General features: G+C 50.1%; 5 non-coding genes across 5 annotated transcripts; all 5 read left to right on the top strand.

The window, feature by feature from the left end:
* The first annotated feature begins 12,965 nt into the window (after positions 1 to 12,965).
* Positions 12,966 to 13,038, top strand: TRNAN-GUU (transfer RNA asparagine (anticodon GUU)). Its single transcript has one exon. It is a non-coding gene; the product is annotated as a tRNA-Asn (tRNA).
* A 3,009-nt stretch (positions 13,039 to 16,047) lies between these two features.
* Positions 16,048 to 16,120, top strand: TRNAN-GUU (transfer RNA asparagine (anticodon GUU)). Its single transcript has one exon. It is a non-coding gene; the product is annotated as a tRNA-Asn (tRNA).
* A 3,157-nt stretch (positions 16,121 to 19,277) lies between these two features.
* Positions 19,278 to 19,350, top strand: TRNAN-GUU (transfer RNA asparagine (anticodon GUU)). Its single transcript has one exon. It is a non-coding gene; the product is annotated as a tRNA-Asn (tRNA).
* Positions 19,351 to 22,508: 3,158 nt separating this feature from the next.
* TRNAN-GUU (transfer RNA asparagine (anticodon GUU)) lies at positions 22,509 to 22,581 on the top strand. The gene has a single exon. It is a non-coding gene; the product is annotated as a tRNA-Asn (tRNA).
* Positions 22,582 to 27,802: 5,221 nt separating this feature from the next.
* TRNAN-GUU (transfer RNA asparagine (anticodon GUU)) lies at positions 27,803 to 27,875 on the top strand. The gene has a single exon. It is a non-coding gene; the product is annotated as a tRNA-Asn (tRNA).
* The last annotated feature ends 40,190 nt before the right edge of the window (positions 27,876 to 68,065 follow it).

Here is a 68,065-nt window from a genome sequence, read left to right as displayed (position 1 = left end):
TGGTGAGAGTGGAGCACGACTGTCTACGTGGCGCAATTCGTTAGCGCGTTGGGTGGTTAACCAAAAAGTTGGAGGTTCCAAACCTTCCGAGAGCGGTGTGTCTCTTTTTTTTCTTTGCGCTGATAGCTTTGGAGAAATGTTCTGATGGTGGTGAGAGTGGAGCACTGCTGTCTCCGTGGCGCAATCTGCTAGTGCGTCGGCTGTTAACCAAAAGGTTGGAGGTTCGAGCCCTCCCATGAGCAGTGTGTCGGTTTTTTTCTTGGCACTGATATCTTTGAAGAAGTGTTCTGACCGTGGTGAGAGTGGAGCACGACTGTCTCCGTGGCGCAATGGGTTAGCGCGTTGGGTGGTTAACCAAAAAGTTGGAGGTTCCAAACCTTTCGAGAGCGGTGTGTCTCTTTTTTTTCTTTGCGCTGATAGCTTTGGAGAAATGTTCTGATGGTGGTGAGAGTGGAGCACTGATGTCTCCGTGGCGCAATCTGCTAGTGCGTCGGCTGTTAAGCAAAAGGTTGGAGGTTCGATCCCTCCAGAGAGCGGTGTGTCTCTTTTTTTTCTTTGCGCTGATAGCTTTGGAGAAATTTTCTGAAGGTGGTGAGAGTGGAGCACGACTGTTTCCGTGGCAGAATCGGCTGGCGCGATCAACTGTTATCCAAAAGGTTGGAAGTTCGAGCCCTCCCAAGAGCGGTGTGTCTCTTTGTTTTTCTTCGCGCTGATACCTTTGGAAAATGTTCTGATGGTGGTGAGAGTGGAGCACGACTACCTCCTTGACGCAATTGGCTAACGCGTTCGGCTGTTAACCAAAAGGTTGGAGGTTCGAGTCCTCCCGAGAGCAGTGAGTCTCTTTTTTTTCTTTGCGCTGATACCTTTGGAAAAATTTTCTGACGGTGATGAGAGTAAAGCACGACTGTTTCCGTGGCAGAATCGGCTAGCGCGATCAACTGTTAACCAGAAGGTTGGAGGTTCGAGCCCTCCCAAGAGCGGTGTGTCTCTTTGTTTTTCTTTGCGCTGATACCTTTGGAAAAATGTTCTGATGGTGGTGAGAGTGGAGCACAACTACCTCCTTGACGCAATTGGCTAGCGCGTTCGGCTGTTAACCAAAAGGTTGGAGGTTCGAGTCCTCCCGAGAGCGGTGTGTCTCTTTTTTTTCTTTGCGCTGATAGCTTTGGAGAAATGTTCTGACTGTGGTGAGAGTAGAGCACGACTATCTCCTTTGAGCGATTGGCTAGCGCAATCGGCTGTTAACCAAAAGGTTGGAGGTTCGAGCCCTTCCATGAGCAGTATTTGGTTTTTTTCTTGGCACTGATATCTTTGAAGAAGTGTTCTGACCGTGGTGAGAGTGGAGCACGACTGTCTCCGTAACGCAATTGGCTAGCGCGTTGGGCTGTTAACCAAAAGGTTGGAGGTTCGAAACCTCCCATGAGCTGTGTGTCTTTTTTCTTCTTTGCGCTGATACTTTTGGAGAAATGTTCTGAAGGTGGTGAGAGTGGAGCACAACTGTCTCCTTGGCGCAATGGGCTAGCGCGATTGGCTGTTAACCGAAAGGTTGGAGGTTCGAGCCCTCCCATGAGCGGTGTGTCGGTTTTTTTTTTGCACTGATATCTTTGGAGAAGTGTTCTGAACGTGGTGAGAGTGGAGCACGACTGTCTCCGTAGCGCAATTGGCCAGAGCGTTTGGCTGTTAACCAAAAGGTTGAAGGTTCGATCCCTCCCATGAGCGGTGTGTCTCTTTTTTTCTTTGCGCAGATACCTTTGCAAAAATGTTCTTATGGTGGTGAGAGTGGAGGACGAGTACCTCCGTGACGCTATTGGCTAGCGCGTTCGGCTGGTAACTAAAAGGTTGGAGGTTCGAGCCCTCCCGAGAGCGGTGTGTCTCTTTTTTTTTGCGCTGATAGCTTTGGAGGAATGTTCTGAGGGTGGTGAGAGTGGAGCATTACTGTCTCCGTGGCGCAATTTGCTATTGCGTCGGCTGTTAAGCAAAAGGTTGGAGGTTCAAGCCTTCCAGAGAGCGGTGTGTCTCTTTTTTTTCTTTGCGCTGATAGCTTTGGAGAAATGTTCTGGCGGTAGTGAGAGTGGAGCACGACTGTTTCCGTGGCAGAATCAGCTAGCGCGATCAACAGTTAACCAGAAGGTTGGAGGTTCGAGCCCTCCCATGAGCGGTGTGTCGCTTTTTTTCTTTGCGCTGATATCTTTGGAGAAGTGTTCTGACCGTGGTGAGAGTGGAGCACGACTGTCTCCGTAGCGCAATTGGCTAGAGCGTTTGGCTGTTAACCAAAAGGTTGGAGGTTCGATCTCTCCCATGAGCGGTGTGTCTCTTTTTTTCTTTGCGCAGATACCTTTGCAAAAATGTTCTTATGGTGGTGAGAGTGGAGGACGAGTACCTCCGTGACGCTATTGGCTAGCGCGTTGGGCTGTTAACCCAAACTTTGGAGGTCCAAACGCTCCCATGAGCAGTGTGTCTCTTTTTTTCTTTGCGCTGATACTTTTGGAAAAATGTTCTAATGGTGGTGAGGGTGTACCACGACTACCTCCGTGACGCAATTGGATAGCGCGTGCGGCTGTTAACCAAAAGGTTGGAGGTTCGAGCCCTCCCGAGAGCGGTGTGTCTTTTTTTTTCTTTGCGCTGATAGCTTTTGTGAAATGTTCTCACGGTGGTGAGAGTGGAGCTCGACTGTTTCCGTGGCAGAATCGGCTAGCGCGATCAACTGTTAACTGAAAGGTTGGAGGTTTAAGCACTCCCGGGAGCAGTGTGTCTCTTTTTTTCTTTGCGCTGATACCTTTGGAAAAATGTTCTGATGGTGGTGAGAGTGTCGCACGACTACTTCCGTGACGCAATTGGCTAGTGCGTTCGGCTGTTAACCGAAAGGTTTGAGGTTCGAGCCCTCCCGAGAGCAGTGTGTCTCTTTTCTTCTTTGCGCTGATAGCTTTGGAGAAATGTTCTGACGGTGGTGAGAGTGGAGCACGACTGTCTCCGTGGCGCAATCTGCTAGTGCGTCGGCTGTTAAGCAAAAGGTTGGAGGTTCGAGCCCTCCCAGAAGCAGTGTATCGCTTTTTTCCTTTGCGCTGAAAGCTTTGGAGAAACGTTCTGACGGTGGTGAGAGTGGAGCGCGGTTCGGTCCGTAGTGCAATGGCTATGCAATCGGCTGTTAACCAAAAGGTTGGAGGTTCGAGCCCTTCTATGAGCGGTGTGTTGCTTTTTTTTTCTTTGCACTGATATCTTTGGAGAAGTGTTCTGACCGTGGTGAGAGTGGAGCACGACTGTCTCCGTGGCGCAATTGGCGCGTTGGGCTGTTAACCAAAAGGTTGGAGTTTCGAACCCTCCCATGAGCGGTGTGTCTCTTTTTCTCTTTAAGCAGATACCTTTGTAAAAATGTTCTGATGGTCGTGAGAGTGGAGGACGACTACCTCCGTGACGCAATTGGCTAGCGCATTCGGCTGTTAACCAAAAGGTTGGAGGTTCGAGCCCTCCCGGGTGCAGTGTGTCGCTTTTTTTCTTTGCGCTGATAGCTTTGGAGAAAGGTTCTGACGGTGCTGAGAGTAGAGCACGACTGTCTCCGTGGCGCAATCAGCTAGTGCGTCGGCTGTTAACCAAAAGCTTGGAGGTTTGAGCTCTCCCGGGAGCAGTGTGTCGCTTTTTTTTCTTTGCGCTGGTAGCTTTGGAGAAACGTTCTGACATTGGTGAGAGTGGAGCGCGGGTGGGTCCGCGGTGCAATGGCTAGCGCGTTCGGCTTTTAACCGAAAGGTTGGAGGTTCAAGCCCTCCCGAGAGCGGTGTGTCGTTTTTTTTCTTTGCACTGATATCTTTAGAGAAGTGTTCTGACCGTGGTAAGAGTAGAGAACGACTGTCTCCGTGGCGCAATTGGCTAGCGCGTTGGGCTGTTAACCAAAAGGTTGGAGGTTCGAACCCTTACGAGAGCGGTGTGTCTCTTTTTTTCTTTGCGCTGATACCTTTGGAAGAATGTTCTGATGGTGGTGAGAGTGGTACACGACTACCTCCGTGACGCAATTGGCTAGCGCGTTCGGCTGTTAACCAAAAGTTTAGAGGTTCGAGCCCTTCCGAGAGCGGTGTGTCTCTTTTTTTTCTTTGCGCTGATAGCTTTGGAGAAATGTTCTGACGGTAGTGAGAGTGGAGCAGGACTGTTTCCTTGGCAGAATCGGCTAGCGCGATCAACTTTAAACAAAAGGTTGGAGGTTCGAGCCTTCCCGAGAGCGGTTTGTCTCTTTTTTTTTCTTTGCGCTGATATCTTTGGAGAAGTGTTCTGACCGTGGTGAGAGCGGAGCACGACTGTCTCCGTGGCGCAATGGGCTAGCGCGTTGGGCTGTTAACCAAAAGGTTGGAGGTTCGAACCCTCCCATGAGCGGTGTGTCTCTTTTTTTTTCTTTGCGCTCATACCTTTGGAAAAATGTTTTGATGGTGGTGAGAGTTGAGCACGACTACTTCCGTGGGGCCTTCTGCTAGTGCGTCAGCTGTTAAGCAAAATGTTGGAGGTTCGAGCCCTCCCGAGAGCGGTGTGTCTCTTTTTTTTCTTTGTGCTGATAGCTTTGGAGAAATGTTCTGACGGTGGTGAGAGTGGAGCACGACTGTCTCCGTGGAGAAATCTGCTAGTGCGTCGGCTGTTAGGCAAAAGGTTGGAGGTTCGAGCCCTCCCGAGAGTGGTGATCTCTTTTTTCTTTGCGCTGACAGCTGTGGAGAAATGTTCTGACGGTGGTGAGGGGTGAGCACGACTGTCTACGTGGAACATTTGGCTAGCGCGATCGGCTGTTTACGGAAAGGTTGGAGGTTGGAGCACTCCCGAGAGCGGTGTGTCTCTCTTTTTCTTTGCGCTGATGGCATAGGAGAAATGTTCTGATGGTGATGAGAGTGGAGCACGACTACCTCCGTGACGCAATTGGCTAGCGCGTTCGGCTGTTAACCAAAAGGTTGGAGGTTCGAGCCATCCCGAGAGCGGTGTGTCTCTTTTTTTTTCTTTGCGCTGATAGATTTGGAGAAATGTTCTGATGGTGGTGAAAGTGGAGCACGACTACCTCCGTGACGATATTGGCTAGCGCGTTCGGCTGTTAACGAAAAGGTTGGAAGTTCGAACCCTCCCATGAGCGGTGTGTCTCTTTTTTTTTCTTTTCCCTGATAACTTTGGACAAATGTTCTGACGGTGGTGAGAGGGGAGCACGACTGTCTCCGGGGCGCAATCTGCTAGTGCGTCGGCTGTTAAGCAAAAGGTTGGAGGTTCGAGCCCTCCCGGGAGCAGTGTGTCGCTTTTTTTCTTTGCGCCGATAGCTTTGGAGAAACGTTCTGACGGTGGTGAGAGTGGAGCGTGGTTGGGTCTGTAGTGCAATGGCTAGCGCGATCGGCTGGTAACCAAAAGGTTGGAGGTTCGAGCCCTCCGATGAGCGGTGTGTCGCTTTTTTTTCTTTGCGCTGATAGCTTTGGAGAAATGTGTTGACGGTGGTGAGAGTGTAGCACGACTGTCTCCGAGGCGCAATCTGCTAGTGCGTCGGCTGGTAAGCAAAAGGTTGAAGGTTCGAGCCCTCCCGGGTGCAGTGTGTCGCTTTTTTTCTTTGCGCTGATAGCTTTGGAGAAATGTTCTGACGGTGGTGAGAGTAGAGCACGACTGTTTCAGTGGCAGAATCGGCTAGCGCGATCAACTGTTAACCAAAAGTTTGGAGGTTCGAGCCCTCCCAAAACGGTGTGTCTCTTTTTTTCTTTGCGCTGATTGCTTTGAAGAAATGTGCTGACGGTGGTGAGAGTTGAGCATGACTGTCTCCGTGGCGCAATCTGCTAGTGCGTCGGCTGGTAAGCAAAAGGTTGAAGGTTCGAGCCCTCCCGGGTGCAGTGTGTCGCTTTTTTTCTTTGCGCTCATAGCTTTTGAGAAACGTTATGACGGTGGTGAGAAGAGAGCGCGGTTGGGTCCATGGTGCAATGGCTAGCGCGTTCGGCTGTTAACCAAAAGGTTGGAGGTTCGAGCCCTCCCATGAGCGTTGTGTCGCTTTTTTTTTCTTTGTACTGATATTTTTGGAGAAGTCTTCTGACCGTGGTAAGAGTGGAGCACGACTGCCTCCGTGGCGCAATTGGCTAGCGCGATCAACTGTTAACCAAAAGTTTGGAGGTTCGAGCCCTCCCGAGAGCGGTGTGTCTCTTTGTTTTCTTCGCGCTGATAGCTTTCGAGAAATGTTCATATAGTAGTGAGAGTGGAGCACGACTACCTCCGTGACGCAATTGGCTAGCGCGTTCGGCTGTTAACCAAAAGGTTGGAGTTTCGAACCCTCCCATGAGCGGTGTGTCTCTTTTTCTCTTTAAGCAGATACCTTTGTAAAAATGTTCTGATGGTCGTGAGAGTGGAGGACGACTACCTCCGTGACGCAATTGGCTACCGCGTTCGGCTGTTAACCGAAAGGTTGGAGGTTCGAGCTCTCCCGAGAGCAGTGTGTCTCTTTTTTTTCTTTGCGTTGATAGCTTTGGAGAAGTGTTCTGACGGTGGTGAGAGTGGAGCACGACTGTCTCCGTGGCGCAATCTGCTAGTGCGTCGGCGGTTGAACAAAAGTTGGGAGGTTCGAGCCCTTCCGGGAGCAGTTCGTCGCTTTTTTTCTTTGCGCTGGTAGCTTTGGAGAAACGTTTTGACGGTGGTGAGAGTGGAGCGCGGTTGGGTCCGTAGTGCAATGGCTAGCGCGATCGGCTGTTAACCAAAAGGTTGGAGGTTCGAGCCCTTCCATGAGCGGTGTGTCGCTTTTTTTCTTTGGACTGATATCTTTGGAGAAGTGTTCTGACCGTGGTGAGAGTGGAGCACGACTGTCTCCGTGGCGCAATTGGCGCGTTGGGCTGTTATTGAGAAGTTTGGAGGTTCGAACCCTCCCATGAGCGGTGTGTTTCTTTTTTTTCTTTGCGCTGATACCTTTGGAAAAATGTTTTGATGGGGGTGAGAGTTGAGCACGACTACTTCCGTGACGCAATTGGCTAGCGCGTTCGGCTGTTAACTGAAAGGTTGGAGGTTCGAGCCTTCCCGAGAGCAGTGTGTCTCTTTTTTTTTCTTTGCGCTGATAGCTTTGGAGAAATGTTCTGACCGTGGTGAGAGTGGACCACGACTGTCTCCGTGGCGCAATTGGCAAGCGCGTTTCGCTGTTAACCAAAAGGATGGAGGTTCGAACCCTCCCATGAGCGGTGTGTCTCTTTTTTTCTTTGCGCTTATACCTTTATAAAAATGTTCTGATGGTGTTGAGAGTGGAGCACGACTACCTCCGGGACGCAATTGGCTAGCGCGTTCGGCTGTTAAGCAAAAGGTTCGAGGTTTGACCCCTCTCGAGAGCGGTGTGTCTCTTTTTTTTCTTTGCGCTGATAGCTTTGGAGAAATGTTCTGACGGTGGTGAGAGTGGAGCACGACTACCTCCGTGACGCACTTGGCTAGCGCGTTCGGCTGTTAACCGAAAGGTTGGAGGCTCGAGCTCTCCCGAGAGCGGTGTGTCTCTTTTTTTTTCTTTGCGCTGATAGCTTTGGAGAAATGTTCTGACGGTGGTGAGAGTAGGGCACGACTGTTTTCGTGGCAGAATCGGCTAGTGCGATCAACTGTTAACCAAAACGTTGGAGGTTCGAACCCTCTCATGAGCGGTGTGTCTCTTTTTTTTTCTTTGCGCTGATAGCTCTGGAGAAATGTTCTGACGGTGGTGGGAGTAGAGCATGACTGTTTCAGTGGCAGAATCGGCTAGCGCGATCAACTGTTAACCAAAAGTTTGGAGGTTCGAGCCCTCCCGAGATCGGTGTGTCGCTTTTTTTTCTTTGCGCTGATAGCTTTGGAGAAATGTTCTGATGGTGGTGAGAGTGGAGCACGACTACCTCCGTGACGCAATTGGCTAGCGCGTTCGGCTGTTAACCGAAAGGTTGGAGGTTCGAGCCCTCCCGAGAGCGGTGCGTCTTTTTTTTTCTTTGCGCTGATAGCTTTGGAGAAATGTTCTGACGGTGGTGCGAGTAGAGCACGACTGTTTCCGTGGGAGAATCGGCTAGCGCGATCAACTGTTAACCAAAAGGTTGGAGGTTTGAACCCTCCCATGAGCGGTGTGTCTCTTTTTTTCTTTGCGCTGATAGCTTTGGAGAAATGTTCTGACGGTGGTGAGAGTGGAGCACGACTGTCTCCGTGGCGCAATCTGCTAGTTCGTCGGCTGTTAACGATTAGGTTGGAAGTTCGAACCCTCCCATGAGCGGTGTGTCAGTTTCTTTCTTTAAGCTGATAGCTTTGGAGAAACGTTCTGACGGTGGTGAGAGTGGAGCGTGGTTCGGTCCGTGGTGCAATGGCTAGCGCGATCGGCTGTTAACCAATGGGTTGGAGGTTCGAGCCCTCCCATGAGCGGTGTGTCGCTTTTTTTTGCACTGATATCTTTGGAGAAGTGTTCTGACCGTGGTGAGAGTGGAGCAAGACTGCCTCCGTGGCGCAATTGGCTAGCGCGATCAACTGTTAACCAAAAGTTTGGAGGTTCGAGCCCTCCCGAGAGCGGTGTGTCTCTTTGTTTTCTTCGCGCTGATAGCTTTCGAGAAATGTTCTGATAGTGGTGAGAGTAGGGCACGACTGTTTTCGTGGCAGAATCGGCTAGTGCGATCAACTGTTAACCAAAACGTTGGAGGTTCGAACCCTCTCATGAGCGGTGTGTCTCTTTTTTTTTCTTTGCGCTGATAGCTTTGGAGAAATGTTCTGACGGTGGTGGGAGTAGAGCATGACTGTTTCAGTGGCAGAATCGGCTAGCGCGATCAACTGTTAACCAAAAGTTTGGAGGTTCGAGCCCTCCCGAGATCGGTGTGTCGCTTTTTTTTCTTTGCGCTGATAGCTTTGGAGAAATGTTCTGATGGTGGTGAGAGTGGAGCACGACTACCTCCGTGACGCAATTGGCTAGCGCGTTCGGCTGTTAACCGAAAGGTTGGAGGTTCGAGCCCTCCCGAGAGCGGTGCGTCTTTTTTTTTCTTTGCGCTGATACCTTTGAAAAAATGTTTTGATGGTTGTGAGAGTGGAGCACGACTACTTCCGTGACGCAATTTGCTAGCGCGTTCGGCTGTTAACCGAAAGGTTGGAGGTTCGAGCCCTCCCGAGAGCGGTGTGTCTCTTTTTTTCTTTGCGCTTATAGCTTTGGAGAAATGTTCTGACGGTGGTGAGAGTGGAGCACGACTATCTCCGTGGCGCAATCTGCTAGTGCGTCGGCTGTTAAGCAAAAGGTTGGAGGTTCGAGCCCTCCCAGGAGCAGTGTGTCAGTTTTTTTCTTTAAGCTGATAGCTTTGGAGAAACGTTCTGACGGTGGTGAGAGTGGAGCGTGGTTCGGTCCGTGGTGCAATGGCTAGCGCGATCGGCTGTTAACCAATGGGTTGGAGGTTCGAGCCCTCCCATGAGCGGTGTGTCGCTTTTTTTTTGCACTGATATCTTTGGAGAAGTGTTCTGACCGTGGTGAGAGTGGAGCAAGACTGCCTCCGTGGCGCAATTGGCTAGCGCGATCAACTGTTAACCAAAAGTTTGGAGGTTCGAGCCCTCCCGAGAGCGGTGTGTCTCTTTGTTTTCTTCGCGCTGATAGCTTTCGAGAAATGTTCTGATAGTGGTGAGAGTGGAGCACGACTACCTCCGTGACGCAATTGGCTAGCGCGTTCGGCTGTTAACCAAAAGGTTGGAGTTTCGAACCCTCCCATGAGCGGTGTGTCTCTTTTTCTCTTTAAGCAGATACCTTTGTAAAAATGTTCTGATGGTCGTGAGAGTGGAGGACGACTACCTCCGTGACGCAATTGGCTAGCGCATTCGGCTGTTAACCAAAAGGTTGGAGGTTCGAGCCCTCCCGGGTGCAGTGTGTCGCTTTTTTTCTTTGCGCTGATAGCTTTGGAGAAAGGTTCTGACGGTGCTGAGAGTAGAGCACGACTGTCTCCGTGGCGCAATCAGCTAGTGCGTCGGCTGTTAACCAAAAGGTTGGAGGTTCGAGCTCTCCCGCGAGCAGTGTGTCTCTTTTTTTTCTTTGCGCTGATAGCTCTGGAGAAATGTTCTGACGGTAGTGAGAGTGGAGCAGGACTGTTTCCTTGGCAGAATCGGCTAGCGCGATCAACTTTAAACAAAAGGTTGGAGGTTCGAGCCTTCCCGAGAGCGGTTTGTCTCTTTTTTTTCTTTGCGCTGATATCTTTGGAGAAGTGTTCTGACCGTGGTGAGAGCGGAGCACGACTGTCTCCGTGGCGCAATGGGCTAGCGCGTTGGGCTGTTAACCAAAAGGTTGGAGGTTCGAACCCTCCCATGAGCGGTGTGTCTCTTTTTTTCTTTGTGCTGATATCTTTGGAAAAATGTTTTGTTGGTGGTGAGAGTGGAGCACGACTGTCTCAGTGGCGCAATTGGCTAGTGTGTTGGGTTGTTAACCAAAAGGTTGAAGGTTCGAACCCTCCCATGAGCGGTGTGTCTCTTTTTTTTCTTTGCGCTAATAGCTTTGGAGAAATGTTCTGACGGTGGTGAGAGCGGAGCACGACTGTCTCCGTGGCGCAATGGGCTAGCGCGTTGGGCTGTTAACCAAAAGGTTGGAGGTTCGAACCCTCCCATGAGCGGTGTGTCTCTTTTTTTCTTTGTGCTGATATCTTTGAAAAATTGTTCTGATGGTGGTGAGAGTGGAGCACTACTTCCTCCGTGACACAATTGGCTAGCACGTTCGGCAATTGACCAAAAGTTTGAAGGTTCCAGCCCTCCCGAGAGCGGTGTGTCTCTTTTTTTTCTTTGCGCTAATAGCTTTGGAGAAATGTTCTGACGGTGGTGAGAGTGGAGCACGACTGTCTCCGTGGCGCAATCTGCTAGTGCGTTGGCTGTTAAGCAAAAGGTTGAAGGTTCGAGCCCTCCAGAGAGTGGTGTGTCTCTTTTTTTCTTTGCGCTGATAGCTTTGGAGAAATTTTGTGAAGGTGGCGAGAGTGGAGCACGACTGTTTCCGTGGCAGAATCGGCTGGCGCGATCAACTGTTAACCAAAATGTTGGAGGTTCGAGCCTTCCCGAGAGTGGTGAGTCTCTTTTTTTTCTTTGCGCTGATACCTTTAGAAAAATGTTCTGACGGTGGTGAGAGTGGAGCACGACTGTTTCCGTGGCAGAATCGGCTAGCGCGATCAACTGTTAACCAAAAGGTTGGAGGTTCGAGCCCTCCCATGAACGGTGTGTCGCTTTTTTTCTTTGCACTGATATCTTTGGAGAAGTGTTCTGACCGTGGTGAGAGTGGAGCACGACTATCTCCATGGCGAAATTGGCTAGCGCGTTCGGCTGTTAACCAAAAGGTTGGAGGTTCGAGCCCTCCCGAGAGTGGTGAGTCTCTTTTTTTTCTTTGCGCTGATAGCTTTGGAGAAATGTTCTGATGGTGGTGAGAGTGGAGCACTGCTGTCTCTGTGGCGCAATCTGCTAGTGCGTCGCCTGTTAAGCAAAAGGTTGGAGGTTCGATCCCTCCAGAGAGCGGTGTGTCTCTTTTTTTTTCTTTGCGCTAATAGCTTTGGAGAAATTTTCTGAAGGTGGTGAGAGTGGAGCACGACTGTTTCCGTGGCAGAATCGGCTGGCGCGATCAACTGTTAACCAAAAGGTTGGAGGTTCGAGCCCTCCCAAGAGCGGTGTGTCTCTTTGTTTTTCTTTGCGCTGATACCTTTGGAAAAATGTTCTGATGGTGGTGAGAGTAAAGCACGACTGTTTCCGTGGCAGAATCGGCTAGTGCGATCAACTGTTAACCAGAAGGTTGGAGGTTCGAGCCCTCCCAAGAGCGGTGTGTCTCTTTGTTTTTCTTTGCGCTGATACCTTTGGAAAAATGTTCTGATGGTGGTGAGAGTGGAGCACGACTATCTCTTTTGAGCGATTGGCTAGCGCAATCGGCTGTTAACCAAAAGGTTGGAGGTTCGAGCCCTTCAATGAGCAGTATTTGGTTTTTTTCTTGGCACTGATATCTTTGAAGAGGTGTTCTGACCGTGGTGAGAGTGGAGCACGACTGTCTCCGTGGCGCAATTGGCTAGCGCGTTGGGCTGTTAACCAAAAGGTTGGAGGTTCGAAACCTCCCATGAGCTGTGTGTCTCTTTTCTTCTTTGCGCTGATACTTTTGGAAAAATGTTCTGAAGGTGGTGAGAGTGGAGCACAACTATCTCCTTGGCGCAATTCGCTATTGCGTCGGCTGTTAAGCAAAAGGTTGGAGGTTCAAGCCTTCCAGAGAGCGGTGTGTCTCTTTTTTTTTCTTTGCGCTGATAGCTTTGGAGAAATGTTCTGACGGTAGTGAGAGTGGAGCACGACTGTTTCCGTGGCAGAATCGGCTAGCGCAATCAACAGTTAACCACAAGGTTGGAGGTTCGAGCCCTCCCATGAGCAGTGTGTCGCTTTTTTTCTTTGCACTGATATCTTTGGAGAAGTGTTCTGACCGTGGTGAGAGTGGAGCACGACTGTCTCCGTAGCGCAATTGGCTAGCGCGTTTGGCTGTTAACCAAAAGGTTGGAGGTTCGATCTCTCCCATGAGCGGTGTGTCTCTTTTTTTCTTTGCGCGGATACCTTTGCAAAAATGTTCTTATGGTGGTGAGAGTGGAGGACGAGTACCTCCGTGACGCTAATGGCTAGCGCGTTCGGCTGGTAACTAAAAGGTTGGAGGTTCGAGCCCTCCCGAGAGCGGTGTGTCTCTTTTTTTTGTTTGCGCTGATAGCTTTGGAGAAATGTTCTGAGGGTGGTGAGAGTGGAGCATTACTGTCTCCGTGGAGCAATTCGCTATTGCGTCGGCTGTTAAGCAAAAGGTTGGAGGTTCAAGCCTTCCAGAGAGCGGTGTGTCTCTTTTTTTCTTTGCGCTGATAGCTTTGGAGAAATGTTCTGACGGTAGTGAGAGGGGAGCACGACTGTTTCCGTGGCAGAATCGGCTAGCGCGATCAACTGTTAACCAGAACGTTGGAGGTTCGAGCCCTCCCGAAAGCGGTGTGTCGCTTTTTTTCTTTGCACTGATATCTTTGGAGAAGTGTTCTGACCGTGGTGAGAGTGGAGCACGACTGTCTCCGTGGCGCAATTGGCTAGCGCGTTTGGCTGTTAACCAAAAGGTTGGAGGTTCGATCCCTCCCATGAGCGGTGTGTCTTTTTTTCTTTGCGCTGATACCTTTGGAAAAATGTTCTGACCGTGGTGAGAGTGGAGCACGACTGTCTCCGTGGCGCAATTGGCTAGCGCGTTGGGTTGTTAACCAAAAGGTTGAAGGTTCGAACCCTCCCATGAGCGGTGTGTCTCTTTTTTTCTTTGCGCTGATAGCCTTGAAGAAGTGTTCTGACCGTGGTGAGAGCGGAGCACGACTGTCTCCGTGGCGCAATTGGCTAGCGCGTTGGGCTGTTCACTAAAAGGTTGGAGGTTCGAACCCTCCCATGAGCGGTGTGTTTTTATCTTTGCGCTGATACCTTTGGAAAAATGTTTTGATGGTTGTGAGAGTGGAGCACGACTACTTCCGTGACGCAATTGGCTAGCGCGTTCGGCTGTTAACAGAAAGGTTGGAGGTTCGAGCCCTCCCGAGAGCGGTGTGTCTCTTTTTTTTTCTTTGCGCTGATAGCTTTCGAGAAATGTTAGGACGGTGGTGAGAGTGGAGCGCGGATGGGTCCGTGATGCAAAGGCTAGCGCGTTCGGCTGTTAACCAAGAGGTTGGAGGTTCGAGCCCTCCCATGAGCGGTGTGTCGCTTTTTTTCTTTGCACTGATATTTTTGGAGAAGTGTTCTGACCGTGGTGAGAGTGGAGCACGACTGTCTTCGTGGCGCAATTGGCTAGCGCGTTGGGCTGTTAACCATAAGTTTGGAAGTTCGAACCCTCCCATTTGCGGTGTGTCTCTTTTTTTTCTTTGCGCTGATACCGTTGGAAAATTGTTTTGATGGTGGTGAGAGTGGAGCACGACTACTTCCGTAATTCAATTGGCTAGCGCGTTCGGCTGTTAACCGTAAGGTTGGAGGTTCGAGCCCTCCCGAGAGCGGTGTGTCACTTTTTTTTCTTTGAGCTGATAGCTTTGGAGAAACGTTCTGTCGGTGGTGAGAGTGGAAGGCGGTTGGGTCCGTGGTGCAATGGCTAGCGCGATCGGCTGTTAACCAAAAGATTGGAGGTTCCAGCCCTCCCATGAGTGGTGTGTCGCTTTTTTTCTTTGCAGTGATATCTTTGGAGAAGTGTTCTGAACGTAGTGAGAGTGGAGCACGACTGTCTCCGTGGCGCAATTGGCTAGCGCGTTTGGCTGTTAACCAAATGGTTGGAGGTTCGAACCCTCCCATGAGCGGTGTGTCTCTTTTTTTCTTTGCACTGATATCTTTGGAGAAGTGTTCTGACCGTGGCGAGAGTGGAGCGCGACTGTCACCGTAGCGCAATTGGCTAGCGCGTTTGGCTGTTAACGAAAAGGTTGGAGGTTCGATCCCTCCCATGAGCGGTGTGTCTCTTTTTTTCTTTGCGCTGATACCTTTGCAAAAATGTTCTTAAGGTGGTGAGAGTGGAGGACGAGTACCTCCGTGACGCTATTGGCTAGCGCGTTCGGCTGGTAACTAAAAGTTTGGAGGTTCGAGTCCTCCCGAGAGCGGTGTGTCTCTTTTTTTCTTTGCGCTGATAGCTTTGCAGAATTGTTCTGACTGTGGTGAGAGTAGAGCACGACTATCTCCTTTGAGCGATTGGCTAGCGCAATCGGCTGTTAACCAAAAGGTTGGAGGTTCGAGCCCTTCCATGAGCAGTATTTGGTTTTTTTCTTGGCACTGATATCTTTGAATAAGTGTTCTGACCGTGGTGAGAGTGGAGCACGACTGTCTCCGTGGCGCAATTGGCTAGCGCGTTGGGCTGTTAACCGAAAGGTTGGAGGTTCGAGCCCTCCCATGAGCGGTGTGTCGCTTTTTTTCTTTGCACTGATATCTTTGGAGAAATGTTCTGAACGTGGTGAGAGTGGAGCACGACTGTCTCCGTAGCGCAATTGGCCAGAGCGTTTGGCTGTTAACCAAAAGGTTGGAGGTTCGATCCCTCCCATGAGCAGTGTGTCTCTTTTTTTCTTTGCGCAGATACCTTTGCAAAAATGTTCTTATGGTGGTGAGAGTGGAGGACGAGTACCTCCGTGACGCTATTGGCTAGCGCGTTCGGCTGGTAACTAAAAGGTTGGAGGTTCGAGCCCTCCCGAGAGCGGTGTGTCTCTTTTTTTTCTTTGCGCTGATAGCTTTGGAGAAATGTTCTGAGGGTGGTGAGAGTGGAGCATTACTGTCTCCGTGGCGCAATTCGCTATTGCGTCGGCTGTTAAGCAAAAGGTTGGAGGTTCAAGCCTTCCAGAGAGCGGTGTGTCTCTTTTTTTTTCTTTGCGCTGATAGCTTTGGAGAAATGTTCTGACGGTAGTGAGAGTGGAGCACGACTGTTTCCGTGGCAGAATCGGCTAGCGCAATCAACAGTTAACCACAAGGTTGGATGTTCGAGCCCTCCCATGAGCAGTGTGTCGCTTTTTTTCTTTGCACTGATATCTTTGGAGAAGTGTTCTGACCGTGGTGAGAGTGGAGCACGACTGTCTCCGTAGCGCAATTGGCTAGCGCGTTTGGCTGTTAACCAAAAGGTTGGAGGTTCGATCTCTCCCATGAGCGGTGTGTCTCTTTTTTTCTTTGCGCAGATACCTTTGCAAAAATGTTCTTATGGTGGTGAGAGTGGAGGACGAGTACCTCCGTGACGCTATTGGCTAGCGCGTTCGGCTGGTAACTAAAAGGTTGGAGGTTCGAGCCCTCCCGAGAGCGGTGTGTCTCTTTTTTTTGTTTGCGCTGATAGCTTTGGAGAAATGTTCTGAGGGTGGTGAGAGTGGAGCATTACTGTCTCCGTGGCGCAATTCGCTATTGCGTCGGCTGTTAAGCAAAAGGTTGGAGGTTCAAGCCTTCCAGAGAGCGGTGTGTCTCTTTTTTTTTGCGCTGATAGCTTTGGAGAAATGTTCTGACGGTAGTGAGAGTGGAGCACGACTGTTTCCGTGGCAGAATCGGCTAGCGCGATCAACTGTTAACCAGAACGTTGGAGGTGCGAGCCCTCCCGAAAGCGGTGTGTCGCTTTTTTTCTTTGCACTGATATCTTTGGAGAAGTGTTCTGACCGTGGTGAGAGTGGAGCACGACTGTCTCCGTGGCGCAATTGGCTAGCGCGTTTGGCTGTTAACCAAAAGGTTGGAGGTTCGATCCCTCCCATGAGCGGTGTGTCTTTTTTTCTTTGCGCTGATACCTTTGGAAAAATGTTCTGACCGTGGTGAGAGTGGAGCACGACTGTCTCCGTGGCGCAATTGGCTAGCGCGTTGGGTTGTTAACCAAAAGGTTGAAGGTTCGAACCCTCCCATGAGCGGTGTGTCTCTTTTTTTCTGTGCACTGATAGCCTTGAAGAAGTGTTCTGACCGTGGTGAGAGCGGAGCACGACTGTCTCCGTGGCGCAATTGGCTAGCGCGTTGGGCTGTTCACTAAAAGGTTGGAGGTTCGAACCCTCCCATGAGCGGTGTGTTTTTATCTTTGCGCTGATACCTTTGGAAAAATGTTTTGATGGTTGTGAGAGTGGAGCACGACTACTTCCGTGACGCAATTGGCTAGCGCGTTCGGCTGTTAACAGAAAGGTTGGAGGTTCGAGCCCTCCCGAGAGCGGTGTGTCTCTTTTTTTTTCTTTGCGCTGATAGCTTTCGAGAAATGTTAGGACGGTGGTGAGAGTGGAGCGCGGATGGGTCCGTGATGCAAAGGCTAGCGAGTTCGGCTGTTAACCAAGAGGTTGGAGGTTCGAGCCCTCCCATGAGCGGTGTGTCGCTTTTTTTCTTTGCACTGATATTTTTGGAGAAGTGTTCTGACCGTGGTGAGAGTGGAGCACGACTGTCTTCGTGGCGCAATTGGCTAGCGCGTTGGGCTGTTAACCATAAGTTTGGAAGTTCGAACCCTCCCATTTGCGGTGTGTCTCTTTTTTTTCTTTGCGCTGATACCATTGGAAAATTGTTTTGATGGTGGTGAAAGTGGAGCACGACTACTTCCGTAATTCAAGTGGCTAGCGCGTTCGGCTGTTAACCGTAAGGTTGGAGGTTCGAGCCCTCCCGAGAGCGGTGTGTCACTTTCTTTGTGCTGATCGCTTTGGAGAAACGTTCTGACGGTGGTGAGAGTGGAGCACGACTGTTTCCGTGGCAGAATCGGCTAGTGCGATCAACTGTTAACCAAAAGGTTGGAGGTTCGAGCCCTCCCGAGAGCGGTGTGTCTCTTTTTTTTCTTTGAGCTGATAGCTTTGGAGAAACGTTCTGTCGGTGGTGAGAGTGGAAGGCGGTTGGGTCCGTGGTGCAATGGCTAGCGCGATCGGCTGTTAACCAAAAGACTGGAGGTTCCAGCCCTCCCATGAGTGGTGTGTCGCTTTTTTTCTTTGCAGTGATATCTTTGGAGAAGTGTTCTGAACGTAGTGAGAGTGGAGCACGACTGTCTCCGTGGCGCAATTGGCTAGCGCGTTTGGCTGTTAACCAAATGGTTGGAGGTTCGAACCCTCCCATGAGCGGTGTGTCTCTTTTTTTCTTTGCACTGATATCTTTGGAGAAGTGTTCTGACCGTGGCGAGAGTAAAGCACGACTGTTTCCGTGGCAGAATCGGCTAGCGCGATCAACTGTTAACCAGAAGGTTGGAGGTTCGAGCCCTCCCAAGAGCGGTGTGTCTCTTTGTTTTTCTTTGCGCTGATACCTTTGGAAAAATGTTCTGATGGTGGTGAGAGTGGAGCACGACTACCTCCTTGACGCAATTGGCTAGCGCGTTCGGCTGTTAACCAAAAGGTTGGAGGTTCCAGTCCTCCCGAGAGCGGTGTGTCTCTTTTTTTCTTTGCGCTGATAGCTTTGCAGAAATGTTCTGACTGTGGTGAGAGTAGAGCACGACTATCTCCTTTGAGCGATTGGCTAGCGCAATCGGCTGTTAACCAAAAGGTTGGAGGTTCGAGCCCTTCCATGAGCAGTATTTGGTTTTTTTCTTGGCACTGATATCTTTGAATAAGTGTTCTGACCGTGGTGAGAGTGGAGCACGACTGTCTCCGTGGCGCAATTGGCTAGCGCGTTGGGCTGTTAACCGAAAGGTTGGAGGTTCGAGCCCTCCCATGAGCGGTGTGTCGCTTTTTTTCTTTGCACTGATATCTTTGGAGAAATGTTCTGAACGTGGTGAGAGTGGAGCACGACTGTCTCCGTAGCGCAATTGGCCAGAGCGTTTGGCTGTTAACCAAAAGGTTGGAGGTTCGATCCCTCCCATGAGCAGTGTGTCTCTTTTTTTCTTTGCGCAGATACCTTTGCAAAAATGTTCTTATGGTGGTGAGAGTGGAGGACGAGTACCTCCGTGACGCTATTGGCTAGCGCGTTCGGCTGGTAACTAAAAGGTTGGAGGTTCGAGCCCTCCCGAGAGCGGTGTGTCTCTTTTTTTTCTTTGCGCTGATAGCTTTGGAGAAATGTTCTGAGGGTGGTGAGAGGGGAGCATTACTGTCTCCGTGGCGCAATTCGCTATTACGTCGGCTGTTAAGCAAAAGGTTGGAGGTTCAAGCCTTCCAGAGAGCGGTGTGTCTCTTTTTTTTCTTTGCGCTGATAGCTTTGGAGAAATGTTCTGACGGTAGTGAGAGTGGAGCACGACTGTTTCCGTGGCAGAATCGGCTAGCGCGATCAACAGTTAACCAGAAGGTTGGAGGGTCGAGCCCTCCCATTAGCGGTGTGTCGCTTTTTTTCTTTGCACTGATATCTTTGGAGAAGTGTTCTGACCGTGGTGAGAGTGGAGCACGACTGTCTCCGTAGCGCAATTGGCTAGAGCGTTTGGCTGTTAACCAAAAAATTGGAGGTTCGATCTCTCCCATGAGCGGTGTGTCTCTTTTTTTCTTTGCGCAGATACCTTTGCAAAAATGTTCTTATGGTGGTGAGATTGGAGGACGAGTACCTCCGTGACGCTATTGGCTAGCGCGTTCGGCTGGTAACTAAAAGGTTGGAGGTTCGAGCCCTCCCGAGAGCGGTGTGTCTCTTTTTTTTCTTTGCGCTGATAGCTTTGGAGAAATGTTCTGAGGGTGGTGAGAGTGCAGCATTACTGTCTCCGTGGCGCAATTCGCTATTGCGTCGGCTGTTAAGCAAAAGGTTGGAGGTTCAAGCCTTCCAGAGAGCGGTGTGTCTCTTTTTTTTTCTTTGCGCTGATAGCTTTGGAGAAATGTTCTGACGGTAGTGAGAGTGGAGCACGACTGTTTCCGTGGCAGAATCGGCTAGCGCGATCAACTGTTAACCAGAACGTTGGAGGTTCGAGCCCTCCCGAAAGCGGTGTGTCGCTTTTTTTCTTTGCACTGATATCTTTGGAGAAGTGTTCTGACCGTGGTGAGAGTGGAGCACGACTGTCTCCGTGGCGCAATTGGCTAGCGCGTTTGGCTGTTAACCAAAAGGTTGGAGGTTCGATCCCTCCCATGAGCGGTGTGTCTTTTTTTCTTTGCGCTGATACCTTTGGAAAAATGTTCTGACCGTGGTGAGAGTGGAGCACGACTGTCTCCGTGGCGCAATTGGCTAGCGCGTTGGGTTGTTAACCAAAAGGTTGAAGGTTCGAACCCTCCCATGAGCGGTGTGTCTCTTTTTTTCTTTGCGCTGATAGCCTTGAAGAAGTGTTCTGACCGTGGTGAGAGCGGAGCACGACTGTCTCCGTGGCGCAATTGGCTAGCGCGTTGGGCTGTTCACTAAAAGGTTGGAGGTTCGAACCCTCCCATGAGCGGTGTGTTTTTATCTTTGCGCTGATACCTTTGGAAAAATGTTTTGATGGTTGTGAGAGTGGAGCACGACTACTTCCGTGACGCAATTGGCTAGCGCGTTCGGCTGTTAACAGAAAGGTTGGAGGTTCGAGCCCTCCCGAGAGCGGTGTGTCTCTTTTTTTTTTCTTTGCGCTGATAGCTTTCGAGAAATGTTAGGACGGTGGTGAGAGTGGAGCGCGGATGGGTCCGTGATGCAAAGGCTAGCGAGTTCGGCTGTTAACCAAGAGGTTGGAGGTTCGAGCCCTCCCATGAGCGGTGTGTCGCTTTTTTTCTTTGCACTGATATTTTTGGAGAAGTGTTCTGACCGTGGTGAGAGTGGAGCACGACTGTCTTCGTGGCGCAATTGGCTAGCGCGTTGGGCTGTTAACCATAAGTTTGGAAGTTCGAACCCTCCCATTTGCGGTGTGTCTCTTTTTTTTCTTTGCGCTGATACCATTGGAAAATTGTTTTGATGGTGGTGAAAGTGGAGCACGACTACTTCCGTAATTCAATTGGCTAGCGCGTTCGGCTGTTAACCGTAAGGTTGGAGGTTCGAGCCCTCCCGAGAGCGGTGTGTCACTTTCTTTGTGCTGATCGCTTTGGAGAAACGTTCTGACGGTGGTGAGAGTGGAGCACGACTGTTTCCGTGGCAGAATCGGCTAGTGCGATCAACTGTTAACCAAAAGGTTGGAGGTTCGAGCCCTCCCGAGAGCGGTGTGTCTCTTTTTTTTCTTTGAGCTGATAGCTTTGGAGAAACGTTCTGTCGGTGGTGAGAGTGGAAGGCGGTTGGGTCCGTGGTGCAATGGCTAGCGCGATCGGCTGTTAACCAAAAGACTGGAGGTTCCAGCCCTCCCATGAGTGGTGTGTCGCTTTTTTTGTTTGCAGTGATATCTTTGGAGAAGTGTTCTGAACGTAGTGAGAGTGGAGCACGACTGTCTCCATGGCGCAATTGGCTAGCGCGTTTGGCTGTTAACCAAATGGTTGGAGGGTCGAACCCTCCCATGAGCGGTGTGTCTCTTTTTTTCTTTGCACTGATATCTTTGGAGAAGTGTTCTGACCGTGGCGAGAGTAAAGCACGACTGTTTCCGTGGCAGAATCGGCTAGCGCGATCAACTGTTAACCAGAAGGTTGGAGGTTCGAGCCCTCCCAAGAGCGGTGTGTCTCTTTGTTTTTCTTTGCGCTGATACCTTTGGAAAAATGTTCTGATGGTGGTGAGAGTGGAGCACGACTACCTCCTTGACGCAATTGGCTAACGCGTTCGGCTGTTAACCAAAAGGTTGGAGGTTCCAGTCCTCCCGAGAGCGGTGTGTCTCTTTTTTTCTTTGCGCTGATAGCTTTGCAGAAATGTTCTGACTGTGGTGAGAGTAGAGCACGACTATCTCCTTTGAGCGATTGGCTAGCGCAATCGGCTGTTAACCAAAAGGTTGGAGGTTCGAGCCCTTCCATGAGCAGTATTTGGTTTTTTTCTTGGCACTGATATCTTTGAATAAGTGTTCTGACCGTGGTGAGAGTGGAGCACGACTGTCTCCGTGGCGCAATTGGCTAGCGCGTTGGGCTGTTAACCGAAAGGTTGGAGGTTCGAGCCCTCCCATGAGCGGTGTGTCGCTTTTTTTCTTTGCACTGATATCTTTGGAGAAATGTTCTGAACGTGGTGAGAGTGGAGCACGACTGTCTCCGTAGCGCAATTGGCCAGAGCGTTTGGCTGTTAACCAAAAGGTTGGAGGTTCGATCCCTCCCATGAGCAGTGTGTCTCTTTTTTTCTTTGCGCAGATACCTTTGCAAAAATGTTCTTATGGTGGTGAGAGTGGAGGACGAGTACCTCCGTGACGCTATTGGCTAGCGCGTTCGGCTGGTAACTAAAAGGTTGGAGGTTCGAGCCCTCCCGAGAGCGGTGTGTCTCTTTTTTTTCTTTGCGCTGATAGCTTTGGAGAAATGTTCTGAGGGTGGTGAGAGGGGAGCATTACTGTCCCCGTGGCGCAATTCGCTATTACGTCGGCTGTTAAGCAAAAGGTTGGAGGTTCAAGCCTTCCAGAGAGCGGTGTGTCTCTTTTTTTTCTTTGCGCTGATAGCTTTGGAGAAATGTTCTGACGGTAGTGAGAGTGGAGCACGACTGTTTCCGTGGCAGAATCGGCTAGCGCGATCAACAGTTAACCAGAAGGTTGGAGGGTCGAGCCCTCCCATTAGCGGTGTGTCGCTTTTTTTCTTTGCACTGATATCTTTGGAGAAGTGTTCTGACCGTGGTGAGAGTGGAGCACGACTGTCTCCGTAGCGCAATTGGCTAGAGCGTTTGGCTGTTAACCAAAAAATTGGAGGTTCGATCTCTCCCATGAGCGGTGTGTCTCTTTTTTTCTTTGCGCAGATACCTTTGCAAAAATGTTCTTATGGTGGTGAGATTGGAGGACGAGTACCTCCGTGACGCTATTGGCTAGCGCGTTCGGCTGGTAACTAAAAGGTTGGAGGTTCGAGCCCTCCCGAGAGCGGTGTGTCTCTTTTTTTTCTTTGCGCTGATAGCTTTGGAGAAATGTTCTGAGGGTGGTGAGAGTGGAGCATTACTGTCTCCGTGGCGCAATTCGCTATTGCGTCGGCTGTTAAGCAAAAGGTTGGAGGTTCAAGCCTTCCAGAGAGCGGTGTGTCTCTTTTTTTTTCTTTGCGCTGATAGCTTTGGAGAAATGTTCTGACGGTAGTGAGAGTGGAGCACGACTGTTTCCGTGGCAGAATCGGCTAGCGCGATCAACTGTTAACCAGAACGTTGGAGGTTCGAGCCCTCCCGAAAGCGGTGTGTCGCTTTTTTTCTTTGCACTGATATCTTTGGAGAAGTGTTCTGACCGTGGTGAGAGTGGAGCACGACTGTCTCCGTGGCGCAATTGGCTAGCGCGTTTGGCTGTTAACCAAAAGGTTGGAGGTTCGATCCCTCCCATGAGCGGTGTGTCTTTTTTTCTTTGCGCTGATACCTTTGGAAAAATGTTCTGACCGTGGTGAGAGTGGAGCACGACTGTCTCCGTGGCGCAATTGGCTAGCGCGTTGGGTTGTTAACCAAAAGGTTGAAGGTTCGAACCCTCCCATGAGCGGTGTGTCTCTTTTTTTCTTTGCGCTGATAGCCTTGAAGAAGTGTTCTGACCGTGGTGAGAGCGGAGCACGACTGTCTCCGTGGCGCAATTGGCTAGCGCGTTGGGCTGTTCACTAAAAGGTTGGAGGTTCGAACACTCCCATGAGCGGTGTGTTTTTATCTTTGCGCTGATACCTTTGGAAAAATGTTTTGATGGTTGTGAGAGTGGAGCACGACTACTTCCGTGACGCAATTGGCTAGCGCGTTCGGCTGTTAACAGAAAGGTTGGAGGTTCGAGCCCTCCCGAGAGCGGTGTGTCTCTTTTTTTTTCTTTGCGGTGATAGCTTTCGAGAAATGTTAGGACGGTGGTGAGAGTGGAGCGCGGATGGGTCCGTGATGCAAAGGCTAGCGCGTTCGGCTGTTAACCACGAGGTTGGAGGTTCGAGCCCTCCCATGAGCGGTGTGTCGCTTTTTTTCTTTGCACTGATATTTTTGGAGAAGTGTTCTGACCGTGGAGAGAGTGGAGCACGACTGTCTTCGTGGCGCAATTGGCTAGCGCGTTGGGCTGTTAACCATAAGTTTGGAAGTTCGAACCCTCCCATTTGCGGTGTGTCTCTTTTTTTTCTTTGCGCTGATACCGTTGGAAAATTGTTTTGATGGTGGTGAGAGTGGAGCACGACTACTTCCGTAATTCAATTGGCTAGCGCGTTCGGCTGTTAACCGTAAGGTTGGAGGTTCGAGCCCTCCCGAGAGCGGTGTGTCACTTTCTTTTCTTTGTGCTGATCGCTTTGGAGAAACGTTCTGACGGTGGTGAGAGTGGAGCACGACTGTTTCCGTGGCAGAATCGGCTAGTGCGATCAACTGTTAACCAAAAGGTTGGAGGTTCGAGCCCTCCCGAGAGCGGTGTGTCTCTTTTTTTTCTTTGAGCTGATAGCTTTGGAGAAACGTTCTGTCGGTGGTGAGAGTGGAAGGCGGTTGGGTCCGTGGTGCAATGGCTAGCGCGATCGGCTGTTAACCAAAAGACTGGAGGTTCCAGCCCTCCCATGAGTGGTGTGTCGCTTTTTTTCTTTGCAGTGATATCTTTGGAGAAGTGTTCTGAACGTAGTGAGAGTGGAGCACGACTGTCTCCGTGGCGCAATTGGCTAGCGCGTTTGCCTGTTAACCAAATGGTTGGAGGTTCGAACCCTCCCATGAGCGGTGTGTCTCTTTTTTTCTTTGCACTGATACCTCTGAAAAAATGTTCTGATGGTGGTGAGAGTGGAGCACGACTACCTTCGTGACACAATTGGCTAGCGCGTTCGGCTGTTAACCAAAAGTTTGGATGTTCGAGCCCTCCCGGGAGCGGCATTTCGCTTTTTTGTTTGCGCTGACAGCTATGGAGAAGTGTTCCGAAAGTGGTGAGGGTGAAGCACGACTGTCTCCGTGGCGCAATCTGCTAGTGCGTCGGCTGTTAAGCAAAAGGTTGGAGGTTCGAGCCCTCCCATGAGCGGTGTGTCGCTTTTTTTCTTTGCACTGATATCTTTGCAGAAATGTTTTGATGGTGGTGAGAGTGGAGCACGACTGCTTCTGTGGCAGAATCGGCTAGCGCGATCAACTGTTAACCAAAAGGTTTAAGGTTCGAGTCCTCCCGAGAGCGGTGTGTCTGTTTTTTGTCTTTGCGCTGATAGTTTTGGAGAAATGTTCTGACTGTGGTGAGAGTAGAGCACGACTATCTCCTTGGCGCAATCGGGTAGCGCGATCGGCTGTTAACCAAAAAGTTGGAGGTTCGAGGCCTCCCATGAGCAGTGTGTGGTTTTTTTTTTTGGCACTGATATCTTTGGAGAAGTGTTCTGACTGTGGTGAGAGTGGAGCACGACTGTCTCCGTGGCGCAATTGGCCAGCGCGTTGGGCTGTTAACCAAAAGGTTGGAGGTTCAAAACCTCCCATGAGCGGTGTGTCTTTTTTTTCTTTGCGCTGATATCTTTGGAAAAATGTTCTGAAGGTGGTGAAAGTGAAGCACGACTACCTTCGTGAGGTAATAGGCTAGTGCTTTCGGCTGTTAACCAAAAGGTTTTAGGTTCGAGCCCTCCCGAGAGCAGTGTGTCTCTTTTTTTTTCTTTGCGCTGATAGCTTTGGAGAAACGTTCTGACGGTGGTGAGAGTGGAGCGCGGTTGGGTCTGTGGTGCAATGGCTAGCGCGAACGGCTGTTAACCAAAAGGTTGGAGGTTCGAGCCCTCCGATGAGCGGTGTGTCGCTTTTTTTTCTTTGCACTGATATCTTTGGAGAAGTGTTCTGACTGCGGTGAGAGTAGAGCACGACTATCTCCTTGGAGCAATTGGCTAGCGCAATCGGCTGTTAACCAAAAGGTTGGAAGTTCGAGCCCTCCCATGAGCGGGGTGTCGCTTGTTTTCTTTGCACTGATATCTTTGGAGAAGTGTTCTGACCGTGGTGAGAGTGGAGCACGACTGTCTCCGTGGCGCAATCTGCTATTGCGTCGGCTGTTAAGCAAAAGGTCGGAGGTTCAAGCCCTCCGGAGAGCGGTGTGTCTCTTTTTTTCTTTGCGCTGATACCTTTGGAAAAATGTTCTGATGGTGGTGAGAGTGGAGCACGACTACCTCCTTGACGCAATTGTGTAGCGCGTTCGGCTGTTAACCAAAAGGTTGGAGGTTCGAGTCCTCCCGACAGCGGTGAGTCTCTTTTTTCTCTTTGCGCTGATACCTTTGGAAAAATTTTCTCACGGTGATGAGAGTAAAGCACGACTGTTTCCGTGGCAGAATCGGCTAGTGCGATCAACTGTTAACCAGAAGGTTGGAGGTTCGAGCCCTCCCAAGAGCGGTGTGTCTCTTTGTTTTTCTTTGCGCTGATACCTTTGGAAAAATGTTCTGATGGTGGTGAGAGTGGAGCACGACTACCTCCTTGACGCAATTGGCTAGCGCGTTCGGCTGTTAACCAAAAGGTTGGAGGTTCGAGTCCTCCCGAGAGCGGTGTGTCTCTTTTTTTCTTTGCGCTGATAGCTTTGCAGAAATGTTCTGACTGTGGTGAGAGTAGAGCACGACTATCTCCTTTGAGCGATTGGCTAGCGCAATCGGCTGTTAACCAAAAGGTTGGAGGTTCGAGCCCTTCCATGAGCAGTATTTGGTTTTTTTCTTGGCACTGATATCTTTGAATAAGTGTTCTGACCGTGGTGAGAGTGGAGCACGACTGTCTCCGTGGCGCAATTGGCTAGCGCGTTGGGCTGTTAACCGAAAGGTTGGAGGTTCGAGCCCTCCCATGAGCGGTGTGTCGCTTTTTTTCTTTGCACTGATATCTTTGGAGAAATGTTCTGAACGTGGTGAGAGTGGAGCACGACTGTCTCCGTAGCGCAATTGGCCAGAGCGTTTGGCTGTTAACCAAAAGGTTGGAGGTTCGATCCCTCCCATGAGCAGTGTGTCTCTTTTTTTCTTTGCGCAGATACCTTTGCAAAAATGTTCTTATGGTGGTGAGAGTGGAGGACGAGTACCTCCGTGACGCTATTGGCTAGCGCGTTCGGCTGGTAACTAAAAGGTTGGAGGTTCGAGCCCTCACGAGAGCGGTGTGTCTCTTTTTTTTCTTTGCGCTGATAGCTTTGGAGAAATGTTCTGAGGGTGGTGAGAGGGGAGCATTACTGTCTCCGTGGCGCAATTCGCTATTGCGTCGGCTGTTAAGCAAAAGGTTGGAGGTTCAAGCCTTCCAGAGAGCGGTGTGTCTCTTTTTTTTCTTTGCGCTGATAGCTTTGGAGAAATGTTCTGACGGTAGTGAGAGTGGAGCACGACTGTTTCCGTGGCAGAATCGGCTAGCGCGATCAACAGTTAACCAGAAGGTTGGAGGGTCGAGCCCTCCCATTAGCGGTGTGTCGCTTTTTTTCTTTGCACTGATATCTTTGGAGAAGTGTTCTGACCGTGGTGAGAGTGGAGCACGACTGTCTCCGTAGCGCAATTGGCTAGAGCGTTTGGCTGTTAACCAAAAGGTTGGAGGTTCGATCTCTCCCATGAGCGGTGTGTCTCTTTTTTTCTTTGCGCAGATACCTTTGCAAAAATGTTCTTATGGTGGTGAGAGTGGAGGACGAGTACCTCCGTGACGCTATTGGCTAGCGCGTTCGGCTGGTAACTAAAAGGTTGGAGGTTCGAGCCCTCCCGAGAGCGGTGTGTCTCTTTTTTTTCTTTGCGCTGATAGCTTTGGAGAAATGTTCTGAGGGTGGTGAGAGTGGAGCATTACTGTCTCCGTGGCGCAATTCGCTATTGCGTCGGCTGTTAAGCAAAAGGTTGGAGGTTCAAGCCTTCCAGAGAGCGGTGTGTCTCTTTTTTTTTCTTTGCGCTGATAGCTTTGGAGAAATGTTCTGACGGTAGTGAGAGTGGAGCACGACTGTTTCCGTGGCAGAATCGGCTAGCGCAATCAACAGTTAACCACAAGGTTGGAGGTTCGAGCCCTCCCATGAGCAGTGTGTCGCTTTTTTTCTTTGCACTGATATCTTTGGAGAAGTGTTCTGACCGTGGTGAGAGTGGAGCACGACTGTCTCCGTAGCGCAATTGGCTAGCGCGTTTGGCTGTTAACCAAAAGGTTGGAGGTTCGATCTCTCCCATGAGCGGTGTGTCTCTTTTTTTCTTTGCGCAGATACCTTTGCAAAAATGTTCTTATGGTGGTGAGAGTGGAGGACGAGTACCTCCGTGACGCTATTGGCTAGCGCGTTCGGCTGGTAACTAAAAGGTTGGAGGTTCGAGCCCTCCCGAGAGCGGTGTGTCTCTTTTTTTTTGTTTGCGCTGATAGCTTTGGAGAAATGTTCTGAGGGTGGTGAGAGTGGAGCATTACTGTCTCCGTGGCGCAAATCGCTATTGCGTCGGCTGTTAAGCAAAAGGTTGGAGGTTCAAGCCTTCCAGAGAGCGGTGTGTCTCTTTTTTTCTTTGCGCTGATAGCTTTGGAGAAATGTTCTGACGGTAGTGAGAGTGGAGCACGACTGTTTCCGTGGCAGAATCGGCTAGCGCGATCAACTGTTAACCAGAACGTTGGAGGTTCGAGCCCTCCCGAAAGCGGTGTGTCGCTTTTTTTCTTTGCACTGATATCTTTGGAGAAGTGTTCTGACCGTGGTGAGAGTAAAGCACGACTGTCTCCGTGGCGCAATTGGCTAGCGCGTTTGGCTGTTAACCAAAAGGTTGGAGGTTCGATCCCTCCCATGAGCGGTGTGTCTTTTTTTCTTTGCGCTGATACCTTTGGAAAAATGTTCTGACCGTGGTGAGAGTGGAGCACGACTGTCTCCGTGGCGCAATTGGCTAGCGCGTTGGGTTGTTAACCAAAAGGTTGAAGGTTCGAACCCTCCCATGAGCGGTGTGTCTCTTTTTTTCTTTGCGCTGATAGCCTTGAAGAAGTGTTCTGACCGTGGTGAGAGCGGAGCACGACTGTCTCCGTGGCGCAATTGGCTAGCGCGTTGGGCTGTTCACTAAAAGGTTGGAGGTTCGAACCCTCCCATGAGCGGTGTGTTTTTATCTTTGCGCTGATACCTTTGGAAAAATGTTTTGATGGTTGTGAGAGTGGAGCACGACTACTTCCGTGACGCAATTGGCTAGCGCGTTCGGCTGTTAACAGAAAGGTTGGAGGTTCGAGCCCTCCCGAGAGCGGTGTGTCTCTTTTTTTTCTTTGCGCTGATAGCTTTCGAGAAATGTTAGGACGGTGGTGAGAGTGGAGCGCGGATGGGTCCGTGATGCAAAGGCTAGCGCGTTCGGCTGTTAACCAAGAGGTTGGAGGTTCGAGCCCTCCCATGAGCGGTGTGTCGCTTTTTTTCTTTGCACTGATATTTTTGGAGAAGTGTTCTGACCGTGGTGAGAGTGGAGCACGACTGTCTTCGTGGCGCAATTGGCTAGCGCGTTGGGCTGTTAACCATAAGTTTGGAAGTTCGAACCCTCCCATTTGCGGTGTGTCTCTTTTTTTTTCTTTGCGCTGATACCGTTGGAAAATTGTTTTGATGGTGGTGAGAGTGGAGCACGACTACTTCCGTAATTCAATTGGCTAGCGCGTTCGGCTGTTAACCAAAAGGTTGGAGGTTCAAACCCTCCCGTGAGCGGTGTGTCTCTTTTTTTTTCTTTGCGCTGATACCTTTGAAAAAATGTTCTGACGGTGGTGAGAGTGGAGCACGACTGTTTCCGTGGCAGAATCGGCTAGTGCGATCAACTGTTAACCAAAAGGTTGGAGGTTCGAGCCCTCCCGAGAGCGGTGTGTCTCTTTTTTTTCTTTGAGCTGATAGCTTTGGAGAAACGTTCTGTCGGTGGTGAGAGTGGAAGGCGGTTGGGTCCGTGGTGCAATGGCTAGCGCGATCGGCTGTTAACAAAAAGACTGGAGGTTCCAGCCCTCCCATGAGTGGTGTGTCGCTTTTTTTCTTTGCAGTGATATCTTTGGAGAAGTGTTCTGAACGTAGTGAGAGTGGAGCACGACTGTCTCCGTGGCGCAATTGGCTAGCGCGTTTGGCTGTTAACCAAATGGTTGGAGGTTCGAACCCTCCCATGACCGGTGTGTCTCTTTTTTTCTTTGCACTGATACCTCTGAAAAAATGTTCTGATGGTGGTGAGAGTGGGGCACGACTACCTTCGTGACACAATTGGCTAGCGCGTTCGGCTGTTAACCAAAAGTTTAGATGTTCGAGCCCTCCCGGGAGCGGCATTTCGCTTTTTTGTTTGCGCTGACAGCTATGGAGAAGTGTTCCGAAAGTGGTGAGGGTGAAGCACGACTGTCTCCGTGGCGCAATCTGCTAGTGCGTCGGCTGTTAAGCAAAAGGTTGGAGGTTCGAGCCCTCCCATGAGCGGTGTGTCGCTTTTTTTCTTTGCACTGATATCTTTGGAGAAATGTTTTGATGGTGGTGAGAGTGGAGCACGACTGTTTCTGTGGCAGAATCGGCTAGCGCGATCAACTGTTAACCAAAAGGTGTAAGGTTCGAGTCCTCCCGAGAGCGGTGTGTCTGTTTTTTGTCTTTGCGCTGATAGTTTTGGAGAAATGTTCTGACTGTGGTGAGAGTAGAGCACGACTATCTCCTTGGCGCAATCGGGTAGCGCGATCGGCTGTTAACCAAAAAGTTGGAGGTTCGAGGCCTCCCATGAGCAGTGTGTCGCTTTTTTTTTCTTGGCACTGATATCTTTGGAGAAGTGTTCTGACTGTGGTGAGAGTGGAGCACGACTGTCTCCGTGGCGCAATTGGCCAGCGCGTTGGGCTGTTAACCAAAAGGTTGGAGGTTCAAAACCTCCCATGAGCGGTGTGTCTTTTTTTTCTTTGCGCTGATATCTTTGGAAAAATGTTCTGAAGGTGGTGAAAGTGAAGCACGACTACCTTCGTGAGGTAATAGGCTAGTGCTTTCGGCTGTTAACCAAAAGGTTTTAGGTTCGAGCCCTCCCGAGAGCAGTGTGTCTCTTTTTTATTCTTTGCGCTGATAGCTTTGGAGAAACGTTCTGACGGTGGTGAGAGTGGAGCGCGGTTGGGTCTGTGGTGCAATGGCTTGCGCGAACGGCTGTTAACCAAAAGGTTGGAGGTTCGAGCCCTCCGATGAGCGGTGTGTCGCTTTTTTTTCTTTGCACTGATATCTTTGGAGAAGTGTTCTGACTGCGGTGAGAGTAGAGCACGACTATCTCCTTGGAGCAATTGGCTAGCGCAATCGGCTGTTAACCAAAAGGTTGGAAGTTCGAGCCCTCCCATGAGCGGGGTGTCGCTTGTTTTCTTTGCACTGATATCTTTGGAGAAGTGTTCTGACCGTGGTGAGAGTGGAGCACGACTGTCTCCGTGGCGCAATCTGCTATTGCGTCGGCTGTTAAGCAAAAGGTCGGAGGTTCAAGCCCTCCGGAGAGCGGTGTGTCTCTTTTTTTCTTTGCGCTGATACCTTTGGAAAAATGTTCTGATGGTGGTGAGAGTGGAGCACGACTACCTCCTTGACGCAATTGTGTAGCGCGTTCGGCTGTTAACCAAAAGGTTGGAGGTTCGAGTCCTCCCGACAGCGGTGAGTCTCTTTTTTCTCTTTGCGCTGATACCTTTGGAAAAATTTTCTGACGGTGATGAGAGTAGAGCACGACTGTTTCCGTGGCAGAATCGGCTAGCGCGATCAACTGTTAACCAGAAGGTTGGAGGTTCGAGCCCTCCCAAGAGCGGTGTGTCTCTTTGTTTTTCTTTGCGCTGATACCTTTGGAAAAATGTTCTGATGGTGGTGAGAGTGGAGCACGACTACCTCCTTGACGCAATTGGCTAGCGCGTTCGGCTGTTAACCAAAAGGTTGGAGGTTCAAGTCCTCCCGAGAGCGGTGTGTCTCTTTTTTTCTTTGCGCTGATAGCTTTGCAGAAATGTTCTGACTGTGGTGAGAGTAGAGCACGACTATCTCCTTTGAGCGATTGGCTAGCGCAATCGGCTGTTAACCAAAAGGTTGGAGGTTCGAGCCCTTCCATGAGCAGTATTTGGTTTTTTTCTTGGCACTGATATCTTTGAATAAGTGTTCTGACCGTGGTGAGAGTGGAGCACGACTGTCTCCGTGGCGCAATTGGCTAGCGCGTTGGGCTGTTAACCGAAAGGTTGGAGGTTCGAGCCCTCCCATGAGCGGTGTGTCGCTTTTTTTCTTTGCACTGATATCTTTGGAGAAATGTTCTGAACGTGGTGAGAGTGGAGCACGACTGTCTCCGTAGCGCAATTGGCCAGAGCGTTTGGCTGTTAACCAAAAGGTTGGAGGTTCGATCCCTCCCATGAGCAGTGGGTCTCTTTTTTTCTTTGCGCAGATACCTTTGCAAAAATGTTCTTATGGTGGTGAGAGTGGAGGACGAGTACCTCCGTGACGCTATTGGCTAGCGCGTTCGGCTGGTAACTAAAAGGTTGGAGGTTCGAGCCCTCCCGAGAGCGGTGTGTCTCTTTTTTTTCTTTGCGCTGATAGCTTTGGAGAAATGTTCTGAGGGTGGTGAGAGGGGAGCATTACTGTCTCCGTGGCGCAATTCGCTATTGCGTCGGCTGTTAAGCAAAAGGTTGGAGGTTCAAGCCTTCCAGAGAGTGGTGTGTCTCTTTTTTTTCTTTGCGCTGATAGCTTTGGAGAAATGTTCTGACGGTAGTGAGAGTGGAGCACGACTGTTTCCGTGGCAGAATCGGCTAGCGCGATCAACAGTTAACCAGAAGGTTGGAGGGTCGAGCCCTCCCATTAGCGGTGTGTCGCTTTTTTTCTTTGCACTGATATCTTTGGAGAAGTGTTCTGACCGTGGTGAGAGTGGAGCACGACTGTCTCCGTAGCGCAATTGGCTAGAGCGTTTGGCTGTTAACCAAAAGGTTGGAGGTTCGATCTCTCCCATGAGCGGTGTGTCTCTTTTTTTCTTTGCGCAGATACCTTTGCAAAAATGTTCTTATGGTGGTGAGAGTGGAGGACGAGTACCTCCGTGACGCTATTGGCTAGCGCGTTCGGCTGGTAACTAAAAGGTTGGAGGTTCGAGCCCTCCCGAGAGCGGTGTGTCTCTTTTTTTTCTTTGCGCTGATAGCTTTGGAGAAATGTTCTGAGGGTGGTGAGAGTGGAGCATTACTGTCTCCGTGGCGCAATTCGCTATTGCGTCGGCTGTTAAGCAAAAGGTTGGAGGTTCAAGCCTTCCAGAGAGCGGTGTGTCTCTTTTTTTTTCTTTGCGCTGATAGCTTTGGAGAAATGTTCTGACGGTAGTGAGAGTGGAGCACGACTGTTTCCGTGGCAGAATCGGCTAGCGCAATCAACAGTTAACCACAAGGTTGGAGGTTCGAGCCCTCCCATGAGCAGTGTGTCGCTTTTTTTCTTTGCACTGATATCTTTGGAGAAGTGTTCTGACCGTGGTGAGAGTGGAGCACGACTGTCTCCGTAGCGCAATTGGCTAGCGCGTTTGGCTGTTAACCAAAAGGTTGGAGGTTCGATCCCTCCCATGAGCGGTGTGTCTTTTTTTCTTTGCGCTGATACCTTTGGAAAAATGTTCTGACCGTGGTGAGAGTGGAGCACGACTGTCTCCGTGGCGCAATTGGCTGGCGCGTTGGGTTGTTAACCAAAAGGTTGAAGGTTCGAACCCTCCCATGAGCGGTGTGTCTCTTTTTTCCTTTGCGCTGATAGCCTTGAAGAAGTGTTCTGACCGTGGTGAGAGCGGAGCACGACTGTCTCCGTGGAGCAATTGGCTAGCGCGTTGGCCTGTTCACTAAAAGGTTGGAGGTTCGAACCCTCCCATGAGCGGTGTGTTTTTATCTTTGCGCTGATACCTTTGGAAAAATGTTTTGATGGTTGTGAGAGTGGAGCACGACTACTTCCGTGACGCAATTGGCTAGCGCGTTCGGCTGTTAACAGAAAGGTTGGAGGTTCGAGCCCTCCCGAGAGCGGTGTGTCTCTTTTTTTTTCTTTGCGCTGATAGCTTTCGAGAAATGTTAGGACGGTGGTGAGAGTGGAGCGCGGATGGGTCCGTGATGCAAAGGCTAGCGCGTTCGGCTGTTAACCAAGAGGTTGGAGGTTCGAGCCCTCCCATGAGCGGTGTGTCGCTTTTTTTCTTTGCACTGATATTTTTGGAGAAGTGTTCTGACCGTGGTGAGAGTGGAGCACGACTGTCTTCGTGGCGCAATTGGCTAGCGCATTGGGCTGTTAACCATAAGTTTGGAAGTTCGAACCCTCCCATTTGCGGTGTGTCTCTTTTTTTTCTTTGCGCTGATACCGTTGGAAAATTGTTTTGATGGTGGTGAGAGTGGAGCACGACTACTTCCGTAATTCAATTGGCTAGCGCGTTCGGCTGTTAACCGTAAGGTTGGAGGTTCGAGCCCTCCCGAGAGCGGTGTGTCACTTTCTTTTCTTTGTGCTGATCGCTTTGGAGAAACGTTCTGACGGTGGTGAGAGTGGAGCGCGGTTAGGTCCGTGGTGCAATGGCTAGCGCGATCGGCTGTTAACCAAAAGTTTGGAGGTTCGAGCTCTCCCATGAGTGGTGTGTCGCTTTTTTTTCTTTGCACTGATATCTTTGAAGAAGTGTTCTGACCGTGGTGATAGTGGAGCATGACTGTTTCCGTGGCAGAATCGGCTGGCGCGATCAACTGTTAACCAAAAGGTTGGAGGTTCGAGCCCTCCCGAGAGCGGTGAATCTCTTTTTTTTCTTTGCGCTGATAGCTTTGGAGAAATGTTCTGACTGTGGTGAGAGTAGAGCACAACTATCTCCTTGGCGCAATGGGCTAGCGCGATTGGCTGTTAACCGAAAGGTTGGAGGATCGAACCCTCCCATGAGCGGTGTGTCGCTTTTTTTCTTTGCACTGATATCTTTGGAGAAGTGTTCTGACCGTGGCGAGAGTGGAGCGCGACTGTCACCGTAGCGCAATTGGCTAGCGCGTTTGGCTGTTAACGAAAAGGTTGGAGGTTCGATCCCTCCCATGAGCGGTGTGTCTCTTTTTTTCTTTGCGCTGATACCTTTGCAAAAATGTTCTTATGGTGGTGAGAGTGGAGGACGAGTACCTCCGTGACGCTATTGGCTAGCGCGTTCGGCTGGTAACTAAAAGTTTGGAGGTTCGAGCCCTCCCGAGAGCGGTGTGTCTCTTTTTTTTCTTTGCGCTGATATCTTTGGAGAAGTGTTCTGACCGTGGTGAGAGTGGAGCACAACTGTCTCCATGGCGCAATTGGCAAGCGTGTTGCGCTGTTAACCAAAAGGTTGGAGGTTCAAACCCTCCCGTGAGCGGTGTGTCTCTTTTTTTTTCTTTGCGCTGATACCTTTGGAAAATTGTTCTGACGGTGGTGAGAGTGGAGCACGACTGTTTCCGTGGCAGAATCGGCTAGTGCGATCAACTGTTAACCAAAAGGTTGGAGGTTCGAGCCCTCCCGAGAGCGGTGTGTCTCTTTTTTTCTTTGAGCTGATAGCTTTGGAGAAACGTTCTGTCGGTGGTGAGAGTGGAAGGCGGTTGGGTCCGTGGTGCAATGGCTAGCGCTATCGGCTGTTAACCAAAAGACTGGAAGTTCCAGCCCTCCCATGAGCGGTGTGTCGCTTTTTTTCTTTGCAGTGATATCTTTGGAGAAGTGTTCTGAACGTGGTGAGAGTGGAGCACGACTGTCTCCGTGGCGCAATTGGCTAGCGCGATCAACTGTTAACCAAAAGGTTTGAGGTTCGAGTCCTCCCGAGAGCGGTGTGTCTGTTTTTTGTCTTTGCGCTGATAGTTTTGGAGAAATGTTCTGACTGTGGTGAGAGTAGAGCACGACTATCTCCTTGGCGCAATCTGGTAGCGCGATCGGCTGTTAACCAAAAAGTTGGAGGTTCGAGGCCTCCCATGAGCAGGGTGTCGCTTTTTTTTCTTGGCACTGATATCTTTGGAGAAGTGTTCTGACTGTGGTGAGAGTGGAGCACGACTGTCTCCGTGGCGCTATTGGCCAGCGCGTTGGGCTGTTAACCAAAAGGTTGGAGGTTCAAACCTCCCATGAGCGGTGTGTCTTTTTTTTCTTTGCGCTGATATCTTTGGAAAAATGTTCTGAAGGTGGTGAAAGTGAAGCACGACTACCTTCGTGAGGTAATAGGCTAGTGCTTTCGGCTGTTAACCAAAAGGTTTTAGGTTCGAGCCCTCCCGAGAGCAGTGTTTCTCTTTTTTTTCTTTGCGCTGATAGCTTTGGAGAAACGTTCTGACGGTGGTGAGAGTGGAGCGCGGTTGGGTCCGTGCTGCAATGGCTAGCGCGATCGGCTGTTAACCAAAAGGTTGGAGGTTCGAGCCCTCCGATGAGCGGTGTGTCGCTTTTTTTTCTTTGCACTGATATCTTTGGAGAAGTGTTCTGACTGCGGTGAGAGTAGAGCACGACTATCTCCTTGGCGCAATTGGCTAGCGCGATCGGCTGTTAACCAAAAGGTTGGAGGTTCGAGCCCTCCCATGAGCGGTGTGTCGCTTTTTTTCTTTGCACTGATATCTTTGGAGAAGTGTTTTGACCCTGGTGAGAGTGGAGCACGACTGTCTCCGTGGCGCAATCTGCTATTGCGTCGGCTGTTAAGCAAAAGGTCGGAGGTTCTAGCCCTCCGGAGAGCGGTGTGTCTCTTTTTTTCTTTGCGCTGATAGCTTTGGAGAAATGTTCTGACGGTGGTGAGAGTGTAGCACGACTGTTTCCGTGGCAGAATCGGCTAGCGCGATCAACTGCTAACCAAAAGGTTGGAGGTTCGAGCCCTCCCGAGAGCGGTGTGTCTCTTTTTTTTCTTTGCACTTATATCTTTGGAGAAATGTTCTGACGGTGGTGAGAGTGGAGCACTACTGTCTCCGTGGCGCAATCTGCTAGTGCGTCGGCTGTTATCCAAAAGGTTGGAGGTTCGAGCCCTCTCTAGAGCGGTGAGTCTCTTTTTTTTCTTTGCGCTGATACCTTTGGAGAAATGTTTTGACTGTGGTGAGAGTAGAGCACGACTATCTCCTTGGAGCAATTGGCTAGCGCAATCGGCTGTTAACCAAAAGGTTGGAGGTTCGAGCCCTCCCATGAGCAGTGTGTCGGTTTTTTTCTTAACACTGATATCTTCGGAGAAGTGTTCTGACCGTGGTGAGAGTGGAGCACGACTGTCTCTGTGGCGCAATTGGCTAGCGCGTTGGGCTGTTAACCAAAAGGTTGGAAGTTCGAAACCTCCCATGAGCTGTGTGTCTCTTTTTTTCTTTGCGCTGATACCTTTGGAAAAATGTTCTGAAGGTGGTGAGAGTGGAGAACAACTATCTCCTTGGCGCAATGGGCTAGCGCGATCGGCTGTTAACCAAATGGTTGGAGGTTCGAACCCTCCCATGAGCGGTGTGTCTCTTTTTTTCTTTGCACTGATACCTCTGAAAAAATGTTCTGATGGTGGTGAGAGTGGAGCACGACTACCTTCGTGACGCAATTGGCTAGCGCGTTCGGCTGTTAACCAAAAGATTGGATGTTCGAGCCCTCCCGGGAGCGGCATTTCGCTTTTTTGTTTGCGCTGACAGCTATGGAGAAGTGTTCCGAAAGTGGTCAGGGTGGAGCACGACTGTCTCCGTGGCGCAATCTGCTAGTGCGTCGGCTGTTAAGCAAAAGGTTGGAGGTTCGAGCCCTCCCATGAGCGGTGTGTCGCTTTTTTTCTTTGCACTGATATCTTTGGAGAAATGTTTTGATGGTGGTGAGAGTGGAGCACGACTGTTTCTGTGGCAGAATCGGCTAGCGCGATCAACTGTTAACCAAAAGGTTGGAGGTTCGAGTCCTCCCAAGAGCGGTGTGTCCGTTTTTTGTCTTTGCGCTGATAGTTTTGGAGAAATTTTCTGACTGTGGTGAGAGTAGAGCACGACTATCTTCTTGGCGCAATTGGGTAGCGCGATCGGCTGTTAACCAAAAAGTTGGAGGTTCGAGGCCTCCCATGAGCAGTGTGTCGCTTTTTTTTTCTTGGCACTGATATCTTTGGAGAAGTGTTCTGACTGTGGTGAGAGTGGAGCACGACTGTCTCCGTGGCGCAATTGGCCAGCGCGTTGGGCTGTTAACCAAAAGGTTGGAGGTTCAAAACCTCCCATGAGCGGTGTGTCTTTTTTTTCTTTGCGCTGATATCTTTGGAAAAATGTTCTGAAGGTGGTGAAAGTGAAGCACGACTACCTTCGTGAGGTAATAGGCTAGTGCTTTCGGCTGTTAACCAAAAGGTTTTAGGTTTGAGCCCTCCCGAGAGCAGTGTGTCTCTTTTTTTTCTTTGAGCTGATAGCTTTGGAGAAACGTTCTGACGGTGGTGAGAGTGGAGCGCGGTTGGATCTGTGGTGCAATGGCTAGCGCGAACGGCTGTTAACCAAAAGGTTGGAGGTTCGAGCCCTCCGATGAGCGGTGTGTCGCTTTTTTTTCTTTGCACTGATATCTTTGGAGAAGTGTTCTGACTGCGGTGGGAGTAGAGCACGACTATCTCCTTGGCGCAATTGGCTAGCGCGATCGGCTGTTAACCAAAAGGTTGGAGGTTCGAGCCCTCCCATGAGCGGTGTGTCGCTTTTTTTCTTTGCACTGATATCTTTGGAGAAGTGTTTTGACTGTGGTGAGAGTAGAGCACGACTATCTCCTTGGAGCAATTGGCTAGCGCAATCGGCTGTTAACCAAAAGGTTGGAAGTTCGAGCCCTCCCATGAGCGGAAGTCGCTTGTTTTCTTTGCACTGATATCTTTGGAGAAGTGTTCTGACCGTGGTGAGAGTGGAGCACGACTGTCTCCGTGGCGCAATCTGCTAGTGCGTCGGCTGTTAAGCAAAAGGTTGGAGGTTCGAGCCCTCCCATGAGCGGTGTGTCGCTTTTTTTCTTTGCACTGATATCTTTGGAGAAATGTTTTGATGGTGGTGAGAGTGGAGCACGACTGTTTCTGTGGCAGAATCGGCTAGCGTGATCAACTGTTAACCAAAAGGTTTGAGGTTCGAGTCCTCCCGAGAGCGGTGTGTCTGTTTTTTGTCTTTGCGCTGATAGTTTTGGAGAAATGTTCTGACTGTGGTGAGATTAGAGCACGACTATCTCCTTGGAGCAATTGGCTAGCGCAATCGGCTGTTAACCAAAAGGTTGGAGGTTCGAGCCCTCCCATGAGCAGTGTGTCGGTTTTTTTCTTGGCACTGATATCTTTGGAGAAGTGTTCTGACCGTGGTGAGAGTGGAGCACGACTGTCTCTGTGGCGCAATTGGCTAGCGCGTTGGGCTGATAACCAAAAGGTTGGAAGTTCGAAACCTCCCATGAGCTGTGTGTCTCTTTTTTTCTTTGCGCTGATACCTTTGGAAAAATGTTCTGAAGGTGGTGAGAGTGGAGAACAACTATCTACTTGGCGCAATGGGCTAGCGCGATCGGCTGTTAACCAAATGGTTGGAGGTTCGAACCCTCCCATGAGCGGTGTGTCTCTTTTTTTCTTTGCACTGATACCTCTGAAAAAATGTTCTGATGGTGGTGAGAGTGGAGCACGACTACCTTCGTGACGCAATTGGCTAGCGCGTTCGGCTGTTAACCAAAAGATTGGATGTTCGAGCCCTCCCGGGAGCGGCATTTCGCTTTTTTGTTTGCGCTGACCGCTATAGAGAAGTGTTCCGAAAGTGGTGAGGGTGGAGCATGACTGTCTCCGTGGCGCAATCTGCTAGTGCGTCGGCTGTTAAGCAAAAGGTTGGAGGTTCGAGCCCTCCCATGAGCGGTGTGTCGCTTTTTTTCTTTGCACTGATATCTTTGGAGAAATGTTTTGATGGTGGTGAGAGTGGAGCACGACTGTTTCTGTGGCAGAATCGGCTAGCGCGATCAACTGTTAACCAAAAGGTTGGAGGTTCGAGTCCTCCCGAGAGCGGTGTGTCTGTTTTTTGTCTTTGCGCTGATAGTTTTGGAGAAATTTTCTGACTGTGGTGAGAGTAGAGCACGACTATCTTCTTGGCGCAATTGGGTAGCGCGATCGGCTGTTAACCAAAAAGTTGGAGGTTCGAGGCCTCCCATGAGCAGTGTGTCGCTTTTTTTTTCTTGGCACTGATATCTTTGGAGAAGTGTTCTGACTGTGGTGAGAGTGGAGCACGACTGTCTCCGTGGCGCAATTGGCCAGCGCGTTGGGCTGTTAACCAAAAGGTTGGAGGTTCAAAACCTCCCATGAGCGGTGTGTCTTTTTTTTCTTTGCGCTGATATCTTTGGAAAAATGTTCTGAAGGTGGTGAAAGTGAAGCACGACTACCTTCGTGAGGTAATAGGCTAGTGCTTTCGGCTGTTAACCAAAAGGTTTTAGGTTCGAGCCCTCCCGAGAGCAGTGTGTCTCTTTTTTTTTCTTTGAGCTGATAGCTTTGGAGAAACGTTCTGACGGTGGTGAGAGTGGAGCGCGGTTGGGTCTGTGGTGCAATGGCTAGCGCGAACGGCTGTTAACCAAAAGGTTGGAGGTTCGAGCCCTCCGATGAGCGGTGTGTCGCTTTTTTTTCTTTGCACTGATATCTTTGGAGAAGTGTTCTGACTGAGGTGAGAGTAGAGCACGACTATCTCCTTGGCGCAATTGGCTAGCGCGATCGGCTGTTAACCAAAAGGTTGGAGGTTCGAGCCCTCCCATGAGCGGTGTGTCGCTTTTTTTCTTTGCACTGATATCTTTGGAGAAGTGTTTTGACTGTGGTGAGAGTAGAGCACGACTATCTCCTTGGAGCAATTGGCTAGCGCAATCGGCTGTTAACCAAAAGGTTGGAAGTTCGAGCCCTCCCATGAGCGGAAGTCGCTTGTTTTCTTTGCACTGATATCTTTGGAGAAGTGTTCTGACCGTGGTGAGAGTGGAGCACGACTGTCTCCGTGGCGCAATCTGCTAGTGCGTCGGCTGTTAAGCAAAAGGTTGGAGGTTCGAGCCCTCCGATGAGCGGTGTGTCGCTTTTTTTTCTTTGCACTGATATCTTTGGAGAAGTGTTCTGACTGCGGTGAGAGTAGAGCACGACTATCTCCTTGGCGCAATTGGCTAGCGCGATCGGCTGTTAACCAAAAGGTTGGAGGTTCGAGCCCTCCCATGAGCGGTGTGTCGCTTTTTTTCTTTGCACTGATATCTTTGGAGAAGTGTTTTGACCCTGGTGAGAGTGGAGCACGACTGTCTCCGTGGCGCAATCTGCTATTGCGTCGGCTGTTAAGCAAAAGGTCGGAGGTTCAAGCCCTCCGAAGAGCGGTGTGTCTCTTTTTTTCTTTGCGCTGATAGCTTTGGAGAAATGTTCTGACGGTGGTGAGAGTGTAGCACGACTGTTTCCGTGGCAGAATCGGCTAGCGCGATCAACTGCTAACCAAAAGGTTGGAGGTTCGAGCCCTCCCGAGAGCGGTGTGTCTCTTTTTTTTCTTTGCACTGATATCTTTGGAGAAATGTTCTGACGGTGGTGAGAGTGGAGCACTACTGTCTCCGTGGCGCAATCTGCTAGTGCGTCGGCTGTTATCCAAAAGGTTGGAGGTTCGAGCCCTCTCTAGAGCGGTGAGTCTCTTTTTTTTCTTTGCGCTGATACCTTTGGAGAAATGTTTTGACTGTGGTGAGAGTAGAGCACGACTATCTCCTTGGAGCAATTGGCTAGCGCAATCGGCTGTTAACCAAAAGGTTGGAGGTTCGAGCCCTCCCATGAGCAGTGTGTCGGTTTTTTTCTTGGCACTGATATCTTTGGAGAAGTGTTCTGACCGTGGTGAGAGTGGAGCACGACTGTCTCTGTGGCGCAATTGGCTAGCGCGTTGGGCTGTTAACCAAAAGGTTGGAAGTTCGAAACCTCCCATGAGCTGTGTGTCTCTTTTTTTCTTTGCGCTGATACCTTTGGAAAAATGTTCTGAAGGTGGTGAGAGTGGAGAACAACTATCTCCTTGGCGCAATGGGCTAGCGTGATCGGCTGTTAACCAAATGGTTGGAGGTTCGAACCCTCCCATGAGCGGTGTGTCTCTTTTTTTCTTTGCACTGATACCTCTGAAAAAATGTTCTGATGGTGGTGAGAGTGGAGCACGACTACCTTCGTGACGCAATTGGCTAGCGCGTTCGGCTGTTAACCAAAAGATTGGATGTTCGAGCCCTCCCGGGAGCGGCATTTCGCTTTTTTGTTTGCGCTGACAGCTATGGAGAAGTGTTCCGAATGTAGTGAGGGTGGAGCACGACTGTCTCCGTGGCGCAATCTGCTAGTGCGTCGGCTGTTAAGCAAAAGGTTGGAGGTTCGAGCCCTCCCATGAGCGGTGTGTCGCTTTTTTTCTTTGCACTGATATTTTTGGAGAAATGTTTTGATGGTGGTGAGAGTGGAGCACGACTGTTTCTGTGGCAGAATCGGCTAGCGCGATCAACTGTTAACCAAAAGGTTGGAGGTTCGAGTCCTCCCGAGAGCGGTGTGTCTGTTTTTTGTCTTTGCGTTGATAGTTTTGGAGAAATTTTCTGACTGTGGTGAGAGTAGAGCACGACTATCTCCTTGGCGCAATTGGGTAGCGCGATCGGCTGTTAACCAAAAAGTTGGAGGTTCGAGGCCTCCCATGAGCAGTGTGTCGCTTTTTTTTTTCTTGGCACTGATATCTTTGGAGAAGTGTTCTGACTGTGGTGAGAGTGGAGCACGACTGTCTCCGTGGCGCAATTGGCCAGCGCGTTGGGCTGTTAACCAAAAGGTTGGAGGTTCAAAACCTCCCATGAGCGGTGTGTCTTTTTTTTCTTTGCGCTGATATCTTTGGAAAAATGTTCTGAAGGTGGTGAAAGTGAAGCACGACTACCTTCGTGAGGTAATAGGCTAGTGCTTTCGGCTGTTAACCAAAAGGTTTTAGGTTCGAGCCCTCCCGAGAGCAGTGTGTCTCTTTTTTTTTCTTTGAGCTGATAGCTTTGGAGAAACGTTCTGACGGTGGTGAGAGTGGAGCGCGGTTGGGTCTGTGGTGCAATGGCTAGCGCGAACGGCTGTTAACCAAAAGGTTGGAGGTTCGAGCCCTCCGATGAGCGGTGTGTCGCTTTTTTTTCTTTGCACTGATATCTTTGGAGAAGTGTTCTGACTGCGGTGAGAGTAGAGCACGACTATCTCCTCGGCGCAATTGCCTAGCGCGATCGGCTGTTAACCAAAAGGTTGGAGGTTCGAGCCCTCCCATGAGCGGTGTGTCGCTTTTTTTCTTTGCACTGATATCTTTGGAGAAGTGTTTTGACTGTGGTGAGAGTAGAGCACGACTATCTCCTTGGAGCAATTGGCTAGCGCAATCGGCTGTTAACCAAAAGGTTGGAAGTTCGAGCCCTCCCATGAGCGGAAGTCGCTTGTTTTCTTTGCACTGATATCTTTGGAGAAGTGTTCTGACCGTGGTGAGAGTGGAGCACGACTGTCTCCGTGGCGCAATCTGCTATGGCGTCGGCTGTTAAGCAAAAGGTCGGAGGTTCAAGCCCTCCGGAGAGCGGTGTGTCTCTTTTTTTCTTTGCGCTGATAGCTTTGGAGAAATGTTCTGACGATGGTGAGAGTGGAGCACGACTGTTTCCGTGGCAGAATCGGCTAGCGCGATCAACTGTTAACCAAAAGGTTTGAGGTTCGAGTCCTCCCGAGAGCGGTGTGTCTGTTTTTTGTCTTTGCGCTGATAGTTTTGGAGAAATTTTCTGACTGTGGTGAGAGTAGAGCACGACTATCTCCTTGGCGCAATTGGGTAGCGCGATCGGCTGTTAACCAAAAAGTTGGAGGTTCGAGGCCTCCCATGAGCAGTGTGTCGCTTTTTTTTTCTTGGCACTGATATCTTTGGAGAAGTGTTCTGACCGTGGTGAGAGTGGAGCACGACTGTCTCTGTGGCGCAATTGGCCAGCGCGTTGGGCTGTTAACCAAAAGGTTGGAAGTTCGAAACCTCCCATGAGCTGTGTGTCTCTTTTTTTCTTTGCGCTGATACCTTTGGAAAAATGTTCTGAAGGTGGTGAGAGTGGAGAACAACTATCTCCTTGGCGCAATGGGCTAGCGCGATCGGCTGTTAACCAAATGGTTGGAGGTTCGAACCCTCCCATGAGCGGTGTGTCTCTTTTTTTCTTTGCACTGATACCTCTGAAAAAATGTTCTGATGGTGGTGAGAGTGGAGCACGACTACCTTCGTGACGCAATTGGCTAGCGCGTTCGGCTGTTAACCAAAAGATTGGATGTTCGAGCCCTTCCGGGAGCGGCATTTCGCTTTTTTGTTTGCGCTGACCGCTATGGAGAAGTGTTCCGAAAGTGGTGAGGGTGGAGCATGACTGTCTCCGTGGCGCAATCTGCTAGTGCGTCGGCTGTTAAGCAAAAGGTTGGAGGTTCGAGCCCTCCGATGAGCGGTGTGTCGCTTTTTTTTCTTTGCACTGATATCTTTGGAGAAGTGTTCTGAACCAAAAGGTTGGAGGTTCAAAACCTCCCATGAGCGGTGTGTCTTTTTTTTCTTTGCGCTGATATCTTTGGAAAAATGTTCTGAAGGTGGTGAAAGTGAAGCACGACTACCTTCGTGAGGTATTAGGCTAGTGCTTTCGGCTGTTAACCAAAAGGTTTTAGGTTCGAGCCCTCCCGAGAGCAGTGTGTCTCTTTTTTTTTCTTTGAGCTGATAGCTTTGGAGAAACGTTCTGACGGTGGTGAGAGTGGAGCGCGGTTGGGTCTGTGGTGCAATGGCTAGCGCGAACGGCTGTTAACCAAAAGGTTGGAGGTTCGAGCCCTCCGATGAGCGGTGTGTCGCTTTTTTTTCTTTGCACTGATATCTTTGGAGAAGTGTTCTGACTGCGGTGAGAGTAGAGCACGACTATCTCCTCGGCGCAATTGCCTAGCGCGATCGGCTGTTAACCAAAAGGTTGGAGGTTCGAGCCCTCCCATGAGCGGTGTGTCGCTTTTTTTCTTTGCACTGATATCTTTGGAGAAGTGTTTTGACTGTGGTGAGAGTAGAGCACGACTATCTCCTTGGAGCAATTGGCTAGCGCAATCGGCTGTTAACCAAAAGGTTGGAAGTTCGAGCCCTCCCATGAGCGGAAGTCGCTTGTTTTCTTTGCACTGATATCTTTGGAGAAGTGTTCTGACCGTGGTGAGAGTGGAGCACGACTGTCTCCGTGGCGCAATCTGCTATGGCGTCGGCTGTTAAGCAAAAGGTCGGAGGTTCAAGCCCTCCGGAGAGCGGTGTGTTTTTTTTTCTTTGCGCTGATAGCTTTGGAGAAATGTTCTGACGATGGTGAGAGTGGAGCACGACTGTTTCCGTGGCAGAATCGGCTAGCGCGATCAACTGCTAACCAAAAGGTTGGAGGTTCGAGCCCTCCCGAGAGCGGTGTGTCTGTTTTTTGTCTTTGCGCTGATAGTTTTGGAGAAATTTTCTGACTGTGGTGAGAGTAGAGCACGACTATCTCCTTGGCGCAATTGGGTAGCGCGATCGGCTGTTAACCAAAAAGTTGGAGGTTCGAGGCCTCCCATGAGCAGTGTGTCGCTTTTTTTTTCTTGGCACTGATATCTTTGGAGAAGTGTTCTGACCGTGGTGAGAGTGGAGCACGACTGTCTCTGTGGCGCAATTGGCCAGCGCGTTGGGCTGTTAACCAAAAGGTTGGAAGTTCGAAACCTCCCATGAGCTGTGTGTCTCTTTTTTTCTTTGCGCTGATACCTTTGGAAAAATGATCTGAAGGTGGTGAGAGTGGAGAACAACTATCTCCTTGGCGCAATGGGCTAGCGCGATCGGCTGTGGACCAAAAGGTTGGTGGTTCGAAACCTCCCATGAGCGGTGTGTCTCTTTTTTTCTTTGCGCTGATACTTTGGAAAAATGTTCTGAAGGTGGTGAGAGTGGAGCACAACTATCTCCTTGGCGCAATGGGCTAGCGTGATCGGCTGTTAACCAAAAGGTTGGAGGTTCGAGCCCTCCCATGAGCGGGGTGTCGCTTGTTTTCTTTGCACTGATATCTTTGGAGAAGTGTTCTGACCGTGGTGAGAGTGGAGCACGACTGTCTCCGTGGCGCAATTGGCTAGCGCGTTCAGCTGTTAACTAAAATGTTGGAGGTTCGATCCCTCCCATGAGCGGTGTGTCTCTTTTTTCTTTGCGCTGATACCTTTGGAAAAATGTTCTGATGGTGGTGAGAGTGGAGCACGAGTACCTTCGTGATGCTATTGGCTAGTGCGTTCGGTTGTTAACAAAAAGGTTGGAGGTTCGAGCAATCCCGAGAGCGGTGTGTCTCTTTTTTTCTTTGCGCTGATATCTTTGGAAAAATGTTCTGAAGGTGGTGAAAGTGAAGCACGACTACCTTCGTGAGGTAATAGGCTAGTGCTTTCGGCTGTTAACCAAAAGGTTTTAGGTTCGAGCCCTCCCGAGAGCAGTGTGTCTCTTTTTTTTCTTTGCGCTGATAGCTTTGGAGAAACGTTCTGACGGTGGTGAGAGTGGAGCGCGGTTGGGTCCGTGCTGCAATGGCTAGCGCGATCGGCTGTTAACCAAAAGGTTGGAGGTTCGAGCCCTCCGATGAGCGGTGTGTCGCTTTTTTTTCTTTGCACTGATATCTTTGGAGAAGTGTTCTGACTGCGGTGAGAGTAGAGCACGACTATCTCCTTGGCGCAATTGGCTAGCGCGATCGGCTGTTAACCAAAAGGTTGGAGGTTCGAGCCCTCCCATGAGCGGTGTGTCGCTTTTTTTCTTTGCACTGATATCTTTGGAGAAGTGTTTTGACCCTGGTGAGAGTGGAGCACGACTGTCTCCGTGGCGCAATCTGCTATTGCGTCGGCTGTTAAGCAAAAGGTTGGAGGTTCAAGCCCTCCGGAGAGCGGTGTGTCTCTTTTTTTCTTTGCGCTGATAGCTTTGGAGAAATGTTCTGACGGTGGTGAGAGTGTAGCACGACTGTTTCCGTGGCAGAATCGGCTAGCGCGATCAACTGCTAACCAAAAGGTTGGAGGTTCGAGCCCTCCCGAGAGCGGTGTGTCTCTTTTTTTTCTTTGCACTGATATCTTTGGAGAAATGTTCTGACGGTGGTGAGAGTGGAGCACTACTGTCTCCGTGGCGCAATCTGCTAGTGCGTCGGCTGTTATCCAAAAGGTTGGAGGTTCGAGCCCTCTCTAGAGCGGTGAGTCTCTTTTTTTTCTTTGCGCTGATACCTTTGGAGAAATGTTTTGACTGTGGTGAGAGTAGAGCACGACTATCTCCTTGGAGCAATTGGCTAGCGCAATCGGCTGTTAACCAAAAGGTTGGAGGTTCGAGCCCTCCCATGAGCAGTGTGTCGGTTTTTTTCTTAACACTGATATCTTTGGAGAAGTGTTCTGACCGTGGTGAGAGTGGAGCACGACTGTCTCTGTGGCGCAATTGGCTAGCGCGTTGGGCTGTTAACCAAAAGGTTGGAAGTTCGAAACCTCCCATGAGCTGTGTGTCTCTTTTTTTCTTTGCGCTGATACCTTTGGAAAAATGTTCTGAAGGTGGTGAGAGTGGAGAACAACTATCTCCTTGGCGCAATGGGCTAGCGCGATCGGCTGTTAACCAAATGGTTGGAGGTTCGAACCCTCCCATGAGCGGTGTGTCTCTTTTTTTCTTTGCACTGATACCTCTGAAAAAATGTTCTGATGGTGGTGAGAGTGGAGCACGACCACCTTCGTGACGCAATTGGCTAGCGCGTTCGGCTGTTAACCAAAAGATTGGATGTTCGAGCCCTCCCGGGAGCGGCATTTCGCTTTTTTGTTTGCGCTGACAGCTATGGAGAAGTGTTCCGAATGTAGTGAGGGTGGAGCACGACTGTCTCCGTGGCGCAATCTGCTAGTGCGTCGGCTGTTAAGCAAAAGGTTGGAGGTTCGAGCCCTCCCATGAGCGGTGTGTCGCTTTTTTTCTTTGCACTGATATTTTTGGAGAAATGTTTTGATGGTGGTGAGAGTGGAGCACGACTGTTTCTGTGGCAGAATCGGCAAGCGCGATCAACTGTTAACCAAAAGGTTGGAGGTTCGAGTCCACCCGAGAGCGGTGTGTCTGTTTTTTGTCTTTGCGCTGATAGTTTTGGAGAAATTTTCTGACTGTGGTGAGAGTAGAGCACGACTATCTCCTTGGCGCAATTGGGTAGCGCGATCGGCTGTTAACCAAAAAGTTGGAGGTTCGAGGCCTCCCATGAGCAGTGTGTCGCTTTTTTTTTCTTGGCACTGATATCTTTGGAGAAGTGTTCTGACTGTGGTGAGAGTGGAGCACGACTGTCTCCGTGGCGCAATTGGCCAGCGCGTTGGGCTGTTAACCAAAAGGTTGGAGGTTCAAAACCTCCCATGAGCGGTGTGTCTTTTTTTTCTTTGCGCTGATATCTTTGGAAAAATGTTCTGAAGGTGGTGAAAGTGAAGCACAACTACCTTCGTGAGGTAATAGGCTAGTGCTTTCGGCTGTTAACCAAAAGGTTTTAGGTTCGAGCCCTCCCGAGAGCAGTGTGTCTCTTTTTTTTTCTTTGAGCTGATAGCTTTGGAGAAACGTTCTGACGGTGGTGAGAGTGGAGCGCGGTTGGGTCTGTGGTGCAATGGCTAGCGCGAACGGCTGTTAACCAAAAGGTTGGAGGTTCGAGCCCTCCGATGAGCGGTGTGTCGCTTTTTTTTCTTTGCACTGATATCTTTGGAGAAGTGTTCTGACTGCGGTGAGAGTAGAGCACGACTATCTCCTCGGCGCAATTGCCTAGCGCGATCGGCTGTTAACCAAAAGGTTGGAGGTTCGAGCCCTCCCATGAGCGGTGTGTCGCTTTTTTTCTTTGCACTGATATCTTTGGAGAAGTGTTTTGACTGTGGTGAGAGTAGAGCACGACTATCTCCTTGGAGCAATTGGCTAGCGCAATCGGCTGTTAACCAAAAGGTTGGAAGTTCGAGCCCTCCCATGAGCGGAAGTCGCTTGTTTTCTTTGCACTGATATCTTTGGAGAAGTGTTCTGACCGTGGTGAGAGTGGAGCACGACTGTCTCCGTTGCGCAATCTGCTATGGCGTCGACTGTTAAGCAAAAGGTCGGAGGTTCAAGCCCTCCGGAGAGCGGTGTGTCTCTTTTTTTCTTTGCGCTGATAGCTTTGGAGAAATGTTCTGACGATGGTGAGAGTGGAGCACGACTGTTTCCGTGGCAGAATCGGCTAGCGCGATCAACTGTTAACCAAAAGGTTTGAGGTTCGAGTCCTCCCGAGAGCGGTGTGTCTGTTTTTTGTCTTTGCGCTGATAGTTTTGGAGAAATTTTCTGACTGTGGTGAGAGTAGAGCACGACTATCTCCTTGGCGCAATTGGGTAGCGCGATCGGCTGTTAACCAAAAAGTTGGAGGTTCGAGGCCTCCCATGAGCAGTGTGTCGCTTTTTTTTTCTTGGCACTGATATCTTTGGAGAAGTGTTCTGACCGTGGTGAGAGTGGAGCACGACTGTCTCTGTGGCGCAATTGGCCAGCGCGTTGGGCTGTTAATCAAAAGGTTGGAAGTTCGAAACCTCCCATGAGCTGTGTGTCTCTTTTTTTCTTTGCGCTGATACCTTTGGAAAAATGTTCTGAAGGTGGTGAGAGTGGAGAACAACTATCTCCTTGGCGCAATGGGCTAGCGCGATCGGCTGTTAACCAAATGGTTGGAGGTTCGAACCCTCCCATGAGCGGTGTGTCTCTTTTTTTCTTTGCACTGATACCTCTGAAAAAATGTTCTGATGGTGGTGAGAGTGGAGCACGACTACCTTCGTGACGCAATTGGCTAGCGCGTTCGGCTGTTAACCAAAAGATTGGATGTTCGAGCCCTCCCGGGAGCGGCATTTCGCTTTTTTGTTTGCGCTGACCGCTATGGAGAAGTGTTCCGAAAGTGGTGAGGGTGGAGCATGACTGTCTCCGTGGCGCAATCTGCTAGTGCGTCGGCTGTTAAGCAAAAGGTTGGAGGTTCGAGCCCTCCGATGAGCGGTGTGTCGCTTTTTTTTCTTTGCACTGATATCTTTGGAGAAGTGTTCTGACTGCGGTGAGAGTAGAGCACGACTATCTCCTCGGCGCAATTGCCTAGCGCGATCGGCTGTTAACCAAAAGGTTGGAGGTTCGAGCCCTCCCATGAGCGGTGTGTCGCTTTTTTTCTTTGCACTGATATCTTTGGAGAAGTGTTTTGACTGTGGTGAGAGTAGAGCACGACTATCTCCTTGGAGCAATTGGCTAGCGCAATCGGCTGTTAACCAAAAGGTTGGAGGTTCGAGCCCTCCCATGAGCGGGGTGTCGCTTGTTTTCTTTGCACTGATATCTTTGGAGAAGTGTTCTGACCGTGGTGAGAGTGGAGCACGACTGTCTCCGTGGCGCAATTGGCTAGCGCGTTCAGCTGTTAACTAAAATGTTGGAGGTTCGATCCCTCCCATGAGCGGTGTGTCTCTTTTTTCTTTGCGCTGATACCTTTGGAAAAATGTTCTGATGGTGGTGAGAGTGGAGCACGAGTACCTTCGTGATGCTATTGGCTAGTGCGTTCGGTTGTTAACAAAAAGGTTGGAGGTTCGAGCAATCCCGAGAGCGGTGTGTCTCTTTTTTTCTTTGCGCTGATATCTTTGGAAAAATGTTCTGAAGGTGGTGAAAGTGAAGCACGACTACCTTCGTGAGGTAATAGGCTAGTGCTTTCGGCTGTTAACCAAAAGGTTTTAGGTTCGAGCCCTCCCGAGAGCAGTGTGTCTCTTTTTTTTCTTTGCGCTGATAGCTTTGGAGAAACGTTCTGACGGTGGTGAGAGTGGAGCGCGGTTGGGTCCGTGCTGCAATGGCTAGCGCGATCGGCTGTTAACCAAAAGGTTGGAGGTTCGAGCCCTCCAATGAGCGGTGTGTCGCTTTTTTTTCTTTGCACTGATATCTTTGGAGAAGTGTTCTGACTGCGGTGAGAGTAGAGCACGACTATCTCCTTGGCGCAATTGGCTAGCGCGATCGGCTGTTAACCAAAAGGTTGGAGGTTCGAGCCCTCCCATGAGCGGTGTGTCGCTTTTTTTCTTTGCACTGATATCTTTGGAGAAGTGTTTTGACCCTGGTGAGAGTGGAGCACGACTGTCTCCGTGGCGCAATCTGCTATTGCGTCGGCTGTTAAGCAAAAGGTCGGAGGTTCAAGCCCTCCGGAGAGCGGTGTGTCTCTTTTTTTCTTTGCGCTGATAGCTTTGGAGAAATGTTCTGACGGTGGTGAGAGTGTAGCACGACTGTTTCCGTGGCAGAATCGGCTAGCGCGATCAACTGCTAACCAAAAGGTTGGAGGTTCGAGCCCTCCCGAGAGCGGTGTGTCTCTTTTTTTTCTTTGCACTGATATCTTTGGAGAAATGTTCTGACGGTGGTGAGAGTGGAGCACTACTGTCTCCGTGGCGCAATCTGCTAGTGCGTCGGCTGTTATCCAAAAGGTTGGAGGTTCGAGCCCTCTCTAGAGCGGTGAGTCTCTTTTTTTTCTTTGCGCTGATACCTTTGGAGAAATGTTTTGACTGTGGTGAGAGTAGAGCACGACTATCTCCTTGGAGCAATTGGCTAGCGCAATCGGCTGTTAACCAAAAGGTTGGAGGTTCGAGCCCTCCCATGAGCAGTGTGTCGGTTTTTTTCTTAACACTGATATCTTTGGAGAAGTGTTCTGACCGTGGTGAGAGTGGAGCACGACTGTCTCTGTGGCGCAATTGGCTAGCGCGTTGGGCTGTTAACCAAAATGTTGGAAGTTCGAAACCTCCCATGAGCTGTGTGTCTCTTTTTTTCTTTGCGCTGATACCTTTGGAAAAATGTTCTGAAGGTGGTGAGAGTGGAGAACAACTATCTCCTTGGCGCAATGGGCTAGCGCGATCGGCTGTTAACCAAATGGTTGGAGGTTCGAACCCTCCCATGAGCGGTGTGTCTCTTTTTTTCTTTGCACTGATACCTCTGAAAAAATGTTCTGATGGTGGTGAGAGTGGAGCACGACTACCTTCGTGACGCAATTGGCTAGCGCGTTCGGCTGTTAACCAAAAGATTGGATGTTCGAGCCCTCCCGGGAGCGGCATTTCGCTTTTTTGTTTGCGCTGACAGCTATGGAGAAGTGTTCCGAATGTAGTGAGGGTGGAGCACGACTGTCTCCGTGGCGCAATCTGCTAGTGCGTCGGCTCTTAAGCAAAAGGTTGGAGGTTCGAGCCCTCCCATGAGCGGTGTGTCGCTTTTTTTCTTTGCACTGATACCTCTGAAAAAATGTTCTGATGGTGGTGAGAGTGGGGCACGACTACCTTCGTGACACAATTGGCTAGCGCGTTCGGCTGTTAACCAAAAGTTTAGATGTTCGAGCCCTCCCGGGAGCGGCATTTCGCTTTTTTGTTTGCGCTGACAGCTATGGAGAAGTGTTCCGAAAGTGGTGAGGGTGAAGCACGACTGTCTCCGTGGCGCAATCTGCTAGTGCGTCGGCTGTTAAGCAAAAGGTTGGAGGTTCGAGCCCTCCCATGAGCGGTGTGTCGCTTTTTTTCTTTGCACTGATATCTTTGGAGAAATGTTTTGATGGTGGTGAGAGTGGAGCACGACTGTTTCTGTGGCAGAATCGGCTAGCGCGATCAACTGTTAACCAAAAGGTGTAAGGTTCGAGTCCTCCCGAGAGCGGTGTGTCTGTTTTTTGTCTTTGCGCTGATAGTTTTGGAGAAATGTTCTGACTGTGGTGAGAGTAGAGCACGACTATCTCCTTGGCGCAATCGGGTAGCGCGATCGGCTGTTAACCAAAAAGTTGGAGGTTCGAGGCCTCCCATGAGCAGTGTGTCGCTTTTTTTTTCTTGGCACTGATATCTTTGGAGAAGTGTTCTGACTGTGGTGAGAGTGGAGCACGACTGTCTCCGTGGCGCAATTGGCCAGCGCGTTGGGCTGTTAACCAAAAGGTTGGAGGTTCAAAACCTCCCATGAGCGGTGTGTCTTTTTTTTCTTTGCGCTGATATCTTTGGAAAAATGTTCTGAAGGTGGTGAAAGTGAAGCACGACTACCTTCGTGAGGTAATAGGCTAGTGCTTTCGGCTGTTAACCAAAAGGTTTTAGGTTCGAGCCCTCCCGAGAGCAGTGTGTCTCTTTTTTTTTCTTTGAGCTGATAGCTTTGGAGAAACGTTCTGACGGTGGTGAGAGTGGAGCGCGGTTGGGTCTGTGGTGCAATGGCTAGCGCGAACGGCTGTTAACCAAAAGGTTGGAGGTTCGAGCCCTCCGATGAGCGGTGTGTCGCTTTTTTTTCTTTGCACTGATATCTTTGGAGAAGTGTTCTGACTGCGGTGAGAGTAGAGCACGACTATCTCCTCGGCGCAATTGCCTAGCGCGATCGGCTGTTAACCAAAAGGTTGGAGGTTCGAGCCCTCCCATGAGCGGTGTGTCGCTTTTTTTCTTTGCACTGATATCTTTGGAGAAGTGTTTTGACTGTGGTGAGAGTAGAGCACGACTATCTCCTTGGAGCAATTGGCTAGCGCAATCGGCTGTTAACCAAAAGGTTGGAAGTTCGAGCCCTCCCATGAGCGGAAGTCGCTTGTTTTCTTTGCACTGATATCTTTGGAGAAGTGTTCTGACCGTGGTGAGAGTGGAGCACGACTGTCTCCGTGGCGCAATCTGCTATGGCGTCGGCTGTTAAGCAAAAGGTCGGAGGTTCAAGCCCTCCGGAGAGCGGTGTGTCTCTTTTTTTCTTTGCGCTGATAGCTTTGGAGAAATGTTCTGACGATGGTGAGAGTGGAGCACGACTGTTTCCGTGGCAGAATCGGCTAGCGCGATCAACTGTTAACCAAAAGGTTTGAGGTTCGAGTCCTCCCGAGAGCGGTGTGTCTGTTTTTTGTCTTTGCGCTGATAGTTTTGGAGAAATTTTCTGACTGTGGTGAGAGTAGAGCACGACTATCTCCTTGGCGCAATTGGGTAGCGCGATCGGCTGTTAACCAAAAAGTTGGAGGTTCGAGGCCTCCCATGAGCAGTGTGTCGCTTTTTTTTTCTTGGCACTGATATCTTTGGAGAAGTGTTCTGACCGTGGTGAGAGTGGAGCACGACTGTCTCTGTGGCGCAATTGGCCAGCGCGTTGGGCTGTTAACCAAAAGGTTGGAAGTTCGAAACCTCCCATGAGCTGTGTGTCTCTTTTTTTCTTGGCGCTGATACCTTTGGAAAAATGTTCTGAAGGTGGTGAGAGTGGAGAACAACTATCTCCTTGGCGCAATGGGCTAGCGCGATCGGCTGTTAACCAAATGGTTGGAGGTTCGAACCCTCCCATGAGCGGTGTGTCTCTTTTTTTCTTTGCACTGATACCTCTGAAAAAATGTTCTGATGGTGGTGAGAGTGGAGCACGACTACCTTCGTGACGCAATTGGCTAGCGCGTTCGGCTGTTAACCAAAAGATTGGATGTTCTAGCCCTCCCGGGAGCGGCATTTCGCTTTTTTGTTTGCGCTGACCGCTATGGAGAAGTGTTCCGAAAGTGGTGAGGGTGGAGCATGACTGTCTCCGTGGCGCAATCTGCTAGTGCGTCGGCTGTTAAGCAAAAGGTTGGAGGTTCGAGCCCTCCGATGAGCGGTGTGTCGCTTTTTTTTCTTTGCACTGATATCTTTGGAGAAGTGTTCTGACTGCGGTGAGAGTAGAGCACGACTATCTCCTCGGCGCAATTGCCTAGCGCGATCGGCTGTTAACCAAAAGGTTGGAGGTTCGAGCCCTCCCATGAGCGGTGTGTCGCTTTTTTTCTTTGCACTGATATCTTTGGAGAAGTGTTTTGACTGTGGTGAGAGTAGAGCACGACTATCTCCTTGGAGCAATTGGCTAGCGCAATCGGCTGTTAACCAAAAGGTTGGAAGTTCGAGCCCTCCCATGAGCGGAAGTCGCTTGTTTTCTTTGCACTGATATCTTTGGAGAAGTGTTCTGACCGTGGTGAGAGTGGAGCACGACTGTCACCGTGGCGCAATCTGCTATGGCGTCGGCTGTTAAGCAAAAGGTCGGAGGTTCAAGCCCTCCGGAGAGCGGTGTGTCTCTTTTTTTCTTTGCGCTGATAGCTTTGGAGAAATGTTCTGACGATGGTGAGAGTGGAGCACGACTGTTTCCGTGGCAGAATCGGCTAGCGCGATCAACTGCTAACCAAAAGGTTGGAGGTTCGAGCCCTCCCGAGAGCGGTGTGTCTGTTTTTTGTCTTTGCGCTGATAGTTTTGGAGAAATTTTCTGACTGTGGTGAGAGTAGAGCACGACTATCTCCTTGGCGCAATTGGGTAGCGCGATCGGCTGTTAAACAAAAAGTTGGAGGTTCGAGGCCTCCCATGAGCAGTGTGTCGCTTTTTTTTTCTTGGCACTGATATCTTTGGAGAAGTGTTCTGACCGTGGTGAGAGTGGAGCACGACTGTCTCTGTGGCGCAATTGGCCAGCGCGTTGGGCTGTTAACCAAAAGGTTGGAAGTTCGAAACCTCCCATGAGCTGTGTGTCTCTTTTTTTCTTTGCGCTGATACCTTTGGAAAAATGATCTGAAGGTGGTGAGAGTGGAGAACAACTATCTCCTTGGCGCAATGGGCTAGCGCGATCGGCTGTGGACCAAAAGGTTGGTGGTTCGAAACCTCCCATGAGCGGTGTGTCTCTTTTTTTCTTTGCGCTGATACTTTGGAAAAATGTTCTGAAGGTGGTGAGAGTGGAGCACAACTATCTCCTTGGCGCAATGGGCTAGCGTGATCGGCTGTTAACCAAAAGGTTGGAGGTTCGAGCCCTCCCATGAGCGGGGTGTCGCTTGTTTTCTTTGCACTGATATCTTTGGAGAAGTGTTCTGACCGTGGTGAGAGTGGAGCACGACTGTCTCCGTGGCGCAATTGGCTAGCGCGTTCAGCTGTTAACTAAAATGTTGGAGGTTCGATCCCTCCCATGAGCGGTGTGTCTCTTTTTTCTTTGCGCTGATACCTTTGGAAAAATGTTCTGATGGTGGTGAGAGTGGAGCACGAGTACCTTCGTGATGCTATTGGCTAGTGCGTTCGGTTGTTAACTAAAAGGTTGGAGGTTCGAGCAATCCCGAGAGCGGTGTGTCTCTTTTTTTCTTTGCACTGATAACTTTGGAGAAATGTTCTGACGGTGGTGAGAGTGGAGCACGACTGTTTCCGTGGCAGAATCGGCTAGCGCGATCAACTGTTTACCAAAAGATTGGAGGTTCGAGCCCTCCCTAGAGCAGTGTGTCTCTTTTTTTTTCTTTGCGCTGATAGCTTTGGAGAAATGTTCTGACGGTGGTGAGAGTGGAGCACGAATGTTTCCGTGGCAGAATCGGCTAGCGCGATCAACCTTTAACCAAAAGGTTGGAGGTTCGAGCCCTCCCAAGAGCGGTGTGTCTCTTTCTTTTTTTTGCGCTGATACCTTGGAAAAATGTTCTGATGGTGGTGAGAGTGGAGCACGACTACTTCCGTCACGCAATTGGCTAGCGCGTTCGGCTGTTAACCAAAAGGTTGGAGGTTCGAGTCCTCCCGAGAGCGGTGTGTCTCTTCTTTTCTTTGCGCTGATAGCTTTGGAGAAATGTTCTGAAGGTGATGAGAGTGGAGCAATGACTCTCTCCGTGGCACAATCTGCTATTGCGTCGGCTGTTAAGCAAAAGGTTGGAGGTTCAAGCCCTCCGGGAGCGGTGTGTCGCCATTTTTCTTTGCCTGATAGCTTTGGAGAAACGTTCTGATGGTGGTGAGAGTAAAGCGCGGATGGGTCCGTGATGGAATGGCTAGCGCGTTCGGCTGTTAACCAAGAGGTTGGAGGTTCGAGCCCTCCCATGAGCGGTGTGTCGCTTTTTTTCTTTGCACTGATATCTTTGGAGAAACTTTCTGACCGTGGTGAGAGTGGAGCACGACTGTCTCCGTGGCGCAATTGGCTAGCGCGTTGGGCTGTTAACCAAAAGTTTGGAAGTTCGAACCCTCCCATGAGCGGTGTGTCTCTTTTTTTTCTTTGCGCTGATACCGTTGGAAAAATGTTTTGATGGTAAGGAGAGTGGAGCACGACTACTTCCGTGACGCAATTGTCTAGCGCGTTCGGCTGTTAACCGAAAGGTTGGAGGTTCGAGCCCTCCCGAGAGCGGTGTGTCTCTTTTTTTTCTTTGTGCTGATAGCTTTGGAGAAACGTTCTGACGGTGGTGAGAGTGGAGCGCGGTTGGGTCCGTGGTGCAATGGCTAGCGCGATCGGCTGTTAACCAAAAGGTTGGAGGTTCGAGCCCTCCGATGAGCGGTGTGTGGCTTTTTTTTTCTTTGCACTGATATCTTTGGAGAAGTGTTCTGACCGTGGTGAGAGTGGAGCACGACTGTCTCCGTGGCGCAATTGGCTAGCGCGTTCAGCTGTCAACTAAAATGTTGGAGGTTCGATCCCTCCCATGAGCGGTGTGTCTCTTTTTTCTTTGCTTATGCGTTTGGAAAAATGTTCTGATGGTGGTGAGAGTGGAGCACGAGTACCTCCGTGATGCTATTGGCTAGTGCGTTCGGTTGTTAACTAAAAGGTTGGAGGTTCGAGTCCTCCCGAGAGCGGTGTGTATCTTTTTTTCTTTGCACTGATAACTTTGAAGAAATGTTCTGACGGTGGTGAGAGTGGAGCACGACTGTTTCCGTGGCAGAATCGGCTAGCGCGATCAACTGTTTACCAAAAGATTGGAGGTTCGAGCCCTCCCTAGAGCAGTGTGTCTCTTTTTTTTTCTTTGCGCTGATAGCTTTGGAGAAATGTTCTTACGGTGGTGAGAGTGGAGCACGAATGTTTCCGTGGCAGAATCGGCTAGCGCGATCAACCTTTAACCAAAAGGTTGGAGGTTCGAGCCCTCCCAAGAGCGGTGTGTCTCTTTCTTTTTTTTGCGCTGATACGTTTGGAAAAATGTTCTGATGGTGGTGAGAGTGGAGCACGACTACTTCCGTGATGCAATTGGCTAGCGCCTTCGGCTGTTAACCAAAAGGTTGGAGGTTCGAGTCCTCCCGAGAGCGGTGTCTCTCTTCTTTTCTTTGCGCTAATAGCTTTGGAGAAATGTTCTGACTGTGGTGAGAGTAGAGCACGACTATCTGCTTGGAGCAATTGGCTAGCGCAATCGGCTGTTAACCAAAAGGTTGGAGGTTCGAGCCCTCCCCTGAGCACTGTGTCGGTTTTTTTTCTTGGCACTGATATTTTTGGAGAAGTGTTCTGACCGTGGTGAGAGTGGAGCACGACTGTCTCCGTGGCGCAATTGGCCAGCGCGTTGGGCTGTTAACCAAAAGATTGGAGGTTCGAAACCTCCCATGAGCGGTGTGTCTCTTTTTTTCTTTGCGCTGATACCTTTGGAAAAATGTTCTGAAGGTGGTGAGAGTGGAGCACAACTATCTGCTTGGCGCAATGGGCTGGCGTGATCGGCTTTTAACCAAAAGGTTGGAGGTTCGAGCCCTCCCATGAGCGGTGTGTCGCTTTTTTTCTTTGCACTGATATCTTTGGAGAAGTGATCTGACCATGGTGAGAGTGGAGCACGCCTGTCTCGGTGGCGCAATTGGCTAGCGCGTTTGGCTGTTAACTAAAAGGTTGGAGGTTCGATCCCTCCCATGAGCGGTGTGTCTCTTTTTTTCTTTGCGCTGGTACCTTTGGAAAAATGTTCTGATGGTGGTCAGAGTGGAGCACGAGTACCTCCATGCCGCTATTGGCTAGCGCGTTCGGCTGTTAACTAAAAGGTTGGAGGTTCGAGCCCTCCCGAGAGCGGTGTGTCTCTTTTTTTTCTTTGCACTGATAGCTTTGGAGAAATGTTCTGACGGTGGTGAGAGTGGAGCACGCCTGTCTCCGTGGCGCAATTGGCCAGCGCGTTGGGCTGTTAACCAAAAGGTTGGAGGTTCAAAACCTCCCATGAGCGGTGTGTCTTTTTTTTCTTTGCGATGATATCTTTGGAAAAATGTTCTGAAGGTGGTGAAAGTGAAGCACGACTACCTTCGTGAGGTAATAGGCTAGTGCTTTCGGCTGTTAACCAAAAGGTTGTAGGTTCGAGCCCTCCCGAGAGCAGTGTGTCTCTTTTTTTTCTTTGCGCTGATAGCTTTGGAGAAACGTTCCGACAGTGGTGAGAGTGAAGCGCGGTTGGGTCCGTGGTGCAATGGCTAGCGCGATCAGCTGTTAACCAAAAAGTTGGAGGTTCGAGCCCTTCCATGAGCGGTGTGTCGCTTTTTTTTCTTTGCACTGATATCTTTGGAAAAGTTTTCTGACTGCGGTGAGAGTGGAGCACGACTGTCTCCGTGGCGCAATTGGCTAGCGCGTTCGGCTGTCAACAAAAAGGTTGGAGGTTCGAGCCCTCCCTAGAGTGGTGTGTCTCTTTTTTTTCTTTGCGCTGATAGCTTTGGAGAAATGTTCTGACGGTGATGAGAGTAGAGCACGACTATCTCTTTGGCGGAATTGGCTAGCGCGTTCGGCTGTCAACAAAAAGGTTGTACGTTCGAGCCCTCCCGAGAGCGGTGTGTCTCTTTTTTTTCTTTGTGCTGATAGCTTTGGAGAAATGTTCTGACGGTGGTGAGAGCAGAGCACGACTATCTCTTTGGCGCAATTGGCAAGCGCGATCGGCTGTTAACCAAAAGGTTGGAGGTTCGAGCCCTCCCATGAGCGGTGTGTCGCTTTTTTTCTTTGCACTGATATCTTTGGAGAAGTATTTTGACCCTGGTGAGAGTGGAGCACGAATGTCTCCGTGGCGCAATTGGCTAGCGCGTTTGGCTGTTAACTAAAAGGTTGGAGGTTCAATCCCTCCCATGAGCGGTCTGTCTCTTTTTTTCTTTTCGCTGATACCTTTGGAAAAATGTTCTGATGGTGGTGAGAGTGGAGCACGAGTACCTCCGTGCCGCTATTTGCTAGCGCATTCGGCTGTTAACTAAAAGGTTGGAGGTTTGATCTCTCCCGAGAGCGGTGTGTCTCTTTTTTTCATTTGCACTGATAGCTTTGGAGAAATGTACTGACGGTGGTGTGAGTGGAGCACGACTGTCTCCGTGGCGCAATCTGCTATTGCGTCGGCTGTTAAGTGAAAGGTTGGAGGTTCAAGCCCTCTGGAGAGTGGTGTGTCTCTTTTTTTTTTGCGCTGATAGCTTTGGAGAAATGTTCTGACGGTGGTGAGAGTGGAGCACGACCTTTTCCGTGGCAGAATCGGCTAGTGCGATCAACTGTTGACCTAAAGGTTGGAGGTTCGAGCCCTCCCGAGAGCGGTTGTCTCTTTTTTTTCTTTGCGCTGATATCTTTGGAGAAGTGTTCCGACCGTGGTGAGAGTGGAGCTCGACTACCTCCGTGACGCAATTGGCTCGCGCGTTCGGCTGTTTACCAAAAGATTGGAGGTTCGAGCCCAACCGAGAGCGATGTGTCTCTTTTTTTTTGCATTGATAGCTTTGGAGAAATGTTCTGACGGTGGTGAGAGTAGAGCACGACTGTCTCTGTGGCGGAATGGGCTAGCGCGTTGGGCTGTTATCCAAAAGGTTGGAGGTTCGAAACCTGCCATGAGCGGTGTGTCTCTTTTTTTCTTTGCGCTGATACCTTTGGAAAAATGTTCTGAAGGTGTTTAGAGTGGAGCACGAATATCTCCTTGGCGGAATTGGCTAGCGCGAGCGGCTGTTAACCAAAAGGTTGGAGGTTCGAGCCCTCCCATGAGCGGTGTGTCGCTTTTTTCTTTGCACTGGTATCTTTGGAGAAGTGTTCTGACCGTGGTGAGAGTGGAGCACGACTGTCTCCGTGGCGCAATTGGCTAGCGCGTTTGGCTGGTAACCAAAAGGTTGGAGGTTCGAAACTTCCTATGAGCGGTGTGTCTCTTTTTTTCTTTGCGCTGATACCTTTGGAAAAATGTTCTGAAGGTGGTGAGAGTGAAGCACGACTACCTTCGTGAGGTAATAGGCTAGCGCTTTCGGCTGTTAACCAAAAGGTTGTAGGTTCGAGCCCTCCCAAGAGCAGTGTGTCTCTTTTTTTTTCTTTGCACTGATAGCTTTGGAGAAACGTTCTGACGGTGGTGAGAGTGGAGCATGACTGTCTCCGTGGCGCAATTGGCTAGCGCGTTCGGCTGTTAACCAAAAGGTTGGAGGTTCGAGCCCTCCCGAGAGCAGTGTGTCTTTTTTTTTCTTTGAGCTGATAGCTTTGGAGAAATGTTCTGACGGTGGTGAGAGTGGAGCACGACTTTTTCCGCGGCAGAATCGGCTAGCGCGATCAACTGTTAACCAAAAGGTTGGAGGTTCGAGCCCTCCCGAGAGCGGTGTGTCTCTTTGTTTTCTTTGCGCTGATAGCTTTGGAAAAATGTTCTGATGGTGGTGAGAGTGGAGCACGACTGTTTCCATGGCAGAATCGGTTAGCGCGATCAACTGTTAACCAAAAGGTTGGAGGTTCGAGCCATCCCGAGAGCGGTGTGTGTCTTTTTTTCTTTGCGCTGATATTTTTGGAGAAGCGTTCTTACCGTGGTGAGAGTGGAGAACGACTACCTCCGTGTCGCAATTGGCTAGCGCGTTCGGCTGTTAACCAAAAGGTTGGAGTTTCGAGGCCTCCCGAGAGCGGTGTGTCTCTTTTTTTCTTTGCGCTGATAGCTTTGGAGAAATGTTCTGACCGTGGTGTAAGTGGAGCACGACTGTCTCCGTGGCGCAATTGGCTACCACGTTGGGCTGTTAACCAAAAGGTTGGAGGTTCGAAACCTCCCATGAGCGGTGTGTCTCTTTTTTTCTTTGTGCTGATACCTTTGGAAAAATTTTCTGAAGGTGTTGAGAGTGAAGCACGACTACCTTCGTGAGGTAATAGGCTAGCGCTTTCGGCTGTTAACCAAAAGGTTGTAGGTTCGAGTTCTCCCGAGAGCAGTGTGTCTCTTTTTTTTCTTTGCACTGATAGCTTCGGAGAAACGTTCTGACGGTGGTGAGAGTGGAGCGCGGTTGGGTCCTTGGTGCAATGGCTAGCGCGATCGGCTCTTAACCAAAAGGTTGGAGGTTCGAGCCCTCCCATGAGCAGTGTGTCGCTCTTTTTCTTTGCACTGATATCTTTGGAGAAGTGCTCTGACCGTGGTGAGAGTGGAGCACGACTATCTCCGTGGCGCAATTGGGTAGCGCGTTCGGCTGTTAACCAAAAGGTTGGAGGTTCGAGCCCTCCTGAGAGCAGTGTGTCTCTTTTTTTTTCTTTGTGCTGATAGCTTTGGAGAAATGTTCTGATGGTGGTGAGAGTAGAACACGACTATCTCCTTGGCGCAATTGGCTAGCGCGATCGGCTGTTAACCAAAAGGTTGGAGGTTCGAGCCCTCCCATGATCGGTGTGTCGCTTTTTTTCTTTGCACTGATATCTTTGGAGAAGTGTTCTGACCATGGTGAGAGTGGAGCACGACTGTCTCCGTGACGCAATCTGCTATTGCGTCGGCCGTTAAGCAAAAGGTTGGAGGTTCAAGCCCTCCGGAGAGCGGTGTGTCTCTTTTTTTTCTTTGCGCTGAAATTTTTGGAGAAGTGTTCTGACTGTGGTGAGAGTGGAGCACGACTGTCTCCGTGGCGCAATTGGCCATCGCGTTGGGCTGTTAACCAAAAGGTTGGAGGTTCGAAACCTCCCATGAGCAGTGTGTCTCTTTTTTTCTTTGCGCAGATACCTTTGGAAAAATGTTCTGAAGGTGGTGAGAGTGAAGCAAGACTACTGTCGTGAGGTAATAGGCTAGCGCTTTCGGATGTTAACCAAAAGGTTGTAGGTTCGAGCCCTCCCGAGGGCAGTGCGTCTCTTTTTTTTCTTTGCGCTGATAGCTTTAGAGAAACGTTCTGACGGTGGTGAGAGTGGAGCGCGGTTGGGTCCGTGGAGCAATGGCTTGCGCGATTGGCTGTTAACCAAAAGGTTGGAGGTTCGAGCCCTCCCGAGAGTGGTGTGTCTCTTTTTTTTCTTTGCACTGATATCTTTGGAAAAGTGTTCTGACCGTGGTGAGAGTGGAGCACGACTACCTCCGTGACGCAATTGGCTAGCGCGTTCGGCTGTTTACCAAAAGATTGGAGGTTCGAACCCTTCCGAGAGCGGTGTGTCTCTTTTTTTTCTTTGCGCTGATAGCTTTGGAGAAATGTTCTGACGGTGGTGAGAGTGGAGCACGACTACCTCCGTGTCGCAATTGGCTAGCGCGTTCGGCTGTTAACCAAAAGGTTGGAGTTTCGAGCCCTCCCGAGAGCGGTGTGTCTCTTTTTTTCTTTGCGCTGATACCTTTGTAGAAATGTTCTGACGGTGGTGAGAGTGGAGCACGACTGTTTCCGTGGCAGAATCGGCTAGCGCGATCAACTGTTAAGCAAACGGTTGGAGGTTCGAGCCCTCCCGAGAGCGGTGCGTCTCTTTTTTTTCTTTGCGCTGATACCTTTGGAAAAATGTTCTGATCTTGGTGAGAGTGGAACACGACTACCTCCGTGACGCAATTGGCTAGCGCGTTCGGTTGTTAACCAAAAGGTTGGAGGTTCGAGTCCTCCTGAGAGCGGTGTGTCTCTTTTTTTTCTTTGCGCTGATAGCTTTGGAGAAATGTTCTGACCGTGGTGTAAGTGGAGCACGACTGTCTCCGTGGCGCAATTGGCTACCACGTTGGGCTGTTAACCAAAAGGTTGGAGGTTCGAAACCTCCCATGAGCGGTGTGTCTCTTTTTTTTCTTTGCGCTGATACCTTTGGAAAAATTTTCTGAAGGTGTTGAGAGTGAAGCACGACTACCTTCGTGAGGTAATAGGCTAGCGCTTTCGGCTGTTAACCAAAAGGTTGTAGGTTCGAGTTCTCGCGAGAGCAGTGTGTCTCTTTTTTTCCTTTGCACTGATAGCTTTGGAGAAACGTTCTGACGGTGGTGAGAGTGGAGCGCGGTTGGGTCCGTGGTGCAATGGCTAGCGCGATCGGCTCTTAACCAAAAGGTTGGAGGTTCGAGCCCTCCCATGAGCAGTGTGTCGCTCTTTTTCTTTGCACTGATATCTTTGGAGAAGTGTTCTGACGGTGGTGAGAGTGGAGCACGACTGTCTTCGTGGCGCCATCTGCTATTGCGTCCGTGGCAGAATCGGCTAGCGCGATCAACTGTTAACCAAAAGGTTGGAGGTACGAGCCCTCCCGAGAGCGGATTGTCTCTTTTTTTTCTTTGCGTCGATATCTTTGGAGAAGTGTTCTGACCGTGGTGAGAGTGGAGCACGACTGTCTCCGTGGCGCAATTGGCTAGCGCGTTCGGCTGTTAACCAAAAGGGTGGAGGTTCGAGCCCTCCCGAGAGCGGTGTGTCTCTTTGTTTTCTTTGCGCTGATAGCTTTGGAAAAATGTTCTGACGGTGGTGAGAGTGGAGCACGACTGTTTCCATGGCAGAATCGGTTAGCGCGATCAACTGTTAACCAAAAGGTTGGAGGTTCGAGCCATCCCGAGAGCGGTGTGTCTCTTTTTTTCTTTGCACTGATCTTTTTGGAGAAGCGTTCTGACCGTGGTGAGAGTGGAGAATGACTACCTCCGTGTCGCAATTGGCTAGCGCGTTCGGTTGTTAACCAAAACGTTGGAGTTTCGAGGCCTCCCGAGAGCGGTGTGTCTCTTTTTTTCTTTGCGCTGATAGCTTTGTAGAAATGTTCTGACGGTGGTGAGAGTGGAGCACGACTGTTTCCGTGGCAGAATCGGCTAGCTCGATCAACTGTTAAGCAAACGATTGGAGGTTCGAACCCTCCCGAGAGCGGTGTGTCTTTTTTTTTTCTTTGCGCTGATACCTTTGGAAAAAAGTTCTGATCTTGGTGAGAGTGGAGCACGACTACCTCCGTGACGCAATTGGCTAGCGCGTTCGGTTGTTAACCAAAAGGTTGGAGGTTCGAGTCCTCCTGAGAGCGGTGTGTCTCTTTTTTTTTCTTTGCACTGATACCTTTGGAAAAATTTTCTGCAGGTGTTGAGAGTGAAGCACGACTACCTTCGTGAGGTAATAGGCTAGCGCTTTCGGCTGTTAACCAAAAGGTTGTAGGTTCGAGTTCTCCCGAGAGCACTGTGTCTCTTTTTTTTCTTTGCACTGATAGCTTTGGAGAAACGTTCTGACGGTGGTGAGAGTGGAGCGCGGTTGGGTCCGTGGTGCTCTTGCTAGCGCGATCGGCTGTTAACCAAAAGGTTGGAGGTTCGAACCCTCCCATGAGCAGTGTGTCGCTTTTTTTCATTGCACTGATATCTTTGGAGAAGTGTTCTGACCGTGGTGAGAGTGGAGCACGACTGTCTTCGTGGCGCCATCTGCTATTGCGTCGGCTGTTAAGCAAAAGGTTGGAGGTTCAAGCCCTCCGGAGAGCGCTGTGTCTCTTTTTTTTCTTTGCGCTGATAGCTTTGGAGAAACGTTCTGACGGTGGTGAGAGTGGAGCACGACTGTTTCCGTGGCAGAATCGGCTAGCGCGATCAACTGTTAACCAAAAGGTTGGAGGTACGAGCCCTCCCGAGAGCGGTGTGTCTCTTTTTTTTCTTTGCGCTGATATCTTTGGAGAAGTGTTCTGACCGTGGTGAGAGTGGAGCATGACTGTCTCCGTGGCGCAATTGGCTAGCGCGTTCGGCTGTTAACCAAAAGGTTGGAGGTTCGAGCCCTCCCGAGAGCAGTGTGTCTTTTTTTTTCTTTGAGCTGATAGCTTTGGAGAAATGTTCTGACGGTGGTGAGAGTGGAGCACGACTGTTTCCGCGGCAGAATCGGCTAGCGCGATCAACTGTTAACCAAAAGGTTGGAGGTTCGAGCCCTCCCGAGAGCGGTGTGTCTCTTTGTTTTCTTTGCGCTGATAGCTTTGGAAAAATGTTCTGACGGTGGTGAGAGTGGAGCACGACTGTTTCCATGGCAGAATCGGTTAGCGCGATCAACTGTTAACCAAAAGGTTGGAGGTTCGAGCCATCCCGAGAGCGGTGTGTGTCTTTTTTTCTTTGCGCTGATATTTTTGGAGAAGCGTTCTGACCGTGGTGAGAGTGGAGAACGACTACCTCCGTGTCGCAATTGGCTACCACGTTGGGCTGTTAACCAAAAGGTTGGAGGTTCGAAACCTCCCATGAGTGGTGTGTCTCTTTTTTTCTTTGCGCTGATACCTTTGGAAAAATTTTCTGAAGGTGTTGAGAGTGAAGCACGACTACCTTCGTGAGGTAATAGGCTAGCGCTTTCGGCTGTTAACCAAAAGGTTGTAGGTTCGAGTTCTCCCGAGAGCAGTGTGTCTCTTTTTTTTCTTTGCACTGATAGCTTCGGAGAAACGTTCTGACGGTGGTGAGAGTGGAGCGCGGTTGGGTCCTTGGTGCAATGGCTAGCGCGATCGGCTCTTAACCAAAAGGTTGGAGGTTCGAGCCCTCCCATGAGCAGTGTGTCGCTTTTTGTCTTTGCACTGATATTTTTGGAGAAGTGTTCTGACCGTGGTGAGAGTGGAGCACGACTGTTTCCGTGGCGCAATTGGCTAGCGTGTTCGGCTGTTTACCAAAAGATTGGAGGTTCGAACCCTTCTGAGAGCGGTGTGTCTCTTTTTTTCTTTGCGCTGATAGCTTTGGAGAAATGTTCTGACGGTGGTGAGAGTAGAGCACGACTGTCTCCGTGGCGGAATGGGCTAGCGCGTTGGGCTGTTATCCAAAAGGTTGGAGGTTCGAAACCTGCCATGAGCGGTGTGTCGCTTTTTTTCTTTGCGCTGATACCTTGGAAAAATGTTATGAAGGTGGTGAGAGGGAAGCACGACTACCTTCGTGAGGTAATAGGCTAGCGCTTTCGGCTGTTAACCAAAAGGTTGTAGGTTCGAGCCCTCCCGAGTGCAGTGTGTCTCTTTTTTTTTCTTTGCACTGATAGCTTTGGAGAAACGTTCTGACGGTGGTGAGAGTGGAGCACGACTGTCTCCGTGGCGCAATTGGCCATCGCGTTGGGCTGTTAACCAAAAAGTTGGAGGTTCGAAACCTCCCATGAGCAGTGTGTCTCTTTTTTTCTTTGCGCAGATACCTTTGGAAAAATGTTCTGAAGGTGGTGAGAGTGAAGCACGACTACCTTCGTGAGGTAATAGGCTAGCGCTTTCGGATGTTAACCAAAAGGTTGTAGGTTTGAGCCCTCCCGAGGGCAGTGCGTCTCTTTTTTTTCTTTGCGCTGATAGCTTTAGAGAAACGTTCTGACGGTGGTGAGAGTGGAGCGCGGTTGGGTCCGTGGAGCAATGGCTTGCGCGATTGGCTGTTAACCAAAAGGTTGGAGGTTCGAGCCCTCCCGAGAGCGGTGTGTCTCTTTTTTTTCTTTGCACTGATGTCTTTGGAGAAGTGTTCTGACCGTGGTGAGAGTGGAGCACGACTACCTCCGTGACGCAATTGGCTAGCGTGTTCGGCTGTTTACCAAAAGATTGGAGGTTCGAACCCTTCCGAGAGCGGTGTGTGTCTTTTTTTTCTTTGCGCTGATAGCTTTGGAGAAATGTTCTGACGGTGGTGAGAGTAGAGCACGACTGTCTCCGTGGCGAAATGGGCTAGGGCGTTGGGCTGTTATCCAAAAGGTTGGAGGTTCGAAACCTGCCATGAGCGGTGTGTCTCTTTTTTTCTTTGCGCTGATACCTTTGGAAAAATGTTCTGAGAGTGGTGAGAGTGGAGCACGACTATCTCCTTGGCGCAATTGGCTGGCGCGAACGGCTGTTAACCAAAAGGTTGGAGGTTCGAGCCCTCCCATGAGCGGTGTGTCGCTTTTTTTCTTTGCAGTGGTATCTTTGGAGAAGTGTTCTGACCGTGGTGAGAGTGGAGGACGACTGTCTCTGTGGCGCAATTGGCTAGCGCGTTTGGCTGGTAACCAAAAGGTTGGAGGTTCGAAACTTCCTATGAGCGGTGTGTCTCTTTTTTTCTTTGCGCTGATACCTTTGGAAAAATGTTCTGAAGGTGGTGAGAGTGAAGCACGACTACCTTCGTGAGGTAATAGGCTAGCGCTTTCGGCTGTTAACCAAAAGGTTGTAGGTTCGAGCCCTCCCGAGAGCAGTGTGTCTCTTTTTTTTTCTTTGCACTGATAGCTTTGGAGAAACGTTCTGACGGTAGTGAGAGTGGAGCGCGGTTGGGTCCGTGGTGCTCTTGCTAGCGTGATCGGCTGTTAACCAAAATGTTGGAGGTTCGAGCCCTCCAATGAGCAGTGTGTCGCTTTTTTTCTTTGCACTGATATCTTTGGAGAAGTGTTCTGACGGTGGTGAGAGTGGAGCACGACTGTTTCCGCGGCAGAATCGGCTAGCGCGATCAACTGTTAACCAAAAGGTTGGAGGTTCGAGCCCTCCCGAGAGCGGTGTGTCTCTTTTTTTTCTTTGCGCTGATAGCTTTGGAGAAATGTTCTGACGGTGGTGAGAGTGGAGCACGACTACCTCCGTGTCGCAATTTGCTAGCGCGTTTGGCTGTTAACCAAAAGGTTGGAGTTTCGAGCCCTCCCGAGAGCGGTGTGTCTCTTTTTTTCTTTGCGCTGATAGCTTTGTAGAAATGTTCTGACGGTGGTGAGAGTGGAGCACGACTGTTTCCGTGGCAGAATCGGCTAGCGCGATCAACTGTTAAGCAAACGGTTGGAGGTTCGAGCCCTCCCGAGAGCGGTGTGTCTCTTTTTTTTTCTTTGCGCTGATTCGTTTGGAAAAATGTTCTGATCTTGGTGAGAGTGGAACACGACTACCTCCGTGACGCAATTGGCTAGCGCGTTCGGTTGTTAACCAAAAGGTTGGAGGTTCGAGTCCTCCTGAGAGCGGTGTCTCTTTTTTTTCTTTGCGCTTATAGCTTTGGAGAAATGTTCTGACCATGGTGTAAGTGGAGCACGACTGTCTCCGTGGCGCAATTGACTACCACGTTGGGCTGTTAACCAAAAGGTTGGAGGTTCGAAACCTCCCATGAGCGGTGTGTCTCTTTTTTTCTTTGCGCTGATACCTTTGGAAAAATTTTCTGAAGGTGTTGAGAGTGAAGCACGACTACCTTCGTGAGGTAATAGGCTAGCGCTTTCGGCTGTTAACCAAACGGTTGTAGGTTCGAGTTCTCCCGAGAGCAGTGTGTCTCTTTTTTTCCTTTGCACTGATAGCTTTGGAGAAACGTTCTGACGGTGGTGAGAGTGGAGCGCGGTTGGGTCCGTGGTGCAATGGCTAGCGCGATCGGCTCTTAACCAAAAGGTTGGAGGTTCGAGCCCTCCCATGAGCAGTGTGTCGCTCTTTTTCTTTGCACTTATATCTTTGGAGAAGTGCTCTGACCGTGGTGAGAGTGGAGCACGACTATGTCCGTGGCGCAATTGGGTAGCGCGTTCGGCTGTTAACCAAAAGGTTGGAGGTTCGAGCCCTCCCGAGAGCGGTGTGTCTCTTTTTTTTTCTTTGCGCTGATAGCTTTGGAGAAATGTTCTGATGGTGGTGAGAG

The sequence above is a fragment of the Rhipicephalus microplus genome, unplaced genomic scaffold, assembly GCF_043290135.1.
Source record: "Rhipicephalus microplus isolate Deutch F79 unplaced genomic scaffold, USDA_Rmic scaffold_17, whole genome shotgun sequence".
NCBI lineage: Eukaryota > Metazoa > Arthropoda > Arachnida > Ixodida > Ixodidae > Rhipicephalus > Rhipicephalus microplus.
The sequence above is the reverse complement of the archived record's forward strand: the minus strand, read 5'-3'. Positions and strand labels throughout refer to the sequence as shown.